Source organism: Daucus carota, chromosome 4, assembly GCF_001625215.2.
Source record: "Daucus carota subsp. sativus chromosome 4, DH1 v3.0, whole genome shotgun sequence".
Lineage (NCBI taxonomy): Eukaryota > Viridiplantae > Streptophyta > Magnoliopsida > Apiales > Apiaceae > Daucus > Daucus carota.
Window position 1 is genome coordinate 27,103,555 of NC_030384.2, and position 72,089 is coordinate 27,175,643.

At 33.6% G+C, this 72,089-nt stretch overlaps 6 protein-coding genes, 1 long non-coding RNA gene and 2 pseudogenes across 8 annotated transcripts; 6 read left to right on the forward strand and 3 right to left on the reverse strand.

The window, feature by feature from the left end:
• The first annotated feature begins 3,036 nt into the window (after positions 1 to 3,036).
• Positions 3,037 to 6,721, forward strand: LOC108216268 (protein SOSEKI 3). 2 transcript variants are annotated; one of them, XM_064092669.1, is made up of 7 exons: positions 3,037 to 3,574; positions 3,896 to 3,965; positions 4,073 to 4,188; positions 4,480 to 4,950; positions 5,149 to 5,347; positions 5,936 to 6,230; positions 6,328 to 6,721. In XM_064092669.1, exons 1-7 carry the CDS (start codon positions 3,376 to 3,378, stop codon positions 6,373 to 6,375), a joined length of 1,398 nt encoding a protein of 465 aa, XP_063948739.1. In that variant the 5' UTR covers positions 3,037 to 3,375; the 3' UTR covers positions 6,376 to 6,721. The 2 variants fall into 2 exon arrangements, with proteins under 2 accessions (XP_063948739.1, XP_063948738.1); XM_064092668.1 differs by having other exon boundaries at positions 3,040 to 3,574; positions 4,480 to 5,347; positions 5,936 to 6,231; positions 6,330 to 6,721.
• Positions 6,722 to 11,056: 4,335 nt separating this feature from the next.
• Positions 11,057 to 13,410, reverse strand: LOC108216269 (uncharacterized). Its single transcript, XR_001806061.2, has 3 exons — positions 13,291 to 13,410; positions 11,609 to 11,764; positions 11,057 to 11,383 (listed from the first exon to the last, which is right to left on the reverse strand). It is a non-coding gene; the product is annotated as an uncharacterized LOC108216269 (long non-coding RNA).
• Positions 13,411 to 16,281: 2,871 nt separating this feature from the next.
• On the forward strand, positions 16,282 to 21,655 carry LOC108219531 (superoxide dismutase [Cu-Zn], chloroplastic). Its single transcript, XM_017393024.2, has 8 exons — positions 16,282 to 16,601; positions 16,700 to 16,761; positions 16,887 to 16,926; positions 17,019 to 17,114; positions 17,491 to 17,522; positions 17,609 to 17,684; positions 17,834 to 17,887; positions 21,470 to 21,655. The coding sequence occupies exons 1-8, from the start codon at positions 16,349 to 16,351 to the stop codon at positions 21,493 to 21,495; spliced, it is 639 nt and encodes a 212-aa protein (XP_017248513.1). The 5' UTR covers positions 16,282 to 16,348; the 3' UTR covers positions 21,496 to 21,655.
• An 8,331-nt stretch (positions 21,656 to 29,986) lies between these two features.
• On the forward strand, positions 29,987 to 31,307 carry LOC108219491 (zinc finger protein ZAT5). The gene has a single exon (XM_017392967.2). The coding sequence runs from the start codon at positions 30,204 to 30,206 to the stop codon at positions 31,002 to 31,004; it is 801 nt and encodes a 266-aa protein (XP_017248456.1). The 5' UTR covers positions 29,987 to 30,203; the 3' UTR covers positions 31,005 to 31,307.
• A 2,195-nt stretch (positions 31,308 to 33,502) lies between these two features.
• Positions 33,503 to 37,950, reverse strand: LOC108219492 (large ribosomal subunit protein bL9c). The gene is made up of 7 exons (XM_064092390.1): positions 37,661 to 37,950; positions 37,421 to 37,548; positions 36,308 to 36,353; positions 35,578 to 35,675; positions 35,438 to 35,485; positions 34,468 to 34,652; positions 33,503 to 33,729 (listed from the first exon to the last, which is right to left on the reverse strand). Exons 1-6 carry the CDS (start codon positions 37,808 to 37,810, stop codon positions 34,532 to 34,534), a joined length of 591 nt encoding a protein of 196 aa, XP_063948460.1. The 5' UTR covers positions 37,811 to 37,950; the 3' UTR covers positions 33,503 to 33,729; positions 34,468 to 34,531.
• Positions 37,951 to 41,256: 3,306 nt separating this feature from the next.
• LOC108217688 (histone H2B.3) lies at positions 41,257 to 41,944 on the forward strand. Its single transcript, XM_017390568.2, has one exon. The coding sequence runs from the start codon at positions 41,335 to 41,337 to the stop codon at positions 41,773 to 41,775; it is 441 nt and encodes a 146-aa protein (XP_017246057.1). The 5' UTR covers positions 41,257 to 41,334; the 3' UTR covers positions 41,776 to 41,944.
• A 7,109-nt stretch (positions 41,945 to 49,053) lies between these two features.
• Positions 49,054 to 49,596, forward strand: LOC135152401 (probable histone H2B.1; annotated as a pseudogene).
• A 276-nt stretch (positions 49,597 to 49,872) lies between these two features.
• On the reverse strand, positions 49,873 to 53,403 carry LOC135151978 (large ribosomal subunit protein bL9c-like; annotated as a pseudogene).
• Positions 53,404 to 56,747: 3,344 nt separating this feature from the next.
• Positions 56,748 to 57,435, forward strand: LOC135152400 (histone H2B.3). Its single transcript, XM_064092623.1, has one exon. It carries the CDS (start codon positions 56,826 to 56,828, stop codon positions 57,264 to 57,266), a length of 441 nt encoding a protein of 146 aa, XP_063948693.1. The 5' UTR covers positions 56,748 to 56,825; the 3' UTR covers positions 57,267 to 57,435.
• Positions 57,436 to 72,089: the final 14,654 nt, after the last annotated feature.

Here is a 72,089-nt window from a genome sequence, read left to right on the forward strand (position 1 = left end):
AAATTTTTGTGGAATCATAAACACTATATATTTTAACGAAAATTAATTCTCACGAACGAATTTACAAAGTTTTGCAAAAAAGCGTCATATCACAAGGTCCCCGGCGTAATTTGACACATTTTTACAAACATCACTAAAGTCTACAAGAAATTTCAGCAAGTCCATCGCACTAAGGGCCTGACGAATTGAACTTAACATTACATCTTTTTATGTCAGCGTTAAAGGAAAAATTACTAATCATTTGGACCTATTGTTTTGGGCCTAGTCAGTGACTCAGTGGAGGCGAGGCTTGAATTTGAATGTTCTTTGTCGGCCTCGTGTTATTAGTAGACGTGGGTCATACATATATTAGTCCATTAGGAGGGGTGTATTGGATTGAGATTTTAAAGTATTTTTTTGCATTCATGAAATCCGAGAGTATTCGATTGGGATTGTTTGAAATTCATTAAAATCTTGAGGTATTCAATTGGGATTTTAAATTATGCTACAAAATCTGGTGGTATTCAATTGGGATTTTATGCTTTAAAATGCGATAGTATTCAATTGGGATTGTTTAAAATCCATTAAAATCTGATGGTATTCAAATGCTGATGGATTTTTTTGGATTTCATAAAATGATGGATTTTGTGGCATTCTTATGTGTATTTCAAGTTTTTTGAAATCCCATCAAAATCAATGGGATTTTGAAGCATTGTGCTTCCTATCGACTCTTCGACATTTGATCAAGAATCCGCACAAAATCAAAATCACATACAATCCATTAAAATCCATAGACTAAAAACAATCCATTAAAATCTCAATCGAATACACCGCGTAAGAATCCAAGATCATAATCAATTTTTATATTCTTTGTGGGCGACCCTATTTGCACAACCCAGCTAGATAATTGTGATAATAACTACGAGGAAATGTCATTTCCAGAGCTCATAATTTTTTATATCCAGAGCTGAAAAGACAGGAAAAGATGAAATTACCCTCACATTGTTTTTTATTTTGCTGTTATTGTATATGTATGTGGTCAATTTTGTTTTTTCATACTTTATCTGCTTTGAAAATTAAAAATGAGCTCTAGATATAATATTTCCCTAACTATGGGTTAAGTCTCGGCGGAGTTGAACCGAAATCTCCACCAGACTCTGTGATATGATATCATGATTAGTGATCAAATTTTCTAAAATCTCAAGATATTAGGAGGAGGTTTAAATCATATTATATTTTAACATCATGGAATTACATGAAATTTGTACACTTCTACAGTAATAAATATATTTCAACAAAGTTATATCAAACTCTATAGTTAGGTGCATCTAGATTAAAAATGAAAAAGAGGGCCTATGTTTATTAATTTTGTTAATATATTTTATTTATTAACCCTCTAAATCTCTCTCTTGTTTTTTTTTTTTTAGAAACAACCCTCTAAATCTCTCTTAATCATTCCTAAATGGTAGTATATTTTAGTATTTTACTGTAGATAGGTTTAGATATCAAATGTAACATTACATTTAAATGCTTACTTTATTAATTAACTTTTTCGATTATTCTATAATTTCTAACCAAGGTTGATTTATTAGTTCAAAAGATTTTCAATGATCATGTTTGTGAGATATATTAATATAATATAATTATATATTTTAATCATATTTCACGTTTCGTCCAATTATCCCCTTTAATTATCACTATTGTTACAATTTTATCAAACTGAAAAATAAACAATTTTCTGAATTTTAATTTCAAAACCTTTATGCATTCATTGATTGAACACAAGGTCTCGAGACAACCGCGAGGACAAGGGAATATGTTTGTGCTGGGTTGACAATGTGGTCCCATTCATCTGCATCTCTATTCAAAATAAAGTTCTTTTGTAACAAATCTGATGGATGGGGATTGTCTTGTTTCCGGCCTATAACCTAATATTGACCATCAACAAGTCTACAACTCCAGTTGTCTTGGGTCCCTTTAAGCATCTGTTTACTTTTTCTTAATCTTTTTTTTAATCACCAAATTCTAACCAGGCATCTAATAATCCAGTTACTGCACCCTTAAGCATTATAAAAAGGAATTTATTACCTAAATTTAAAGTTGGATTACATGTTCTAAATCTTGCTCCCACATGTTCCAGATTATACTTATATTCCTTCTGCTAGGAGATCATGCAAGAAACAAGAGACTAGAATGCTTAACACCACCTTTTGTGTGCATCATTGTATGCCCATGACACAACCTGTACATAATTAAATTTAAATAATCATTTGGAATCATATAAGAAGCACAAATAAATGATGTGAACCTAACAGAATTCAATTTTCGTTACGCATTGAATTCCAAGATTAAATTTATAGTCTGGTTTTGTGTAGAGGTACAAAACCGATTTCTGTTTAGAATGTACAAGCATGTGAATATCTAGAAATCTTTTTGTCAAGTTATGTATTTGATCTAATGAAATTATGAAACCGGATCCATATAAGTAAACAGCATGCACAAGACTATCATAATACTAATAATTTATTTAAATTAATTAATATTAAATGTTGGGAGAAAAGGAAAAAAGTACATTCACGGCATATAACGAGCAAGTCATAATTGAACAGTCAACCCTTTTAAAATAATTATTCTCTAAATTGATAATTATCGATTGGAATGATCAAGTCAATTAAAATCGAATGAACGGTTATTATAATGATCCTAATTTTGAAAAAAAAAACGAATTTATCCGTCCGGTGACCGAGTCTCACACACGTGACACTGACATGTTATTATGGATATGTACACGTGACGATCAAATGTCAATAACGTGAGACAAATCACATGAAGAGGGAATTCTGTCGGACAATATCAATAACACTCAATATAATTAACAATGATAAGATTTAATATGATTAATTAAAATTAATTGTTATAAAATAAAATAATTATGATCGACTAGGTCAATAACTACCGATATTTTCAGTCACAAAAAACCATATATTTTGCGGTGCGTAATTTATACATGGCATGTGAAGTTTATTGAGATGTCAGCAAAATGAAAGATCGAAAAGAAAATTAAACACACAAGAAATCAAAAAAAAGGAAAAAGAAGAATCAAACCCCAGCTAAATAAAGCAAAAAAGCCAAATATATACCTCATTCTGTATCTACATGTCTCTCCTTTCCCTCTTTATTGAGCCCTTTTTTTCACTTCAATGTCCAACCCCTTTTTTGCACGCATTTAAATAACACTCCAGTGTTACTTAACTCGGACTTTTTTGATCTGGGGACTCAGTTTTATTGATTTTGGGAAGTGGTTGAGATCAGAGTTGAAGATTAGTTCTCAATTTGTGTTGGGTTTCTTTTAAAATTTGTTGGGTTTCTTTTAAAATTTGTTGGGTTTCTTGAAAAATGGAGGAAAGAATGAAGAAGTATAGGCAAGTGAGCCCAGAAAGAGCAAAAGTTTGGACTGAGAAATCACCAAAGTATCATCAGCAACAGCCTCGTAGGAAAGTTTCTGTTGTTTACTATTTGTCAAGAAATAGGCAGCTTGAGCATCCTCATTTCATTGAGGTTTCTCTCTCTTCCCCTGATGGCCTTTATCTTAGAGGTAAAGATTTCATTGTGTGAGTGTGTGTGTGTGTGAGAGAGATAGAGGGAGGGAGGGAGGGGGAGAGAGAGGGGGTGAGAGAGAGGGAGGGAGGGAGGGAGGGGGAGAGAGAGGATGAGAGAGAGAGAGAGATGTAATGTTTATGTGATGAAGTACATAATTTTGTATCTTGTAAATTGTAATTATTGGTATTTTGTAGATGTGATTAATATGCTTAATTTTGCAATGGAGAGTAATTTTGTTCTTTTTTGTGTGTGATGTAGTGGCTATGTAAGTATCCAATGTTTATTATCTGACATTGTAATTCCTGGCATCGTGTAGATGTGATTGATAGGCTTAATGTACTGAGAGGAAGAGGGATGGCCTCAATGTACTCATGGTCTTGCAAGAGGTGAATTTTCCAATCTTGATTTTGCTACTTTGAAATTTGAATTGTGCAAGAAATGAGTTTGAAATTCTATTTCCGAGTACTGACTATGAGTTGGTTATGTATTGCAGAAGCTATAGGACTGGATTTGTGTGGCATGATCTTTGTGAAGATGACTTAATTCATCCTGCTCATGGAAATGAATATGTTCTCAAGGGTTCTGAACTCTTCGATGAACCTAATTCTGGTACGTAAGCTACTTTTTTGTCATTTGGTGTGGATTTACTTTTTCATATTCACAGCTAGCAAGTATGTTTTTGAAGTAGAAAATCTTTAAAATATTTATGATAGTATCTTCATAAATCTGTTTTCTTCAGGCTAAAATCTGAACTGTTGCCATATGGTTTATATCTAGTTTCAACAATGATTGTCAAGGCCTTCTGTTTTAGAACATGTATCCAATCGGTATTTCTCTTTTTAAGTTTCTTTGCAGTGTAGGAACATGTTTTACTAATTTTAGAAGTATCTTGTTTGGCAGTTCATTTCAGCCCTGCTGGAAATATAAGATCGCATAATTTGAAACAATTACCCGATCCTGCATTTTCCAGAAGCCAAGATGATTCTCCTTCATCTGAAACCTTGACTGAAAGAGATACTAAACAGTCTCTGGATGATGAGCTCTCTCCTCCAGTTCAGCGTTCGAGTTCATCCGTAGTGTCTCCAGATTCAAAAGTTGGGAAAGCTTCACCTTCTAGTGGTTCCTTAAGTTTGACAGAGTATAAGATATACAAAAGTGAGGGCTTAGCTAATGCATCAACTCAGACGGAGGATAATATGAGTAGACCTCGAGAAACTTGTACTAGGGGTGTTTCAACAGAGGATGTATCTGTAGGACATGAGCACAATGATGCTCATCAAATTCCGGCTCAATGTGTGAAAGAGACTTCTGAGATTTGCAGAGATCCTGTTTCTCCGCCGACATGCTCATCCAGTGCTTCATCATCTGGTGGTAAGACAGACACTTTGGAATCTTTAATTAGAGCTGATGCTAGTAAATTTAATAGCTTTAGGACACTAAGAGAAGATGAAATGGGGACGCCACCCCACATGAAGCTCAAGGCTTCCAATATGCTGTTGCAATTGATCTCTTGTGGATCGATCTCAGTTAAAGATCACAATTTTGGCCTCATTCCTAACTACCGTCCAGGGTTGTCAGCGACAAAATTTCCATCTCCCTTGTTCTCTACATCAGTAATGTTTGGAGATCTTGACTGCTTGTCAGAGAATCCAAGGCTTATGAGTCAGAGGATGGAGGATAAGGAATACTTTAGTGGAAGCTTGGTAGAGACAAGTATGCCAAAAGAAGGACTACCTTCTTTAAAACGATCCTCCTCCTACAACGACAGGTTGGTATACTGGTTATTATTTTCTCATTATTTTTGACTGTCAGTACTCAGTACACATTTTTCCTCGAAATTTAACACTTCACAGACGCTGATTGTTTTAAATGTTTAGGGTCTTCACATCAACCGCCTGTTCCAGGTTTTTAGTTATATATTATTACTGATATGTGGATAGATGCTGAGATTGGATGTATGCGCTAATTTCAAGTCATACATATAAAAAGCATAAACTGATCTTATATATTCACGCTATATCAACACCTTTTTTAAGTCATAAGATCAAAGGGCAAGTAATGACAATAATATTATTATAAGTTTCTAGGTTAGTACTAAAATGTAAAAGTTCATTTGGTGACCGTTAAACACTGGTTCAATCAATAAATACATCATACAGTTCATTTACCATATTTAGCGGCTTCGAAATTGAGCTTAATTAATTAATACGTAAGTACTTAGTAAAGTAGTATGAATTGTAGGTGGGGTTTGCATGGGTCTATACAGTTTTCTTTTCGTAGTGACTGTTATTACCTTGCAAACTCCTAGTACTCCTTATATTCCTTGGTAATTAAGTATGTTTATTTGGGCATTCAGGACTTGTGATCTCTCAAAAGATTCAGTTGAGGATAAAGAGAAGTCAACAAGCTCGAAGTGTATACCTCGAGCAATCAAAGTTTCACTTGGTAAACAACCAAAAAGTGAATCGATGAGGTCTCCTGTTTCAGAAGGACCAAGAGTATCATCATCTGATAGAGTCCACAGTGCAAGAATTACGTCACCTTGTGTATCCAATGCTGGAAGTGGAAGAATTACAGATCCTGGCATGAAGCAATCAAAAAAAGCCGACTCCTTTAGGAGTGAGAAAGACAGTGTGATCAAAATCGAAGAAAGTTGAGTGTTTGTTTCTTTCATTTTATTCTGCAAGGCATTCTGCTCTCTTTTGCCTGGTTCATAAACATTGATATTCTGTTTGATTTACTTTCAACAGGCTTGCTTCAGGAGCTCGGGTTATAATTCACTCACAAGCACCATAAGATTTTGAAGATCACCTTGTAGATGCTAATTTCGAAGGTCACGTATTCGTATGTGATACATCTTGCTGTCTCTTTAACACTAGATTCATTATACCATATACATGAGAAAGCTGTTAGCTGGTCTTGCTCAGGTGTTCATATCAGGAAAGTGAAAACTTGCCGGTTTGCAGAGAGAAGCTTGTAGTTGTTCAAATGTCGGGCTAGTGTATTTTTTCCCTAACCATTCTACAAAGTTCTTGGTCGGTTTTCTAATCTAATGTCTTTTACCTTTTCTAACAGTTAGATGTAGTAATTCAGATATGATCGGATCCCATTCCCAGGTGAATCATATGTTTTTCAGATATAACTTTCTTTTGCTCCCCCAAGTAGCTGTATATTTAATTGTTTTACTTCTCTTTTACACCATAAATCTACAATACTGATTATCATAATTATTATGACTTTTATTTCAGTTTTCCAATAAATTTTGTGAAAAGATGAGAAGTTGGTATAAGAATACTACTATCTATGATGATTTAGTTGTAATATTTTTTTAAATATTTTGCTAATTAGTGGAAGTAGGCACTTCGTGATTTATTACTCATATTATTTTTTATGTCATTTGACTTTTCTCTGATTTTTCATAAAAATCATAGAGCAGAAAGTAAATAACTCTTCATCGCGGGGTTGATCTGCACTACTTTATTCATTATGCATATATATTTATTATTTAGTTATTAATTTTTTTAGTCTCCATCTTGTTCAAATATTGATTCCACCGCACAACTGCATGCACAGCAAGGATGGTGTTTATTTAGAATTTGTTCAACTTATTGAGGTATAAGCATTGAGTGTTTACTCATTGTTATGTTTTTTCTTGTGACGCTCATAAATGTTAAATGTGTCCAACAACTCTAACTCTGCATATGTTATTCTAAAGTTTTTTATTGAGGTGCAATGAAATCCAGTTATTCTAAAGTTGCATAAAAGAATTTACCACTGTCTGGCAATACTGAGGGTCAAAAATCATAGGATTCTTAATATATTGTCCTTGGTCTGTGGACTATTATGAGTTTACCCAGAAGATAGGAGAAATTTAGTAGGGTCTGAATTTGATACAGTTAAAAGTAAGTCTATGGTAATAGTAGTACTCCTACTTTTCTGCATTGGATACGTAGCTTTTTGGGAGAGGTTGACTTGTGGTACTAAGGAAGATTTTTCTTTTCAGTTTTCACTGATCTTTTAACCTATTCGTTCAACCCTTTGGCTTGTCAAACTCTGACTAATTGGATGTGTAAAAAGTACTTTCCGTGCCCCATATTGATTTCAAGGCCCATGAACAATGGAGCTTTTACAGGAACCTTAAGGAGGAAGAGGGGAAAACTTGTTTGTGGAGATTTTTAGCGGTTTTTTAAATTATGAAGAGTATCTTCTTTCATTAAACTTTTCAAACAAAATAACATTCTTAATTTTAAATTCAGAAAATACAAAAAAGTTAGTATTTGAAATTGGGTTAATTGGCTCTTGGATATGCTCTTGGGTCTGAATTCAATCACCTCTTATCAGAGGTGGCAATTGTTTCGTTTCGTATATTCTCGTTTCGTGTATTTTCGTGTTTCGTATATTCGAAGGTGAAACCCGTATGCACCCGTTATTAATTTCGTGTACTTAATTTGAAATCCGTATTTGATCCAAAATATTTCGTGTACTTTTCATGTATATTATATATAAAAATATTAATATAATCTTAATCAAAAAATAGCTTTAATATAGATTTTCCTGTATAATTTACTAAATATGAATGACATATTTATACTTGCATATGATTCTCTATAAATTTGTTAATGTATCTATAATACACACACATACATAAAAATATATTTATTTTACACAATTATATATTTAATATAACATATATATAATAAATATTATGTAGAAATATTTCGTGTCCTTTCGTGTACCCAAAATGAAAATCATATCCGACACGAAATCTAAAGTGTAATTTCGTGTTCGTATAATTCCGTGTTTGTGTGTCAAAAATCAAAACTCATATCTATTTTTTTCGTGTCGTTTCGTTTCGTGTTAACGTGTTATGTGTAAAATTGTCAAGCATATCTATTCGGCAATTGCCAATCCTATATTATTGTTCTCCCTCGGTCTGTTCAAATTATTTATATCGTAGACGAAAAATTAGACACATATTTTAAAATTTTATATTGGAATGAATTCAAACTTATTTTAAAATTCCCATAATGTATAGGTCCCCTCCGATTGCTTAGATTGGGTTTGCATTTGGGCCAGGGTTTTGACACTTATCGGAAGATTTTAATAATGCATAGGTCACTTCAATTGTTCAGATCGAGAGGAAGAGTTTGACATGCATATTAAGCTCCACTAGAATCAAATATAGTTTCATAAATTAATTTTTACTAATCTTTAACCCGTGCGAAACATGAGCGGGTATATAGTTTGTAATTAATTATTTATAAATTTAAATTTTAACATTATTTTATTAGTATTTTAGTATTGATGAATTTATTTTTAATTAAATTATATTAACCAACTGATTATATTTTCTCATAAAAATTTAACTTTTACAATTTATTATCTATCTATGAATATTTTTCTGCTATTAATATGTGATAATATATTGTTGAATTAATTTCATATCAGATTTTTCATATTTCGTATATATCTTCGTATGTATTATTAACATATTTGTCGTCTAATAGGTTAGAATTAAAAAGAATTATATTAAGGATAATGTATAGTCATGAGTGTTTTTAGTATTTGAAACTGTTTAATAATGTAAGAGTAATAGACATTTGCAGACTTGTAGTTCTAGAGGGAGAGTACCAAACCAAAATTTTTGACGACTACAAATTATACCTATGTTGGCTTATTATAGTATAGTATAATATATATTCTAAATAAAAAATTAATATTTAGAATTTTATAAAAATAAGTAAGTTTAAAAAATAAGTTATGAAATTATATTTAATATATACTGTTATGACCAAATTTGGTCAATGATTATTTGACGACATAGGGCGCGTCCTGTACGAGTGCAGTCCAAGGGGCGTGGCCTTTCGTAATATTTGACGTGAATGGGTTGGCAAAACGCTCAGCAAGTTTGTATTGTGCTTAGGAAGGCGCGCCTGAATGGGCCTAATCCTGTAAAAGTATTATGTTTATTAGAGTACTGTCACAAAGACAACCTCTTCAGGGACACGAAGTTTACCCCTCCGGAGATATGAAAACCTAGGCTTCCTGGGGCCCGTCCGGCATGGTCTATAACCCTCAATCACGTATTCTGTCGAGTTGTCCTCGTGTGGGGACTTGAGGTGATCATGATTTTTATTGAAGGCCTTCCGGGGTGATATGAAGAACGGTCACATGTCTGAATCCTGTATTTTAGTGAGCTACCCTCATCGAGGGATCAGGTCGACCGTATGTCCAGATTGGTTAGAGGGAAAACTTACCATGTATTCTGGTGAATATCATCTAGGGGGTAAGGGCTCGTCCTTACACCTCAAGGATGGTCACGGCTCTTCCAGACGACCCCTTCCATAATACGGAAAGTAGAGGTTAGTGTCATCCCCGATAGTTAAGGATAATGTCGTATCCGTGATGTACTTGGATTAGGAATCAGGGTAATTGGCCTTAAAGCCGGTCCTTAGCGAAGAAGGACTTTCCTTCCAAGCATACTCACAAAACTAGTTTGGGAGACTCCTGAAGACCTTAGCAGACTAGTAGATAAGTCACGCCCTTGGCTGTGGACTTATATCTGGGAGGCCTCTTTCTAATCGAATTAGGTGTCTTGATCCCCTATTAATATAGGAGTGTGTAGACAAATTAAGGGAACACGAGTTTAGAGCTTAAGGAGGCAACTCAAAACCCAATCTCAGTCACCCTCAAACACACAACCACCACACTCCGGCAACAAAACCACCGTCACAGATTTTAATTTCGACCACGAACCTCATTTTTGTTGATTACCAAATTCCTCTATCGAACATATACCTTAAAACGTGTGTCTAAGTAATATTTTTTCTTATATCCTTATAATTTTACAATTTTGATTTTTATATAAAAATACAAATTATAATAAAAAAATTAATTGGATACAATTTATTTTTTTTTGATATTCAATAAAATGCAACTCAAGCAATTTTTTTTTTTTGCAAAAATTACTTTGCATGAATCTTCATGACATGGTGCAGGGGTAAGTTTGATATGTGGGTTTACTGTGAGTTGGAATATTTTTAAGTGTGTTTGAATATCACACGTGTTTTTAAAGTATAGGAACAAAATATCCTATGATGAAGATTATGAAAACTGAAACAAATTCGGAGAAATTGTTTTATATATGACAGCCCCATTGGTCAATGAATGTTTTGAAATTTATACTTTTTACAACAAACTAACTCAATAGATTGAAGATGCAGGTTGGTTGATGTATTAAAAGACTAACAAAAATATGAAACTAAGTTATAAGCAAAATGACCCCAATTCATTTGGATCATCACATCTTCATCCTCTAAATTGTAAAAGTCAAGATCTCAACGACATTAAGGCTTATTGTTTAAAACCCTACAATTGCATTCATTCTTTGTAATTACTATAGTAATTTTTATCAAAATTAATCTAAGGTTAAATTATAGTAAACCTTTCATTATTATAAAAGAATAATATTCCTGCAAATTATTGTGTTATTTCAATTTTCATACTCAAAAATTTAAACCAGACAAACGCAAATATATATGGTATTTCACCCTTAACGATATTTCGAGACAAAACAGAGTTTTTCCTATAGACATTAAAATCTATTCATTTTCAATACATAACATGCCCGCTCGTCCTCAAGTCCTTTAATCTACTACACCTCATGAAACTTTTCTTGAAAATATAATCATTCTCAATAAATATAATATATGTCAACTAATAATCCTTTTCCAGAATGACCTTCTCCAACTTCATTAAACTTCATACTCATCTCATGGATCTCCTCGTTCAAAGGTTGCAATATCTTGTGAAAATATAAAGAGATATGGATTATTTAAATTTATTAAAAACATCAATGTATTTGTTGTACCACAAATAATAAAAATATCATTTAGTAAAACAATGTGATTCAAGGGGCGAAAGTCACTTTTAACTCACTTAAATTTCAGTAAAATAATAGTAATCATATTTTTATTAAATATTTTGTGTTTCATTAATAATGACTAATGTAATTGAACGGGTAAATTACCTCTTGTTTTACTGCATTCACCTCCTCTATGCTACTTGCAATAGTCCTTTTTGTCTTGGCAAATATGGTCGTCATGTGAATCAGATTACCCTCATACGTGGCAAAGTGGATTCTGCCTTCTATACAAATTTTGTAATCCAGCCCCAAATTGACCAGCTACAATTTTTACCCCATAATATAAAATGAGTTTAAATTTTCATAAACATTCTATCAGTAAAACAGAAAATTGCATATCTTTATATATCAATAAATACCATAACAAAGATTAAGTTATTACCATATATGAGGTCACAGGATAGTCGTTGAAAGTCCTCACCATAAAATATCAATTTCTTGGAGCATCTTCTTCATTGTTTAATTTATTCTTTTTATAATGTTTCAGAACTTGAAATAAGAGACAGACAACATGATAAAATTATATATTGAGCCATTTTTATCAATCATTTTCGACAATCTTTGATACCGGAATCGAGAATATACAAATTAGGGGAAAACACCGAGAATAAAAAATTATCAAATTATGTGATGATGATTATTACTTAAAGAACGAAAAGACAATGAGGAAATTACTCTTGCATTATGTCAATTGCTTTATATAAAGTTTTTACAGCATTCACTCCATAAGGACAATACATACATACATACATACATACATACATATATATATATATAATGGGTTGCACTACCCACAGAACACTTTAAAAAAAGAACAACACAGAACACTATCATAACACTTTATTTTTCATAAAAAATAATTTGTCATGATTATAATTACATAATTAAACACTAACTATACTTAATATATGAAATCTAAGATCCAAATTCATCCAAATTATTAATATGAAATATTATAGAATCCTGAATAGAATCCAAAAAGGAATCCAGAATAGAATCATACATATATATTCTTTGTGTGATTAATATCACATAAAATCATGTTATTTTTAATCTATAATTGTTGTTAAACATGCTAGATGCTATTATTTTTCATAATAAAAGGTTAATTAGCCTAAAATTAGAATTTAATTCAAGTTTTAGATGAGATTCAATGTTCGATTCTAAAGTGTTCTTCTTTGAGCAATGCCATATATATATATATATATATATATATATATATGGTGAAGTCCTTAAGGTATGACGGAGATTTTTAGGCTTGTGTAGATGTCGGATTTTTCAAGGCTCGTATAGATGACGAAGTTTACGAGACTTATTAGTTAACATATATTTCTGATGCATCAGTAATGAATGCTTTAATTTTCTCATTTTTAGTAATTAAAAGTATATTTATAACTCGGCTTAGTTTTTGAGGCTTACTTAAATGACAGATATTTTGAGGCATTGATAATGAATGCTTTTATTTTCACTTTTTTGGAAATCAAAAATATATTTATAGCTCGATTTTCTTCTTGTGCAACAAAGGAAAAGGAACGACATAATTTGTGCGAAGCTGATTTGTGAAGTCATTTTCAATTTTTAATATTAAAATAGTCTATCTCATAGTTACCAGGAAACGGGTACGCCCCGGCGTTTCGCGAATCAGTTCGTCGACCTAGAACACGGGTCGTTTCCGACCCAGGTCGTCGGAATTCGCGCCCCGTTCATTACTTCCGGCGACTCACTAAAACTCCGGCGACATGGTCTTTTAACAAGAAAAACGAACAAGGAATAAAAGGAAGGCTTACCATTTACGGAGAGAAGGAACGCCACAAGAAAGAAGATGCAGATCGTTGGGAACGCAGAAACAACGAGCAAGATGATGAACAGTTGTGTAGTTGTGTGTATCTCGTGTGTATCTATTTATATGCCCAGCACGTTTTTTAACAAGATATGTACAAATGACAGTACTTATTTTGATTAAATTTTTTATAGATATTGGTTTTAATTCATATATTGTGAGTGGAAGGAATTTAAGAGGACCTCCACGATTGCTGTACATATATTTAAATCTCTCTCGTCTTTTGTTCCATGTTTATACCTAGTTTAATTTAAGTTTAATTTATATTTATACATTTCGTAAAATCTTAATAAATTAATAATATTGAAAAATGAAATCATATAAATTTATTAATTCATAGATTAATTAATCTTTTTATTAATTTTTAGATAATTTTGATACTTAGAAACTTTGAAATTTTAGTTTTTTATTTCAAGTATTAATATATTATAATGAAATGAAAGTATTTTTTTATTGATAATCCCTGAGAAAATTGTTATAGAAATATTTATCGACAATTGATGATATTACAAAAATTAAAAAGATTATAAAGCAGAATATTGCGTAGAGATCTCTTTCAACATAAAATATGGGACCTATATTTTTTAATTAAAATGAGCATATTGTTTGAAAATAAGTATCTCCTACCAATATATCGAATTTGAAAAACGCATGAGAAAAAAAGAATTTACACATAGAAGCAATATATCGATTCAAGGTGATTGAGTATTTTATATAACACATATGACCTATGTACAGATTATAATTAGTTAAATTGTAAGTTGATTATGTCTTTTTTATTTATTATAATTTATTAATTCATCAAAGTTTTAGGTTGAATATAAGTAATTTTTTATAAGTATATAATTATGAATTCAGGTTGAATTATTAACTTATATATCATAAGGAACCTATATATTTCTTTATCAAAATAGATTTATGTTATTGAGGAGGCTATCAAAATGCAGGGAAGCATTAGCTAGTACTATAGTTGTGAGGGCTTGGAAAGAATGGATAAAATCCAGAGATGAACGTGCAAGAGAGGTCAGAATGGAAGTGGCTGCTACAATAGCAAATGAGGAATTTTAGGATGAAGTTGATAATATAATATTTTGGCTATTACCAAGCCATTCTATTATATGATAAAATTTTCTGATGGTGAAGGACAAAAGATGGGAGAAATTTATGAAAAAATAGATTGTATGATTGGTGAGATTGGTGATGTTATGAATCACAACAAGCATCAGGATGATTATGAAAAAAATAAGGAGATTATGATTAAAAGATGGGAGAAGATGAACTTACAAATGCATTGCTTAGGATTTGCCCTGAATCCTTTTTATTACGACGTTAATTACTTGAAGTCTCCTGCTCCAGGTGGGGAATCTAGGCGAGCACCAAACTGCGACAGAGAAGTTGTTCAGGGAGTTCTTGATGCATTTGATAGAGCGGGAGAAGATCAAGAGGAAAAAAGGGTTTTTAGTCGACAATTATCCAAATTTCAGGGTAAGGAAGGGATGTTTGGTACTCTAGCTGCTAGGATTGATGCACAGTCCATGAATCCAATATCTTGGTGGTCTACATATGGGGCTGAAACTCCTGAATTGTCTAATATTGCTCTCAAAGTACTCTCACAGCCTATAAGCAGCTCATCAGCCGAAAGAGTATGAAGTACATACTCTTATATTCACAATATAAAGAGGAACATGCTTAATTTAATGAGAGCTGATAAGTTAGTCCATGTTCATTGTAACATAAGACTCCTATCTCGCTTTACAAAAAGTTACAAAGACGGACCATATCGGAAGTGGGATGTTGATCCGGAGACATCTTATCTGGATGACTATGCGGTGAGACTAGAAGAACTAGAGGGGAATGAAGGACAGGAAGAAGAAAACTCAGCACAAGCATCTAAAAGGCAAAGATATCCAGAGTACTTCTGATCAAGTTCAACTAGAAATCTGAGATAGTCAAAAAAAGAGAGATATGTCTTCATTAATTATCTTGTTCTTAAGTATGTTTAATTTATCTATTTGAAATTTTGAACTGTGAAGGTTTAACATTTTAAATATGTATGTGTGATTCTGACTTTTGAGTTTGAATTCCCAATTATCTTTTTTACTAGTTGTTAATGTCATATTATATCCAAAATTTATAATTGTATCCCAGAGAGTTCACTAGATGATAAATAATATGATGGTGCAGAGGAAGTTGATTCAAGTGTTAACTCTTGCACGGTCACTGGTACACCAAGTTTCAGTTATCGCCAATTTATCAACACTAGTAAATATATGAAATCTGGTACCCATACGTTCCGGCATACCCATACGTTTCCTTGTACCCATACGTTCCATCGTACCCACCCGTTCCCTCGTATCGAAAACAATCAAAGTAATGTACCCCGTATCTGAATTCATACCGCGTTTCGTATCGAACCGTGTCCTATGTAACTATGCTCTATCTGAGTAGTGAATAATAAAAACGAGTTTAAGATTGGTACCTGAGTTTGAAGCTTGTAGAATCTATTTTTTTTAATTATTTATTTATGATCTTTATTAAGAATTAGTTTTATCACTCAATAAAATTACTTACCGATTTTGTTTTTATTATTATTTACAATAATTTAAAATTCACTTATACTATAAAACTATTCAAACAGAATTTTTAATTATGTATTTATCATATTAAGTCAATATAATATAGAATTCATTATTTTAAATTTATGAATAGGTTCATAGTCATGTAGATAATGACTATATTTACCTCATCTTATTACGCAAAATAACATTATTTTGAATAAATTTTATAACTTTTACAATTAAGTATTTAGAAATGAATTAACACTTTTTATATCACATAATATTATTTATTTCAAAAACATTTTTTCGATTATTTGAAAAAGAAGAAAGGACCAGAAACAACAAGAAGCAAGTATCAAGCACACCATATAATTGACATATAACATTATCATTTTATCAACAAACACATCCTAGTACTCACCAGTCTGCAGCAACTCAACTTGGACAATGGCAACAAACACTCTTCTCTCTTTGACCACCCCATCTCAATCTCTTCTATTCCCTCTCTCAAACCCTAATCCTAAATTTCTGTCCACTTCATTTCATGGCCCATCTCTCAAAATCACCCCTCTGTCACTCTCTCTTTCTGCTGGCCCATATAAGCCACTCACTGTAGTTGCTGCCACCAAGAAAGCTGTTGCAGTTCTCAAGGGCACTTCTACTGTTGAAGGGGTTGTTACTCTCACTCAAGATGATGATGGTATCTCAGTTTTATGTGTGTTTTTTATGTGTGTATGTATTGTTTGAGTGTGTGTATAGATAGAGATGATGATTGTGTTGGGGGGTTTTGCTTTTTAGGTCCAACTACAGTGAATGTGAAGATTACTGGACTTACTCCAGGGCCTCATGGGTTTCATTTAGTAAGTAAAGTTTGGATTTTTATTGGTTTGGTATTTAAAGATTTGGGCTTTTTGTAATTGTTTTAAAGATATTGAATAAAGTTTGGATTTTTAATGTATTTGTATTTGTTTTGGTTATTGTGTAGCATGAATTTGGGGATACTACAAATGGGTGTATGTCAACAGGTTTGACTTTGTTATGCTTTTATGGATTTGATTTGTCAAATTTTGTGTTTTTTGTGGATGTAATTTTGATTGAATGTGATTTGGTACTGCAGGACCACATTTCAATCCTAAAGGATTGACACATGGTGCTCCTGAAGATGAAGTCCGTCATGCGGGTGACCTGGGAAACATTATTGCTAATGCCGATGGTAATGGACTACTTCGTTTCTTCTTTGCTCAGACTGGTTATTAAGGACTCGGATTTTGTAAAATTAGATTCAATAGATGGCTTCCTATACCTCTGGCATTGTAATTTATTTGAATCTGAAACAGCACGATAAAGTTAATTACTTAGAGACCCTGTACTTAATTAATATGCTAACTGTGATATTCTGATTTATTTGAAGTAATTTTGATGATCAAAGTGATTATTGCCGGTGCTCTTTAAACGTTGAAACTAATATCATAAATTATGCTCATAATCAAATTTGAGCATTCATTCGGGTCCAATTCTGTGTGCCAGTCACAACATTGTTTAAAGAAGTTATTCGTTACTGATAAATTGCCTTTATCTAAACAATGCAGGTGTGGCAGAGGCAACAATTGTGGATACACAGGTATTGCTTAAGACCTTAGTATATATATATACTTTGATATGCACTGTTAATTCTTCTGCTTAGTTATATTAAAATGTGATATGTAGATACCACTTAGTGGGCCAAATGCAGTGATTGGAAGAGCATTGGTAGTTCATGAACTTGAGGATGATCTTGGAAAGGGTAATAGTGTCTTTTCTCATGTTGAATTTCTTCTGTACTGGTCTTATATATTGGTTTGAGGATGTTATGTATGGGACTAGATTCATTTTATTTTCAGTGGGCAATTATTTCTTGTTCCACGTTCTCACATGCATTTGGTATTTATATAGGTGGTCATGAGCTTAGCCTTTCCACCGGCAATGCAGGAGGTAGACTGGCATGCGGTATGAAATATGCACCCCGTTATTGCTAATTTCCAATTTACTACTTTTTTTTCCCTTGCATTCTTATTGTGTGTATAATACCTGGTAATTTTGCTGTGTTATTAATGATATAATAGATAATGATATACTTATATGACAGAATTCGACTCAACTACTTTACATGTCTTATCCGTTTTGCTATATGTTGGTGCTATAATGTATACATTGTGGCTAAATAGAAATGAGGGCGGTTTATGATATATTTATGTAACATGCATATCTATTAAGAGATTGGCTTTCTTCTCCAGAATATGTAACTCTGTTAATATATAGTTTGTTTCTCCAACAAATGTACATGATTTTTATCTACTTTCTTTGAGCAAGCAATTGCATTGTGAAGAATGCCATTTTATATCGGTATGTGGCCATGTGGGTGTGACCAAGTGACCATACGCGCGTCAAATGATTTGACATTGCTTGTATCTAAGATTTTTTTTTGCTAAATTGTATTTAAGATTTTAATTGTCCCTGATTAGTTAATGTATATACATATACTAGAGCTGGAGAACATCCAGTCACAAGTTTTGGCATAGAATGTTTATACATATTGAAGCCAGAGTTTTTTGTTCTTTCTTTTTTGCTTCTGCCAAACATTGCAGGGTTGTGGAATTAGCAAAGGCTTTAATCATCATAGTTGTTATATATACTGAAAATAAAATATCTTTATATTAGTTCAGGGGGAACATTATTAGTAGATAACACACAACTCTTGTCCAGTAGTGTCATAAGCTTACTCTTTTTAGTTGAAATGTAGCATTGATTCCTTCATCAAGCCCGGGCTTAAATATTGTTATTATCTGTAAATGGCAAGAGTTTAGTGTGATGTTTCTAGAGGTTAATGATTGATTAACATGAATTTTGCTTAAGTTCTTCTACGTACTGTACCCTCATCTCGTTGGTGGGCCTGCTGGATGGGATATCTTTTAAAATCAGTCGTAAAGTAGCAAAGTAGGCCACTTATTGTGGAAGAGGATTTACCATCTTCTCAGTTGATTTGAGACATTTTAGCACAGTTATAGATCTTTTGACCCTCCATATCATCGGACTTCATCATTCTTGATACTTCTGCAACCATTGCGAAGGATGACTTTAAATTCTGTTCTACTTCTTGGTTTGGTGACTCACTAGATTTTTGTTGATACTGAGATGATTTGTAGACATTAGTCATGGCTAAATCAAGTCCCTCAACTGACAACTCTTGTGCCTTTATATCAGTGACTTGTTGGCCAGAGCTCCCTATGAAATAAAATGGTATGCAACAAAAAGTTTATATATTCTAAGTTGCCAATATGTTAAGAAAATGATTTGTCAGCTTTTCGGTTCTTTGAAAAATTGAAACACAAAATTAGAACTTTGGATCCTCCATAAGCCATGCAGAGGCATAATTAAAATATAGGGGTTGCCAAAATTATGTACTCTGTAGAAAAATTGAAGTACCAGAAATCTATTACATTATGATATTGTTCAACTATTAATGATTCATTTATGTGTATAGAGTTTAGGTTGGCAGAATAACTAGTCTCCTGTGGTTAAGTGGGTTTTAAAGTTTAAATTTGTTTCATCAGACTTATTGTGTCTACTTTGCTGGTCTTGGATTATAGAATTGCAAAATGTCATTATTGAAGCTATGGCAAGTTCTCGCCATCATATCATCTGTCCATGTCCATATCATCCATCTTCAGTCGTCATTTCGATTCCTCTGAGTTGTTGTGAAGTCGAATTCCAATTTCTATTCTAAATTTGAATCTTGAATCAAGCAAGATTTATAGGTACTTATTTGTATACTAAATTTGAATGCCAGGACAAGATATGCATTAATACATCCGTAGTTTACTTGATTATACGAAGAACAATTGCATTTGATGAACAACCCATTTCACAGTTAAGCTGTTTGTAATCAAGTCAATTTCCAGCATTTATATTAAGGACCTCTAAGTTTATGCTTTGATCTATGTGTCATCAGCATCCAAGCCCACACCACATCTGAGAAGTAGCAGGCTAGCAGCACACTTGTTTAGCACATTAGAAAGGACTTGCACTATGCCAAGCTGCTAGCCAGTTTAATTTTTTTAGTTCCCACGTCCTTATCAGTTCCGTAACTTCCTTTGATATTCATATTCTATTACCTTTTTGAAGATCAATCTTTTCTCTTACCTTAGAGGAATTGTATATAATTCTTGGTGTGAAAGTAAAACTATTATGCATCTAATTCTTTTCTGTATACTGCATGACATAAAAATAATGTCTTCTTGCTTATGGAGGAATAAACTTAGACCACTAACTGCATCAATTTTACATTTTATGGTCTTAGGATTTCATCAGTTCTCCATCATTCAAAACATGTGACCTTGATCACACATTCTTAAGGAATAATGAATCCCTATTCACTACCACTATTTTATAAGTAATAGAATAATATTGTGGTTTTTTAAATATGCCCCTAGTAAAACGGACGCATTATCAGCATGGGAAGGTAAAATCCTTTGCGAAATTCAAATCCTTAAAACCTATAAAAAAACAAAAATCTATAAATTTTCTTTCCTCTTACTGCTGTTCTCCACTCTGCAGCATGGAGGTTTAGAATTCTGAAAGAATCAGAGGGCTTGTATTTAATATGACTTGTGGCTAGCAGCAATTGTTCTTGGCTAATCATTTGTACACAGTGCTGTAATTTTTGAAGCCTATATATCTAGTATTCATCATGAACAAACTAAATATAGGTATGATCATGTATGTGGTTACAGATAGGCTGACAGTGGCCATTGCCTGCACTAGTATTAATACATATAATCAAATTTTATTTAAATATTTATAGTAAGTTTTATATTCATATAGTGCTCGTATATTCATATAGTGCTCGTAGCAAGTCCAATTAATAATTAAGAGTTGTAAACAGGATACTTCTTTCTAGGTCCTACGACTTTTTGACATGTTTGTTGTGGGCTTTTCCTTGATTCAATTCCTTATCCTTGAAATATAGTGTTACTTGCAATCAGTTGAAACGGGAAAGTCTTCGATACAAGTCTTTTAAGTATGGTATGGTATTCTCTTAAATTTCAAGTTGCAACAAACTAGAAGTCAGGGAATATTAACCATACACGTTATATTTTGTCATGAGCTGGTAACCAAAGAAAGCAAAATGATGGTGGCAGCAGCAGGTCCTTTACTCCTTTTATCTGGCCCATGATGTCGAGTTCGGGTGTTTAGATGGATTTGATGTGGAATCAGTAACTAGATTATCTATTTGTGGCGCTAAATACCCCCCAACCCCTCTGCCGACTTTAAGTTTGGTATAATAAGCAGTGATCATCATACGGATTTCTTTAGGAGGCCTTGCTTTGTTATTTGATATTTGCTGCAAATCCTAGATCATATTTGGAGACGGTCAAACTAGGGCAACATGATATGGATTTGGTTTTTCTCACACTTTCCTGCCATCGTTGTCTTGTTGCAACACCATGCTTAGTATAGCATTTTTTCTGTCTTTTGTAACATTGCCAACACATATGTTCTCTAAATTTGTCTTCACCCTTTTGAATGCAGGTGTGTTAGGTCTCACTCCTGTATGATGATGATACCAGGTTTTACTGGAACAAATGATTCTGCGAGAAGCTAATATTAGGTTTAATATTAGTAATACTGAATTTATTTTACATCTTGTTGAGCAAACATGTATTTGGCATGTACTTTTGTGAAACTTTCTTAAGTAATAAATATTTCGGTGCTTCATGGAGTTGGCCTATCAATTCTTTACGAACAGTCCAAAAAGTAAAGACTTTTAAGTTTTAAGTTGTGCTTGAGACCCATATTTTTTTTAATAATATAAAATTTGACTGCTCAATAAAATTCATGACTTGAGGATCATCTGTTAATTCTTACCAAACTTTGATGTACATATATTTAAAGAAAAAACAGGGACTATTATGCTTTTTATAATTTTGTACTATACTCAGAAAATGTTTATTTCTGTTTTGTCCCTCATCGTGTCTAATACTTATTATTTTGTTTTTTGTGTTTATGATGATTTTAGCAAGTGGGAGTACTCTTAAGTCTTTAACTCTTAGCTTAGCATTGCTAATTTTCTTCTAATGTGATCATGCTTTAGGTAGAATTTGGTAGTGACATTTATTGTACCCACTTAATCAACTGACTAACCTTAGCACTAACAGTAAGTCAGGAACTTAGCTTGCTTATTTTGTAATACATTGTTCTTATTTCCTGCTTTAGTTTTCTTCTAACCAAAAGATATATACATCTGTTTAAGTAATAATAAAATGTCACTTTTATCAATTTAATTGTATCTAATATCTGCATATTACTAAAGTACTTGCAATAATGTGATTGGAATTGTTAGATTATTATGGTCGATTATATCAACATTAGATTGGAATTATGTAAATAAATTTGCCTAAGCTTCCACGAAGTTAGACCCAGTGCGTTCTTTGAAGGCTTTTATACTTCTCTTTTTTATTTTATTTTTTTTGCCATAAATTATACTTCTCTTAATGCTATTGTACTAAATTTATAATCTAATAACAAGATTGAAGCGAGATTTTTTTTTTTTTTTTATAAGAATGGCATAAGAGATTAAGAGTAGGGGTGGCAATTTCGGGTAACGGGTCGTGTTCGTGTCAGCAATCGGGTAGATTTCGGGTCAACCTAAAATCACTTAAAATTGAATAAAACTGAAAATTGAAATTATTAGAAATGAAATTTTAATTTCGGGTCCATTTCGGGTCAATCGGGTGATTTTCGGATCACTCTCGGGTTTCTGGCTCAATGAATCGAGCTTCGGATTGGGTCCGGTTCGTGTCGGGTTTCGGGTCGTGTCTGAGATTGCGACTCTGAATTAAGAGTATGGAGAAGAAACAAAGATTCTCAAATTTACAAACCAAAAGGAGACGAAAATCAATTATCATCCATTGGAACTTGGTCCCTCAAAACAACTGCTGAAATGTGGATTTCAATGGTCTGAGAATTGGATTGGAGGATATCATGAATATCTGGTACTTTAAAAGCCAATGAGATTGCAGATAAATTTGCCAAACATGGTGTGTTGTAAAGAAGAGAAATGACTTTGTAGGAACAAAAGTATTGGAGAATCTTAGATCACCGCTTGTAATCAATTTTGTGGTTGCTTTTGGCGCTTGGTGGTGCCTGTTGCTGTCTTGGATCTTTACTTTTCTTTTAGTTCTTTCTGGATTTCGTTTGCTTCTAGGTGTTTTGTGTAGTAATCCTGTTTACTTCTATTGTTTAGGATTTTTTTTGCCTTTCCGGATATTTGTTCTTGTCTATCTGGATTGCTATGTATTTCTTCTTTATTTAAAAAAGTGCAAGTACTGCAAGTGGAAACTAGTGGCCAAGCCCTCATGATTGTGAAGGGGCAAATTGTACCTATAACTGTAAATTTGAAGAGGTTCAAATTGCATTTATGGGTGAAATCTGCGTATACTGGTCTCTTTTATCTTGTTAATAAGATGTTAAGAATGAACGAAACTTGTGTATGTACATGAGTCCGTTATTTATACTCGTTATCAATGGATTCTTGAGAAAAATATAGCGAGAGCACGTATGTCATGCCGTCACGGCATAGCAAACTTAGCTAGCTATTTCCTCATGTAATCTGGCAGATAAGGGTGATGAGTTAGGTTAAGCTTTTTCCTAACTTTCATTCACGAGCCAACTGTGTGAGTGCTTACTAGTGGTTGTATTCTAATCTAATGCAGCCACTGCTGGCTCATAGGTGTTTATTAGGTAATGGAGTTGGCATAAAGTTGGTTTACAATGCAGGCATGAAGTTATTTAATTAGTAAGCAAGCAAGCTAACTACTTTCTATTAAGTGATTTGCTGAAATTAATATAAACATCTGGTATTTTTCTGGTGAGAAATTTCTCAGTAAAAATGGTGGCTTGCACTTCACAAGTTCATCTCTTTTCATGAATCTAAAGAGACTTTTTTACATTCTTGTTGAGTAGAGTGTAGATTGAGTAAACCTAAGGGGTAGTGAATCAAGTTCACATATTTTCTTCCTTAAAATTTGCCAAAAACATGTATTTGTGGTTCTTTACGTTTAGAAGTTATGATAACGTGAAGAACGTAAAATGTACGCAGATCTTACTTACCGTTAATTTCATATGTTAACTTTTTTTGTGTTAAAAGATGGAGTCAATTATTAACCAATCAACCAAGTGTTATGTGTATTTTCATTTTGATATTTAGACTTAATAAAGAAATGAAGGAAAAGTACCAAAAGGTTTTGAGTATTATAGTAGAGATGCAAATCTGTGGAAAATAGGGTGAAAAAGCAAAAAGATTGTTTGGATTGCCTTTTGGCTTGAATCCCTTAATACATGCACTAGTCTAAACTTGTGGTTGCAGCAGTAATGACTAGTAAGTGATCCACCACTTAATAGTTGGTATAACTGAGAATAATGTATAGTTGACCAATTTATAATTAAGTTTGTGCTTCCATTATCAGATCTTAGTTATCTGTTTTCAATAATAGTTCTCTACTCTCTAAATAAACCGTATCTGTGTGAAATCTACACACATGTCATGTATTTGATTTTGCTTTAATAACGTAAATGAACCGAATCAAGTCGAGTCTATCGAAATCAGAAAGGAGTCATGAATCCTCTGGCATACTGTACTACTATTTCTAAAGTATTTTAGAGCAGAAAACAAAGAAATAAATGAATGAATAATTTGCAGAGTTTGATACGGCTGGTTCGGGTAGATCTAATGCACAAAGTGGAGTCATTAATGAGCTAACAAACAATTAGTTAGCAAGTGATAATAATGATCTGTGTACAAGAGCAACATTAACACTTTACGTGCCACCAGCACCACCAATTTATCAGCAAACAGACAGAGGCTATAGTTGGTGGTGGCCATGCATTATTCCCACCTTACTTCTTACTTCACTCACACTGTCACATACCCAACTATACCAACTTGTTACTCATCACTTTTGTTCAACTTCAAATTTACCAACAAATTTTGTCCAACTAGAAACTCCTCAACATTTTTGTTAAGTATATCATTCACGAGTGTGAGAGTTGTCCAGTGAAAACACAGTCTTCTGCAATTTTTTTGATCTAAAGGGTCACTGATTCCGACCTCAACCGTTTCCCCATCCCCACTCGAAGGAAAATTTCCACCGAGAGGACCACTGACCTAGTAGATCTTTGAAAAATTTAAAAGTGTTAAAAAAATAATTTATGAATATCTTATGTTACACTTTCATATTGAATCGTGTTTTAAAATTTGAAAATGTCAAAACAGTAATTTATTTATCAATATCTTATATTATACTTTAACATCAAACCGTCCATTTTAACATTTATATTATATGTTGACATCGAACCGTACCGTTCAGTTTTATATCAATTTTATCTCGACGGAGTTAACACACAAATTTGATCATGACTCATGACTCATGAGGCTGTTCCTGCGTCATCCTTTCTGTTCTAACAAACTTCAGCTTTGCCAGGTGACCTGAAGAGAAGTCGATGCTAAATTGCTAATACAGGGTATGGTTGGTTTATCTGTTTTATGAAAATAAATAACTTATTTCTGGGGCAAAATGGATAAATGTTCTAAAAATCGGTGATTAATCACAATTAATCATCGACTAATCCATATTCCGTAACTCGTTGAACTGACTAAATCTTTGATTAATCTCCGATCAATCTGATTAATCTTCGATTAATTCTTGTTTCATGACTTCATTGATTAAATCCGATTTCCGCTTTTTATAAAACTAGCGACAAATTATAAATGAAATTTTATTGTGAAAGGCAAACGTGTTTCTGTTTTAAACTTCACGATTATAAGAAAATACAGATTATTTGCTGTAATAATCACTTATCAGAAAATCGGATCCGATATTAATAACCTAACTGCATCATCTGCAATCATTGATATTATCTGGTAATGTCTACTATCTGCACCAGTCCAGACTTGCAGTTGCCCCGGTTCGAATTGTATATAAGTTGAATCTATACAATAATCCAAATTGATTATAAGCAATGCATTATAATATACTACCACATACTACTGCGTAGCTAGTGTGCTTACAAGTAATAGTACATCACCTTTATCCCTTTTTTTTATATACGTAGGTCAACTGTTCACCACTTTCTACTCATATACGATTATTATGTTGTTACTACAACAAACCAGTACATTGACATTATTACATATGGATGAAATGATTAATAGCTCTATCATCTTATTAATTCTTCAAGGAAATGATTGATATTTACAATAAATTATTCGGAAAGGAAAAATTAGTATCCAAAAGAACATGCAGTTCATCTAATGAACAGAGCATTGATTCAATAAATTTGTTTCAATTGACCACTACATATTATTCTATAAATATCTAAAATATATCCACTTATACTAAATACTCCTTTCAATTTATTATTAACCGTACCTAATCTAGTACTCCCTCCGTCCCAGCCATTTGTATACAAATGGTTGAGACACGGAGACCAAGAAATTGGATAAGAAATGAGTAAAGTTAGATAAAAAGTAGATACAGTGATGGGATTCATTTATATTCAATAATAGATTTGAGATAAAGTAGTGGGCGTAATAGTGTTTATATTATTATAAAATGGAGATAGCGAAAGAAATTAGTTGGTGCAATGATGTTTTATATTATAAAAGTTTACTACTTTTGAAATGTATACGATTGGTGGGACATCCCAAAAAGAAAACGGTATATAATTCACTGGGATGGAGGGAGTAAATCGTTTCGAGGATGTCGCTAACACCCACTGACATGGCAGGGTTCGAAGATAATGATTTCATGTTTTCTGCTAATTAATATAATCCATTTATAATCACTAAACTTGTTAAAAAGAAATACTAATAATTCACTAGACATATAATCTATGACTGATTCCCCCAAAATCCGTTTCCAATTTTTTTTCCCCAAATGACGTGACGGACATATGACATTTTTTAATTAGTTGATTGGTATGCAACTATGCATACAGGAGTCCTATTATTATTAGTGCGAAAGGAAGTCAACCATATACTGTCAATTGGATTGGGGAAAAAATTAGATTTTTTTTTTTGAGATACCCAGCATTTTCGTCTGTAATAGTTTATTTTCATCTCTTGTAGTAAAAAGTAAAAATTTCTAATATACATGACTATCCAAATAAGGCAAATTACAACAGTAAAAATAATCATAATTTTATTATTTGTCAGAGAACCAAATCCTTTTCGGGAATTATGTGTTTCAGCTAAAAATAATCATAAATTTATCATTTATCATCGTTCATATCATTCATATAATATGAACAAGAATGTTATTGAGCATGTTTTAGCAGCCTGTTTCTGTCCTTCCGAAGCTCAGAACTGGTATCTGCATGAATATGAAGCAGCCCCTCATTTTCCCATACAAAACTGCCCTTGATGACTTTATAATTTCTTTTTAATTAATAATGCAACATACAAGAATAATGAGCATCACCTACCACCATGTCGAGGAATATGAGTGTGTATTTGCGCTGGAGTGTAATTATAATAGTATTGCTTAGTGAATAAGATGTATTTTAAGTTGTTCATTTGGCAGGGGTTAGTATTTGGAGTTTCATAAAGGTATAATTACTCTTGGCAAACAAAAGTTGGTGGAACAGCCTATGGCAATCACAAATTTCTGTTTTTTCTTTGCGGTATCAGTTAAAATCAGTGCAATTTGTGTCACAGAATCTGCATAGTTAAGTTAAAAGAAAACAATTTTAATAGAATAGGATGCAAATTGGTGGCCCATTCTATATATCTTTATATTATAATGGTCGTAATTTCAAATTTACAGCAAGATGGTTTAAAATTATTTTATGGTTAAAAATTGGTTTCCAAGGGAAAAAATAATAATTTTTTCTACAAAAATGGCCTTTGGACGCCTCAAAACAATACATAATCATTATATTATAAATTTGAATTTCAACCACTAAAATATAAAAACAATTAAAATTCGATCTCCAATTTATACTCTACTCTCATACGAGAGGAATTAAGTCATATGTCATAAGTATATATCAGGGGGTGTTTGGTTCATGGTTAATGAGTTCAATTAACAAGAATCGGAACCTAAATCTCATACATTAGTGTTTAGATTAGTTATTTGATGGTATGGAATACAAAATTTAATTCTTTTAGGTGGTTAAATCAAACATTAACCCAAACGCGCCCGGGAAATGGAGAAGTAGAAAATACAACAGTACAGAGCTAATAAACTAATCAGTTAAGGTACTGTTTGGGGTTGGGTTGCTGTTGCAGACAGCAACAGCAGCTTTTTGCTGAAAAGCAGGTGAAAAACTGTTTGGTAAATCGAAAAGCAGCTTTTCCGAACAGCAGCTGTTTGAAAAAGCAGGTCCTCCCATGCTTTTGGAAAAAACCTGCTTTTCAGCTTTTGCAGAATGCTGTTATAGATTTCATTATAAAACCTCACCAAAAACATTATTTTTTTTAATATTATAACTCAAAATAGGTAAATATCAAAAAATTACCAAACAGTTATCTGATTTCTACAACAGCACTTATTTTACCAGCATTTTTTCTGACAGCACAACAATTTTTAACCGCACTTCCAAACAGAGCCTAAGCTGGTACTCAGAACGTAACTGGTACTCAAAACGTTGCCTAACAGTTGGGCGGTGGCATGAATGGTCACAATTGCAGATATATGCAGCTGAGAGAGGGGTGGAAATACTTGGGTTTATTCCCAACTTTTCCACAGATGCATATTCGATAGCCGAATCACGTCATATCCTCCATTCCCACTTAATTTTTTTTCTAAATTAGTATATTCTTTTGTTTTAAATTCTACAGATTTTTATAACTGTATTGCATCTTTTCCGACTCTTAAATAAAAATTTAAAGAATTCATTTGAAATTCTGATTCCGTTTCAATAACAAGGACATAACGTATGACATCTGCGAATAAAAGTTATTGGCATTGCTCAAAAGCCATCTCGACCTCTCGTCCTCTCCTCTTAGCTTATTTTTTTATTAACATCTTTCCGTTGAAAAGGATCATTAATTGACACTTAAACACAACTCACCTCAGCTTGACTTCTGAAAACCCATATTAAAATCGATATTTTCCAACAATCGGATATACTTGTAATATGAATATAATTCTTGGACTATAATAAATTAATCAGTTTCAGAACCGGAATTCTAAAAATAACAAAAACGAGAAAAATAATTGTCCATTAATATCTAACTGAAACCAAGATTTTAAAAAATATATAACAAATTTTGAAATTTAGTCGGTACTATGGTATAAATTAAGGTTCTTATTCCCCCACCAAAATTAACATGACTACTTTTAAACTGAAGATCAAGACAAATAATTCGTCAAAGTTGAAAACTAGAAAGATAGTAAGAATTTAAGAACTGAAGTTGATAATATTTTACTTTAAGGTGCGGAAGGAAGGGAATGAAAGAGTGAGGGCATACAATTAACGTGCCGTCGATAGCTTTACTGGTTGAGCTTATGGGTCGACTTGCAATTTCATTCACTAATTAAAGGACAACTATATGAAACCTACTTAAAACGTTACCACCAAACTTCTCTTTCCAACGCCCCCCTTATCATTTATTTTCACCATTCCTATTACTCTACCATCAATTATATCCCAATTTCTTCTTCTTTGTACTACAAAATTAGACCATATATATATGGATTATATTCCACACAAATCCTAAAAATTGTAAAAATACAATATTTTTGTTATACTTTACGGGTAATTCTTCATGATAGAAGGAGACGCAACAATCCAGATCACAGTTGACAAATTCGAATATCGAATCAAGTTGATATACTCGAGTCAAAAATTTAACCCAACACGAATTCATATTTTACGGATCGAATTCGTGTCAAGCTGTTAGGTTGGGTGGTCTAATTTGGTCATTTCTAACTATATACTTAATAGCATATCACTTTATAATATTTATTTTCGGATATTATGTATTTAAGTGAATGATAATAGGAAAGGCAAGTAAACTGGTGCACAATCAGAAGCCACATCCACAACAAGTGTTGAACAAGGAAAGGCTCTAAATTTGACTCCAAACAAAGCTTCATCACTCACTATATATATAAAGCAAAGCCCACAGTCACATACTCACATATCACCTTCTCATTTTCCTCATCTATTACCTCCCTTTCTTAGTCACTTTCCACACACTTCACTTCTACTACTTGCAAACATTAGCACACACTCTACTCTACACATTTTAACTAGTACTATGAGTAGTGTTCTTGCCTTTGACATGGAAACCTCATCACAAGACTTCATCATGGAGGAGGCGCAGAGGCAGATCATCCGCGGAAAACGTACCAAACGTCCAAGGCCTTGCACCACCACCTCTACCTCCTCAAGCGGTGGAGACAGATATCAGGAAAATGATGGTTATTCTTCTGTGCTCACCCCTCAGAGCTGCGAAAACTCTGCCTCCACGGAAGAAGATGAAGATATGGCGAATTGTTTGATTCTCTTGGCACAGAGCGGCAGTAGCTTCAACCTGAAACAAGATCATAACGATGAGAATTATACTAAAAAGTTCCATAGTCAGAAATTCAGCGAGAATTCAAGAAAAACAGAGTCTGAGGCCTACGAATGCAAGACTTGTAACCGAAGCTTCCCTTCGTTTCAAGCTCTTGGGGGTCACCGCGCAAGCCACAAGAAGCCTAAAAACAATCTCGACGAAAAGAAAGCCCTCATCACAACAATATTGCACGATAAAGAAGATCAAGAACTCAATTTCAAGAAGATGAGTCCATCAAACTCACCACAAAAGGCTAAAGTTCACGAGTGTTCTATCTGTGGCTCCGAATTCTCGTCAGGCCAAGCTTTGGGAGGTCACATGAGAAGACACAGAATTCCAACAACAAATCCTAACAGTACTATGATGAATCATGAAGATCAAAAACCAAGAAACCATCTTCTGCAACTGGATCTCAATCTGCCAGCACCTGAGGATGATCATTTCGATTCGAAATTTCAATTTGTATTCACAGCACCTGCCTTAGTAGATTGTCATTACTAAGAACAAGCAACAGAGTTGTATAGTATATTATGATTTATACAAGTGAAATTGATTGATGTAAATTCTTATTGTATTAATACTCAGACGATCCTAATAAGTCCTGCTCCTAACACGGCGTCTAAAGATGGGCGGAACTGATACACTCGTCGATATTTTAACGACACGGGTAATCTAACACAACCGTACAAATATTCAAATGTCATAAAATAAAAATATTCGGTTGGGGAAGTTTTCAAAAGGGTGTTCCCATGTTGATGAGCTACTTGTTGAAGTTCTTTGAGTAAGTAAGTGGCTAGTGTTCATGGTTGCCTTGCATTCACGAAAAGTGAGTTACAACATGGGGTATCTTCTTTTTCTTGTATTTTCTAATTATTTTTGTAAAAGATTTTATGGGTTCCTTAGTTAGTGGGAGAAGGATGTGTATAGTGGCATGGGTAAGGGTTTGTTTGGCATGAGTAGCACCACAACCAAAAGTCGTGGATTAGGTTCCTCTTCTTGTTTCTTGCATTTATAATTATAATAGGGGTAAAAAGAACAACCCCCACTCTTTCTTTATACTAAATTTATATTTGTACGTATACATGCACGTCTGTTTCGTTATTTGCCAAGAACAATTGGATAGGAAGGATCTCTCTCTCTCTCTCTCTCTCAGTCTCTCTGTAGCCACTGGCCAGTCCACTACTAAGTGTTTGTTATGTGTACACAGAGATATGTATCAGATTCTTCATGTAAAAGGCCTAATATTTGGTGTTATTCTAATATGAAAGCTAGTGTTTTGTTGATGGTTCACCACACCTGAGCCTTGTAGTCCACTCAATTCCTAATACAACACCTAATCAGCCCAGCCTTTGCCTCTAAAGAATGTAACTAACTCTAAAAATGACATACAAACAGATGGGAATGGCCTGGCTAGATCTAACACTTAAGTGTCATTTAGAATTAGACCCACATATCATACTGTTTGTTTAGCAAATTTGTGCTAATCTAACTTTAATTAGTTTCTCATACATGTTGCGTGCAAGTTAATTAGCAGAGTGTTTGTTAGTTCAAGTCCATTAATCAAGTGGATTAAGACTTGTTTAGGAGTGTGTGAAAGCACTATGTAGTAGAGAATACAGTGGATTGTCCATGGTGTGTGTGCATAATACAGTGTTTAAAGACCATAAATTGCAAGAGCAAGACCACGATTCATCTCAGTAAAGTATGACTCAGTTAACTCAAAAGATTATTAGAAGCTTTCTGCGAATGAGCTCGTCTTGCGATTGCAAGACGAGCTCAGTCCACTCTCTGAGAGTACAAACTTCTATCAAAAATGTCAACATGATTGCCTCAGGTTGATAATATCTTAGGCATAAGCAGTTGTCAACGATATAATAACTGGGCAACTTGACAAGCGGTGAGCAACAAAATTGATAGCCAAGGAAATAAAATACCACAAAGAGTATACTTGGGAATATATAAGTCTTAAGTCATCTTCACAGATAGTTGGCTACAGTACTAACTTTTAATATCAGAGTTTACTAGTTTAGACTAAAATATGAAGGCACATATAAAATGCCCTCAGATTCTGCAATATAATAAATTTGCAGCCCTCATGATGCATGAAATGCACCATGTTGAATAATTTGCTTCATGAAGACAATAATCATAACAATATATCACAGTATCATGCAAGATGTGCACATAATCTCACTTAAGTGGGATGCCCTGCTCAACATACAATAGATGATTTGAGGGATGTGTTTATAGAGTGGCACAATAAACTCACTTTACAGTTTTGAAAGTGGCTTTCTATCAGAGAAACTACTATTGTAGTCATGAAACATGTGAATCATGTCCCAGTTCTAGTGTATCAACTAGCAATGCAAGCCATCGGTGACCAGTCAAAGCAATGTTTCTTACACAACCATCATGCTAATACTGTGAAAATCAGCATTCCTGAAGTCAATTCTAAATGTCCACTAATTAATTAGCCAGGGTAAAAAGTTTACCAACACAATATTTCAGAATCTCAATTATACAGGGTTAAATTTTCCATATAGTTTCAATAATTTAAGTAAACTCAATATAACAACTATGTCCATAAGCACATGTTCGGTGTGGTTGATATAATGGTTGCCGTTGCCTACTCACACACACCAAAAAATAATAATAATAAATTAAATACATAAAAACGAACCACCTAGGTAGAACCTAGTAACAAAAGTTTTATGGCTGAAGCAAAGAACTGACTATTAATAAATAAAAAAAAAAGTCAACTTTAAGCTCCAATCTGTATGAGTAAAAGGAATGTCAACTTCCAGCTCCAAAATGCATGAGTAAAAGGAATGTCAACTTTCATAATGTACAGTATTCCAAATGTACATCTGTGCCCCTGTTTTTCATCCTTAGAAAGTGTCTTGAGTGAGCAACAAACAAATAGAAACTTGGCTGCTGTTGCCAATATAGCAAAAACAAATGTGCATGCCAATAATTATTTTGTAGTAATCAACTAATCATTGTCGAAAACTAAGCATTTACTTTCAATAAATTATCGAACACAAGATATAGTAGTATTACAATTGCAACTGGTTAATGCGATAATGTACCAGCAAAAACAAAAAGGTGCTGAAAGTGGGCAGATCTCAAATTAGCATCTCTCTCTGGATACAAAACATGACTTACATATATGTCCATATTCAGAAAGTTCTTTGTCAATCAAAATGTGTTTGGAAGTGTTCCTCTCCTGCATAAAATCAGGAAATAAATGAATAAATAGTATTGAGAGGGAAAGTGTGTTGTTGTTTTGGGGTGGGGTTGGGGGGGGGGGGGGGGGGGGGGGGGTCACAATACCCACCAGAAAATGAAACTGATTATAGTTGACCAAAAAGGATCAAATGGCAAATTTCTAGAAACCAATCATATTGTAGAAAATGCCATGTAATATAAAAAATTCAAAATGGATGTGTTAGTTGGAATGATATTATGGTATGTAGCCTAATACATGCATAGTTAGTGTCTTCGTATTCTATATATTACATTATTAATTGCATTTACAATGCATAATTGTAGAAAGTGCAAAAGAAGGTGACTGCCGTCAATGTTAACTTCTAAAGTTTAGACATATTTATACAACATTCATACTAAGATCCTAGAAGGCTAGAGCACCAGCATAGAAATATAATAAAAGCCAAGAATACGATACATAAGTATTAAGAGATGAATAGAACTTTGACGAAAATTTGTTCTATGTTGCATGCTTGAAGGATACACATGGATGTGGTGGTCCAAATATTGAATGTAGTGATCCTTTTTCCCATTTGAATCAATTTCATGCAACAGAACAAATATCAATCTATAATAAAATAAAAAGTTAGGCTCCCTCAGAACAACCTTCTTAGACCATAAGGTGGACACCTCAGTATTGAGATTCTCGTGTCAAAAAACCTCTTACAAAAATATAGCAACTAAATTCAGGGCGTACCTTGTAACCACTGAGCACACTGTAACCTTTTATCCAGCAAGTGGACTCCAGAAGATGCATGTTCTTAGTTTCCAAACACAGTCAATCTCACTCGAGCAGAGACATCAGGGTGAAGCTTTAACTCTGCCACATACTCTCCTGTTTCTCTAATGTCCGGAATAGTAACAATTCTTTTATCGATGTCTCTATTTAGGAAGGAAAAAGATTCAATGAGTATCCTCAATCTCAAAGTGGTGCACGTAATACATGTGTGGCTCCAATTATTACTATTATTACTTCAATGAAGACGAGTTATATCTTACCTATAAGGTTGAATAAGATCGGAGTTGAGCTTTTTTTTCATTTAAAAAATACAGTTGAGAAGGACAAGAGTATTGAAAGGTTTATAATTCAACACATTAGGTGCACGGGAATCTAAGACAGCATAAGAATAACCTTTATATACCTTTCTGTTACAGAAGAGACCATACTTTCAATCTCAAATTACATAATTTAATCTATGCTGATCAAAAGGTTCCATGTTCTTGAAGACTTGAACTAAATTGTCCATGTTTATTTGTACAATTATCCTGACAGCTCACAAGTCACAACAAAAATACTACAAGAGGAGGTGTTTAAAACTGCAGGTCAGTTGTTGTTATTTTTCTTCAATAGGTTCCACGTATTTAAAATAAAATCGCTAGTAAAGTAAAGTTACCATATCAAGAAAAGTATTAAATCTAATTATGTATATTCTTATGTACTTCTAATAATTCTACAGATATTCCAAGCAGTGGGGGCAAATGCATACCCCTCCTCTCTTGGGAACAAGTGTGTGTATGTGTGTCGGTATTAAATCTCTCTAATTGACCACCACAACCAAAACGATGTATAGATAAAAAGTTTGTGCAGAGTGAATAAGGTGCATAGAGAGTAAAAAGGCTTTACAGTTGTGCAGGTATAGACAGGAAATGTTAAGAAAAAATGATACCTTTGAAGCTGTGCCTTGATTATATCAACCAGATCTTGAGCTGTGACACTGTAAAAAGATGATTATATTATACACCATATGCAGATATGCTTCATAATAGGTGAAAAAAAATAAATTAAACTCTGTTAGATTTAACTCACGTTCCAAATATTTGTTTCCCTTTCCCAATCTTTCGCTTCACCTTAAAAGCTCCAACGGTTTCAAAAATTAGAGCTAGTTGTTGCGCCTCTTCTTTTACCTGCCGACGAAATTGAAATTATCCCAACCTTTTTGGCCCAGTCTCTAAGATTCTGTAATACTATGTAGCTTTGCGCCGACAGGAAAAGCTACAGGGACATATGAAGGACCAACACAAGAAAGAAACTAAGCTGCTCACTTTGATGTTAAAATTCATCGGTCCTATACAATGTTAGTAACTACTGTCTTCACAAAATAATATAATCATTGATATAACTTAAACTTGGGGGAGGGGGGGGGGGGGGGGGTGTCTAATTTGCGCTTATTGTAATAAAGTTTAGTATTCAGAGATTAATTGTTAGTTTCTGAAAATGCCAGTGGTTTGATCAAAGATGATCAAGTGTCACCTTTTATGTGTAATTGAACGTGCAAATGAAGTTTCGAGGTAATATAAAGTCAAGCTTTTTGGACTTCTGAGGCCATCTTCTTTAGTACATAAACAAATTAGCTAAGCTTTTGGAATACCTAACCCAATGCCTGCTACTGACACACATGACACAACTACACAAGATGAATAAGATGTATATACCATGAATGTGACTATTGAAACTATCAACTACTAAGGCTCTGTATATCAGATATGAGGATGACAAATGAAGATACAAAGTCATGCAATATCTGGTTAGTGGTTACCCTTTTCTTTTCAGCCTCAATTCTTTCGTCTTCCATCTTCATTTCTCTGATAAAAAATAATATAAAGCAAGAATCAAGAAATTTGAAACAACCTGATTTCTGAAATTGCTTCAGATATATGTCACACGAAATAATTGCATCTGAAACTAATATGTTCAATAACAAATATTATATTCACATAATAGATAAGATAATGCTGCCTGATTTTGAGACTAGTGGTACACTGACATGTTACACCTTTAAGTAAGAAGTTATAAACTTCCCCAATACTACGGTACGAAGATCAAAAGGTGGTAGACACGACTAAATTCAAGCAAGTAAAAAATATGTATGACTAAAGCCAAGCTCTAGTTAATATGTATGATTAAAATGAAGCTGGAATGAGGAATCTATTAATGTAAAAATAAAACTTGCAATTTATTTCTGTCACAATCTGTAATCGCAAGGTTTACATGGAAAACTAGGGTGTTTAGCTACACTGAACAAAGCCTACCCAAACTTAAACCATCCTTCAATCAGAAAATATCTTGTATCAATATAAATGATGTATATTTTGCACTCTGGCATCAAAGTCATAGTACAGTAACATAAACATATCCCTTTGCACCGAAAACAGTCTTCTGCTTGTCTGATTTCTCACATCTATACTGGCAGTCTCTCAAAGATATTAATGGTTATATAAACATATTTAGCCAGGATATAAATGTAAGATAAACAAAATAACTAGGTTTGTTACGGTTTATAATAGTTCTTATTATAAAATAGTTACAACAGTTGTAGCTAAAGAGGTCAATACTAGTTTCGGGCTCCATTCATGCTGCAGCAATTCACATTGAAGCTAAACACACAGTTAACTACTGAAGACAAAAAAAGTCGAGATTGACTAATACTGACTAAATGGACTAAGATTCCGAGTAATAATAATAAATACCATATCAATACATCTAAAATACCAGTCCAACAATAAGAAGATACAAGTACAAATAATCGACACAATCATTCATAATTTTGCTAAATGTAGCACTATTTAACCAAACCGCAACAATGTTGATATATCAATGGCACAAAAACTAAAAACACAAAGAATAGGGGGTATCGAAAAAAGAGCATTACTTGATAAGTGAAGTAGTAACAATTTGAGCCTTTCCAGAAGGGAGAAGAAAATTCCTGTAATATCCAGCTTTAACATCCAAGAGCTGCCCTTTCTTTCCCACATCCACAACATCTTCCTTCAATATAATCTGACCCACAAAACCAACACACACACATCAAGAAAACCCATAAAACTCAGTTAAATCAGATAAAATTAGAATGGGGCCTAATTAAATTTAATGGGGTGGCAAAAGATCATACCTTTCGTGTCTTCTTTGCTTTCTTTTGAGCTACAATGACAAAGACTGGGCTGACAATGGGGGTTTGAGTGAGCTTTTTGTTAGTAAAGTTGTGATTTTGAAGGCAAGATGATGAAGCCCACGAGAGAGTTGAAGCAGTTGTGGTCGCCATTTCTGTATGTTTGTTTTAATCTTTTTGAGATGCTCTTGACACTCAATTGTGAGCTTGGCTATCTTATCTACACAAAACTGTGAAACAGAATTATGCTTGGGTTTTTTAACCAAACGACCAGTTTCACACAAACCCAGAATGGAATATTGATTCAAGATTCAATTGGGAGAATTAATCGTAATTAAAATCGGTTGTATTTTAATATTATTTTTCTAATATTAAGTTATTATTATATTAGTTACTTAATAACAAATACATCTAATATATCATAAATTCTATAATTGGTCATATTTAAAGTAATATAATATTTAATTTTGATAATTTATTATATATACTTCAATTGAAAAAAAATTATAAGTATTAATCATATTTCAAAAATCAAATCGGTCAGCCACCTTATAATGAATTAATCAGTTAAATCGGGGATTTTTAGAACACTGCAAATGATTAGTTTTCATTTATTTTTTATTTAGCCGGCCGGTAGATTTTGATTGTGTAGATCATGACGCGTATATATAGGGTGCTACTCCACTGCAAACCCTTCTTAAATTAAAATTACAAACTGAATATAAATTTTATAAATTATATTGAAATATAGCACATATGGTATGAAAATCGATCGTTGGGAGATGAAGGAAAACATTGTGAAGTCAGATTTCAAAAAAAAAAGTCCACCGATTAACGGGAACATTCAAATTAAAAGCGGGGATTTTTAGGAATCTTGTGCGGGGTGCGGGTTTATTGTGTTTGGTGATTCTAGGGGACATATATTAACCTGATGGTTGAGATTAGTTAGTAATTTGTAGTTTAATTTTTGTTTGTATTTGAACACTTGTCTATATATATTATATAAGCTAATAATCAAATACAAATCACTAAATACGAATTTTAAATACAAACTAAGAGCAATTAAGACTATATGACATCACCTACCCCTAGATGTCGTTTACCCTCCTAGATGTTATCACTCACCCCGAGATCCACTCCTGACCCTATTAATCCACATAGGGCCTACTAAAGCCTAACTAAGGCTCCAGACATGCTAGAAGGGCTCTGTACAGGCTGAAGAGCCAATACTTTTACCCCACTCTCTTTCTACTAGAATCCACCCCCATCCACCAGGCCCATCTAAGCCTTGGTAAGGCCCACCTGATCCATTCTCGGGGCCCACAACCCTTCCCACTATATATTTTTATATAATAAGCGTAAATGAGATAATTTAGTTGCATGGTTGCATGGTCTTTCTTACTATCAAAAGTTTATCATCTTTCCGATCGTATACAAAACAAATAAGCACCGTTAGGTTATACCAAAATTATGTTTAATTCTATAAGCCAATTGATATTTTTTGCATAATCATGATTCCTTTTTTTAATCCAAAACAAATTCTATCTTTCATGTGTGTGTGATTTTTTTAATCCAAAATAAATATTTTCTACCATTTTTAATTGTAGAAGCATATAAATCGCACCGTCATAAAATTATTTTTCTCTAATATATTTTCTTAGACAACATATTAAACAAAAAAAATATTATGCACAATATTAAAATTAATAAGCCGAATATAAGTGATGAACGAACACAAAAACTTTTTCTTGATCCAAAACAAATATACATTCTTCATGCATGTTTATGATTTTTTTCTTAATTCAAGACAAATTATGTTTACCGGTTCTAATTCCAGAACCATATAAATTTTTATAAAAATAAATAAATCAAACTAGGTATCATAATTCTAATATAAAATACGTAGATAAATACAATCTAATAGAAGTTGGCGTTACATGTATAGAACTCTGACACAAATACATATCAATAAAAGAAAAAGAGAAAGACATTTAATTATCATAATTGAAGTTGATGTTACATAAAAAGTTCTCGCATATAAATATAAATTAACAAAAAAAAAATCTGCTACCCAAATACATATCAACAAAAAAATAAAAAGAAAGACATGAAATTATCGTAATTGAAGTTGACATTACATACAAAATTCTCTCGTGCAAATACAAATTAACCAAAAAAACATAACAGAATTTTCAACATATGGGACAACACCAAAATCTTTCAAATTTAAAACTGACCAAAATCTTGAACATAAATCACTCAACATAAGACTCACTAATTTCTCCTCTCATCTTTGTAAAAATCATTTTGTAAAATTTTATTAATATCAAAATATGAATATATCAGCGGGATAAAAAAACGAGCAAACGATTTCATGAAATATATTTCAAGAATACATAAAAGATTAACAAAGAGTTGATCATAATAAGCGATATTGCGAACAATATAACAATGCTATTAAACAAGCACGATGACAAAGATCAAAATTAAGACATGACCAAAAGGACGAGACAAGAGGTTAATACTGCACAAATAGTCTGCCTTAAAAAATAATATAACTTTCTATTTTATTTCTATTTAATTTAGAATTATGAATTATTATTGATAATTTTTTTTTTCATTTTACATATATTACTAATAAAATTTTATAAAATAATTAAAAAGGTCACGTGCAGAGCACAATTGGATAACCCAAGTGATTAAGGCTTATTCTTTGCTGGCCCAGATTCCGAGTTCGACTCCGGCTCACTCGAGCTCTTGTCTAAAAACATCTAGCCGGCACTCAATATTGCTAACCTTGTTTCAAATTAGGTTTATTATTGTGATTAGTGTATAATCATGAGATTTTGATACGTGAGAAACTTGAAAATTTAAAATATAACGACGTGTTTTTGTTTGTATAGAGGCAGCACACTTGTTTGATTAATTATTTTAATGAGATTTTTAAATAATTTGTAAGTTAGTACAGTATATTACAAATATCTAAAATACGTGCTTTGAAAACATCGTTAAGTGTACGCAAAACCGAAGGTCTACAAATCAACCGCGAAACTCGAAAATTTGACAATGAACACAAAAAATATACTCCCTCCGTCCCATTTTATGTGACCTCATTTCCTTTTTGGAACGTCCCAAAAAGAATGAACCTACAATACTTACTATTTTTGAACACTACTTTTCACTATTACACCCACTACCTCTATATTTTATACTCTCTTTTTATTAAATAAACATTATTACACCCACTACTTTCCTTCACTATCTCAAATCTATTACTCCCACCACTTTACCCACTTTTCAACTACAAAGTCAAACCCGTTCACATAAATTGGGACGGAGGGAGTATCAATCTCGCTCGCAAAGTCGGAGCCTCTCGAGTCAGCAACTCCAAACGCATTCTCAGCCATCGATTAAATACTCATCAACGGCCCCAGCATCCAATCCGCACCCTCTCACACCAACCAATCATATCACCCCATTTCAAACCTCATCTTAACCTTCCATTATCAAAACCCAATCCAACAGCCCATACTCACGATCCTCACCACACCAAACCCGCCAATCAAATCACACCCCCTAAAACATATATAACCCCGCCCACCCCTAATTCAAAGTCACAAACACAAAAACACTCACACACACCCCAAAACACACTCAATTTTCACACAGTAAGAAAAATGGCACCCAAGGGAGAGAAAAAGCCAGCAGAGAAGAAGCCAGCGGAGAAGGCTCCAGTAGCTGAAAAGGCCCCGGCAGAGAAGAAGCCGAAAGCCGGGAAGAAGCTCCCGAAAGACGCCTCTGCAAGCGGAGCAGACAAGAAGAAGAAGAGAAACAAGAAGAGTGTTGAGACCTACAAGATTTACATCTTCAAGGTGTTGAAGCAAGTCCACCCTGATATTGGGATCTCGAGCAAGGCAATGGGGATCATGAACAGTTTCATTAATGATATTTTTGAGAAATTGGCTGCTGAGTCTTCTAAATTGGCCAGGTATAACAAGAAGCCTACGATTACATCGAGGGAAATTCAGACTGCTGTGAGGTTGGTGTTGCCCGGGGAGTTGGCTAAGCATGCTGTTTCGGAGGGGACTAAGGCGGTGACAAAGTTCACTAGTACTTGATTGAATTAGGGCTTTGTAATTTGGTGGTTTTCGGATGGTGGGTAGGTTTTGGTTTAGGTTGATGTAGAGGGGAATTTTACTTTTGGTTATTAGTTATCTGATGGCTATTGGAGTATGGTTTATTATATATGGTAATTGGTAATGAATGAAATTGATTACATTTTGTTAATTTTGAATGTGTTTTGAATTAGTATACTCGGTGAAATAAATCCATTCAATCAATTATCACGTTCCTCATGTGCTAGTTTTGTGATATCACAATCTGCACAATTTTTAATCAAAGAATTCTCTCAATTTCACATTCCCATTTTTCAGAAAGTAGCAAGTTTTGCGAATAAGAGAGCAAGAGGATTGATGCTGCAGCTGGTTTTTTTTTTGTCAGGACTACGTACTCGTAGATGAGTTAGTAGAGTAATGTGATGACATTAATTTGTTAATCTTTATTCAGCAGAGGAGCACAAAATGGTTACTATTATTTGGTTCAGAAAACCAGAGAACAGGATGGACGTCTTGGTCTGTGTTAGCAGTCCCCGTCCCGATCAAATAGAGCAGATATTATAAAATCTTTGTGGTTCATTCGATGTGCAACTGAGCTGCTAGAGTTCAAGTTCATGATCTATGAACCAGCACAAGCCCTCTGTTCGCAGTCCAAACATAAAAGGAATTCAGAATCCATGGTATATTTCATTTTTGTCCAGTACAGAATAACAATTTTTTTTTTTTTCCTTTTAAATCCTTATATTCAACTCACTCTGTTTTATCCATATTTCTTTGTCTTCAAGCTAATTTGTTGACACTTGACATTACATTTTTGTTGTAATTATTATATCTTCACTTTACCTGTACTGCCTTAACTTGATATTTCTGAGGCTTAAATACCTTCACGCGGTTGAAGTTTGCCTCGTTTTACATATTAACCATGCTTGTTTGAAAAGTCCGGTTGGATCACGTATTTTTATTTTTTCGTATATCCTCACCACAATCGAGCAAAATCTAGGAAAACGGTTAAAGGCTGTTTGAGTGAAGTTAAAATAAATATTTTTTACTTAAAGTAAAAAATTGAATTAGAAGTCAGAAGTAAATTAAAACTTACATATGATTAAAGTGTTTAAAAAAAACAGAAGTCATAGTACTTTTTAACTTTTTACAAGTATTTTTTGATTTTTTACACAAACAGTATGAATAAATGTTTTCAACTTATAAATCTAGAAGTCGGACATAAAATCTCAGGCCAAACCCGCTCTATATGCGACTCTTAGGTGTTAACTGTACAAGCGTTCACTTTTCTCCTTCTTTCCGGTTGAAGATGTCACTAACTGTACAAGCGTTCACTTTTCTCCTTCTTTCCGGTTGAAGATGTCACTAAGTACTCCCTCCGTCCCTTTTGAGTTGTGATATTTTTATTTTTATTGATTAAATTGACTAATTTTTGATAAAAGATTATAAATCATTCTTTCATTATTTTAGAAAATTGAAAATTATATTTTAAAGTTGACTAAAAATTATTTCCGATGACATGTTTTTTATTTATTTATCAATTGATAGAATATTAATAAATTTCACTCAAATTTTGGCTAATTTGACCTGCACAAATCAGATGTGACAACTAAAAAAGGACGAAAGAAGTATATTATTATCCAAGAGTATTAATTTCGATTAATATCATGATTAATCATTCTGACATTTCTGAATATTTTTATAATATCTATTTATTTCAATTAATCACAACACATTTTTAAAACTTATTTTTAATAAATTAAATATAATTGTATTATTTCAATATATTTTGATTGCGGCCTCGATTAATAATTTTTGAATATACTTCATATTATTTATATATTTTGATTAATTACGACATATTTTTTTTCAAGATTAGTGTAATAAATTAAATATTATTATACTCCCTCCGTCCCTCTCGATTCTTTACACCGGGGAATGGTGTTCGACACAGATTGTAATGCTCTCGTAAAAAATGGGTTGATAATGTTTTTTGATTTTTTTTCTAAGGAAAAATATAATACTCCCTCTGTCCCGGTCAATTGTATACGTTTCTTTTTCACTGCTCGACACGCTTTTTAAGGCACTTATAAAACATAGTTCTACAACTTATTTTAAGATTTTCTTTTTTTGTATAAAAGTATAAATGTTATACTTTTATACAGAAAAAGAAAATTTTAAAAATAATTTACAGAACTATACTATATTGAAGCATTAAAGTCCGTGCCGCGCCCCCGTCCCCCAATGTATACTATTGACTGGGACGGAGGGAGTATCTAAATTTTTATTAAAAAAAAAATTTATTTAAAAAAAGAGTTCTGAAACTATGTTTATATGCGCCTTAAAATGTGCGTCGAACAATGTAAAAAAAGTGTAAAGAAACGAGAGGGATAGAGAAAGTATTATTTTAATATTCCGATTAGTAATCTGATTAACATTGTCGCTTAATACGCGAACATATTTGTATCATTTATTTGTTGCAACTAATCAAAAATATTTTTTAAAAATTATTATAATGAATTTAATATTATTATATTATTTTAATATATTTGAAATGGTACCCGATTAATCATTTTGAAGAATCCCTTCATTTCACAACATATTTCCTAAAGGCTAGTATAATAAATTGAATATTATTGTATTATCTTAATATATTCCGGTTAGTAACTTGATTAAACGCTTTCGCCTAATTCCCGAATTTATTTTGTATCATCTATTTATTTCGATTAATCATAAAATACTTTTTTAAAAAAACTAGTATAATAATATAATCTGTAATCGCAAGGTTTACATGGAAAACTAGGGTGTTTAGCTACACTGAACAAAGCCTACCCAAACTTAAACCATCCTTCATCAGAAAAATCTTGTATCACATATAAATGATGTATATTTTGCACTCTGGCATCAAAGTCATAGTACAGTAACATAAACATATCCCTTTGCACCAAACAGTCTTCTGCTTGTCTGATTTCTCACATCTATACTGGCAGTCTCTCAAAGATATTAATGGTTATATAAACATATTTAGCCAGGATATAATGTAGATAAAACAAAATAACTAGTTTGTTACGGTTTATAATGTTCTTATTATAAAATAGTTACAACAGTTGTAGCTAAAGAGGTCAATACTAGTTTCGGGCTCCATTCATGCTGCAGCATTCACATTGAAGCTACACACAGTTAACTACTGAAGACAAAAAAAGTCGAGATTGACTAATACGACTAAATGGACTAAGATTCCGAGTAATAATATAAATACCATATCAATACATCTAAAATACCAGTCCAACAATAAGAAGAAACGAAAGTACAAATAATCGACACAATCATTCATAATTTTGCTAAATGTGCACTATTTAACCAAACCGCAACAATGTTGATTATCAATGGCACAAAAACTAAAAACACAAAGAATAGGGGGTATCGAAAAAAGAGCATTACTTGATAAGTGAAGTAGTAACATTTGAGCCTTTCCAGAAGGAGAAGAAAATTCCTGTAATATCCAGCTTTAACATCCAAGACTGCCCTTTCTTTCCCACATCCACCAACATCTTCCTTCAATATATCTGACCCACAAAACCAACACACACACATCAAGAAAACCCATAAAACTCAGTTAAATCAGATAAATTAGAATGGGGCCTAATTAAATTTAATGGGGTGGCAAAAGATCATCATACCTTTCGTGTCTTCTTTGCTTTCTTTTGAGCTACAATGACAAAGACTGGGCTGACAATGGGGGTTTGAGTGAGCTTTTTGTTTGTTAAGTGTGATTTTGAAGGCAAGATGATGAAGCCCACGAGAGAGTTGAAGCAGTTGTGGTCGCCATTTCTGTATGTTTGTTTTTAATCTTTTTGAGATGCTCTTGACACTCAATTGTGAGCTTGGCTATCTTATCTACACAAAACTGTGAAACAGAATTTGCTTGGGTTTTTTAACCAAACGACCAGTTTCACACAAACCCAGAATGGAATATGATTCAAGATTCAATGGGAGAATTAATCGTAATTAAAATCGGTTGTATTTTAATATTATTTTCTAATATTAAGTTTTATATATTAGTACTTATAACAAATACATCTATATATCATAATTCTATATTGGTCATATTTAAAGTAATATAATATTTAATTTTGATAATTTTTATATATACTTCAATTGAAAAAAAAATTATAAGTATTAATCATATTTCAAAAATCAAATCGGTCAGCCACCTTATAATGAATTAATCAGTTAAATCGGGGATTTTTAGAACACTGCAAATTATTAGTTTCATTTATTTTTTATTTAGCCGGCCGGTAGATTTTGATTGTGTAGTCATGACGCGTATATATGGGTGCTACTCCACTGCAAACCCTTCTTAAATTAAAATTACAAACTGAATATAATTTTATAAATTATATTGAAATATAGCACATATGGTATGAAAATCGATCGTTGGGAGATGAAGGAAAACATTGTGAAGTCAGATTTCAAAAAAAAAAGTCCACCGATTAACGGGAACATTCAAATTAAAAGCGGGGATTTTTGGAATCTTGTGCGGGGTGCGGGTTTTTGTGTTTGTTATTCTAGGGGACATTATTAACCTGATGGTTGAGATTAGTTAGTATTTGTAGTTTAATTTTTGTTTGTATTTGAACACTTGTCTATATATATTATATAAGCTAATAATCAAATACAAATCACTAAATACGAATTTTAAATACAAACTAAGAGCAATTAAGACTATATTGACCTCACCTACCCCTAGATGTCGTTTACCCTCCTAGTGTTATCACTCACCCGATCCACTCCTGACCCTATTAATCCACATAGGGCCTACTAAAGCCTAACTAAGGCTCCAGACATGCTAGAAGGGCTCTGTACAGGCTGAAGAGCCAATACTTTTACCCCACTCTCTTTCTACTAGAATCCACCCCCATCCACCAGGCCCATCTAAGCCTTGGTAAGGCCCACCTGATCCATTCTCGGGGCCCACAACCCTTCCCACTATATATTTTATATAATAAGCGTAAATGAGATAATTTAGTTGCATGGTTGCTGGTCTTTCTTACTATCAAAGTTTATCATCTTTCCGATCGTATACAAAAACAAAAGCACCGTTAGGTTATACCAAAATTATGTTTAATTCTATAAGCCAATTGATATTTTTGCATAATCATGATTCCTTTTTTTAATCCAAAACAAATTCTATCTTTCATGTGTGTGTGATTTTTTTAATCCAAAATAAATATTTTCTACCATTTTTAATGTGAAGCATATAAATCGCACCGTCATAAAATTATTTTTCTCTAATATATTTTCTTAGACAACATATTAAACAAAAAAATATTATGCACAATATTAAAATTATAAGCATATAAGTGTGAACGAACACAAAAACTTTTTCTTGATCCAAACAAATATACATTCTTCATGCATGTTTATGATTTTTTCTTAATTCAAGACAAATTATGTTTACCGGTTCTAATTCCAGAACCATATAAATTTTTATAAAAATAAATAAATCAAACTAGGTATCATAATTCTAATATAAATACGTAGATAAATACAATCTAATAGAAGTTGGCGTTACATGTATGAACTCTGACACAAATACATATCAATAAAAGAAAAAGAGAAGACATTTAATTATCATAATTGAAGTTGATGTTACATAAAAAGTTCTCGCATTATATATAAATTAACAAAAAAAAATCTGCTACCCAAATACATTCAACAAAAAAAATAAAAGAAAGCATGAAATTATCGTAATTGAAGTTGACATTACATACAAAATTCTCTCGTGCAAATACAAATTAACCAAAAAAACATAACAGAATTTTCAACATATGGGACAACACCAAAATCTTTCAAATTTTAAACTGACCAAAATCTTGAACATAAACACTCAACATAAGACTCACTAATTTCTCCTCTCATCTTTGTAAAAATCATTTTGTAAAATTTTATTAATATCAAAATATGAATATATCAGCGGGATAAAAAAACGAGCAAACGATTTCATGAAATATATTTCAAGAATACATAAAAGATTAACAAAGAGTTGATCATAATAAGCGATATTGCGAACAATATAACAATGCTATTAAACAAGCACGATGACAAAGATCAAAATTAAGACATGACCAAAAGGACGGACAAGAGGTTAATACTGCACAAATAGTCTGCCTTAAAAAATAATATAACTTTCTATTTTTCTATTTAATTTAGATTTGAATTATTATTGATAATTTTTTTTTCTTTTACATATATTACTATAAAAAATTTTATAAAATAATTAAAAAGGTCACGTGCAGAGCACAATTGGATAACCCAAGTGATTAAGGCTTATTCTTTGCTGGCCCAGATTCCGAGTTCGACTCCGGCTCACTCGAGCTCTTGTTAAAAAACATCTAGCCGGCACTCAATATTGCTAACCTTGTTTCAAATTAGGTTTATTATGTGATTAGTGTTATCATGAGATTTTGATACGTGAGAAACTTGAAAATTTAAAATATACGACGTGTTTTTGTTTGTATAGAGGCAGCACACTTGTTTGATTAATTATTTTATGAGATTTTTAATAATTTGTAAGTTAGTACAGTATATTACAAATATCTAAAATACGTGCTTTAAAACATCGTTAAGTGTACGCAAAACCGAAGGTCTACAAATCAACCGCGAAACTCGAAAATTTGACAATGACAAAAAATAACTCCCTCGTCCCATTTTATGTGACCTCATTTCCTTTTTGGAACGTCCCAAAAAGAATGAACCTACAATACTTACTATTTTTGAACACTACTTTTCACTATTACACCCACTACCTCTATATTTATCTCTCTTTTTATTAATAAACATTATTACACCCACTACTTCCTTCACTATCTCAAATCTATTACTCCCACCACTTTACCCACTTTTAACTACAAAGTCAAACCCGTTCACATAAATTGGGAGCGGGGAGTATCAATCTCGCTCGCAAAGTCGGAGCCTCTCGAGTCAGCAACTCCAAACGCATTCTCAGCCATCGATTAAATACTCCTCAACGGCCCCAGCATCCAATCCGCACCCTCTCACACCAACCAATCATATCACCCCATTTCAAACCTCATCTTAACCTTCCATTATCAAAACCCAATCCAACAGCCCTACTCACGATCCTCACCACACCAAACCCGCAATCAAATCACACCCCCTAAAACATATATAACCCCGCCCACCCCTAATTCAAAGTCACAACACAAAAAAAAACTCACACACACCCCAAAACACACTCAATTTTCACACAGTAGAAAAATGGCACCCAAGGGAGAGAAAAAGCCAGCAGAGAAGAAGCCAGCGGAGAAGGCTCCAGTAGCTGAAAAGGCCCGGCAGAGAAGAGCCGAAAGCCGGGAAGAAGCTCCCGAAAGACGCCTCTGCAAGCGGAGCAGACAAGAAGAAGAAGAGAAACAAGAAGATGTTGGACCTACAAGATTTACATCTTCAAGGTGTTGAAGCAAGTCCACCCTGATATTGGATCTCGAGCAAGGCAATGGGGATCATGAACGTTTCTTTGAATTTTTGAGAAATTGGCTGCTGAGTCTTCTAAATTGGCCAGGTATAACAAGAGCCTCGATTACATCGAGGGAATTCAGACTGCTGTGAGGTTGGTGTTGCCCGGGGAGTTGGCTAAGCATGCTGTTTCGGAGGGGACTAAGGCGGTGACAAGTTCACTAGTACTTGATTGATTAGGGTTTGTAATTTGGTGGTTTTCGGATGGTGGGTAGGTTTTGGTTTAGGTTGATGTAGAGGGAATTTTACTTTTGGTTATTAGTTATCTGATGGCTATTGGAGTATGGTTTATTATATATGGTAATTGGTATGAATGAAATTGATTACATTTTGTTAATTTTGAATGTGTTTTGATTAGTATACTCGGTGAAATAAATCCATTCAATCAATTATCACGTTCCTCTCTGCTAGTTTTGTGATATAACAATTGCATGCTTGAAGGATACACATGGATGTGGTGGTCCAAATATTGAATGTAGTGATCCTTTTTCCCATTTGAATCAATTTCATGCAACAGAACAAATATCAATCTATAATAAAATAAAAAGTTAGGCTCCTCAGAACAACCTTCTTAGACCATAAGGTGGACACCTCAGTATTGAGATTCTCGTGTCAAAAAACCTCTTACAAAAATATAGCAACTAAATTCAGGGCGTACCTTGTAACCACTGAGCACACTGTAACCTTTTATCCAGCAAGTGGACTCCAGAAGATGCATGTTCTTAGTTCCAAACACAGTCAATCTCACTCGAGCAGAGACATCAGGGTGAAGCTTTAACTCTGCCACATACTCTCCTGTTTCTCTAATGTCCGGAATAGTAACAATTCTTTTATCGATGTCTCTATTTAGGAAGGAAAAAGATTCAATGAGTATCCTCAATCTCAAAGTGGTGCACGTAATACATGTGTGGCTCCAATTATTACTATTATTACTTCAATGAAGACGAGTTATATCTTACCTATAAGGTTGAATAAGATCGGAGTTGAGCTTTTTTTCATTTAAAAAATACAGTTGAGAAGGACAAGAGTATGTGAAGGTTTATAATTCAACACATTAGGTGCACGGGAATCTAAGACAGCATAAGAATAACCTTTATATACCTTTCTGTTACAGAAGAGACCATACTTTCAATCTCAAATTACATAATTTAATCTATGCTGATCAAAAGGTTCCATGTTCTTGAAGACTTGAACTAAATTGTCCATGTTTATTTGTACAATTATCCTGACAGCTCACAAGTCACAACAAAAATACTACAAGAGGAGGTGTTTAAAACTGCAGGTCAGTTGTTGTTATTTTTCTTCAATAGGTTCCACGTATTTAAAATAAAATCGCTAGTAAAGTAAAGTTACCATATCAAGAAAAGTATTAAATCTAATTATGTATATTCTTATGTACTTCTAATAATTCTACAGATATTCCAAGCAGTGGGGGCAATGCATACCCCTCCTCTCTTGGGAACAAGTGTGTGTATGTGTGTCGGTATTAAATCTCTCTAATTGACCACCACAAACCAAAACGATGTATAGATAAAAGTTTGTGCAGAGTGAATAAGGTGCATAGAGAGTAAAAAGGCTTTACAGTTGTGCAGGTATAGACAGGAAATGTTAAGAAAAAATGATACCTTTGAAGCTGTGCCTTGATTATATCAACCAGATCTTGAGCTGTGACACTGTAAAAAGATGATTATATTATACACCATATGCAGATATGCTTCATAATAGGTGAAAAAAATAAATAAACTCTGTTAGATTAACTCACGTTCCAAATATTTGTTTCCCTTTCCCAATCTTTCGCTTCACCTTAAAAGCTCCAACGGTTTCAAAAATTAGAGCTAGTTGTTGCGCCTCTTCTTTTACCTGCCGACGAAATTGAAATTATCCCAACCTTTTTGGCCCAGTCTCTAAGATTCTGTAATACTATGTAGCTTTGCGCCGACAGGAAAAGCTACAGGGACATATGAAGGACCAACACAAGAAAGAAACTAAGCTGCTCACTTTGATGTTAAAATTCATCGGTCCTATACAATGTTAGTAACTACTGTCTTCACAAAATAATATAATCATTGATATAACTTAAACTTGGGGGAGGGGGGGGGGGGGGGGGGGGGTGTCTAATTTGCGCTTATTGTAATAAAGTTTAGTATTCAGAGATTAATTGTTAGTTTCTGAAAATGCCAGTGGTTTGATCAAAGATGATCAAGTGTCACCTTTTATGTGTAATTGAACGTGCAAATGAAGTTTCGAGGTAATATAAAGTCAAGCTTTTTGGACTTCTGAGGCCATCTTCTTTAGTACATAAACAAATTAGCTAAGCTTTTGGAATACCTAACCCAATGCCTGCTACTGACACACATGACACAACTACACAAGATGAATAAGATGTATATACCATGAATGTGACTATTGAAACTATCAACTACTAAGGCTCTGTATATCAGATATGAGGATGACAAATGAAGATACAAAGTCATGCAATATCTGGTTAGTGGTTACCCTTTTCTTTTCAGCCTCAATTCTTTCGTCTTCCATCTTCATTTCTCTGATAAAAAATAATATAAAGCAAGAATCAAGAATTTGAAACAACCTGATTTCTGAAATTGCTTCAGATATATGTCACACGAAATAATTGCATCTGAAACTAATATGTTCAATAACAAATATTATATTCACATAATAGATAAGATAATGCTGCCTGATTTTGAGACTAGTGGTACACTGACATGTTACACCTTTAAGTAAGAAGTTATAAACTTCCCCAATACTACGGTACGAAGATCAAAAGGTGGTAGACACGACTAAATTCAAGCAAGTAAAAAATATGTATGACTAAAGCCAAGCTCTAGTTAATATGTATGATTAAAATGAAGCTGGAATGAGGAATCTATTAATGTAAAAATAAAACTTGCAATTTATTTCTGTCACAATCTGTAATCGCAAGGTTTACATGGAAAACTAGGGTGTTTAGCTACACTGAACAAAGCCTACCCAAACTTAAACCATCCTTCAATCAGAAAATATCTTGTATCAATATAAATGATGTATATTTTGCACTCTGGCATCAAAGTCATAGTACAGTAACATAAACATATCCCTTTGCACCGAAAACAGTCTTCTGCTTGTCTGATTTCTCACATCTATACTGGCAGTCTCTCAAAGATATTAATGGTTATATAAACATATTTAGCCAGGATATAAATGTAAGATAAACAAAATAACTAGGTTTGTTACGGTTTATAATAGTTCTTATTATAAAATAGTTACAACAGTTGTAGCTAAAGAGGTCAATACTAGTTTCGGGCTCCATTCATGCTGCAGCAATTCACATTGAAGCTAAACACACAGTTAACTACTGAAGACAAAAAAAGTCGAGATTGACTAATACTGACTAAATGGACTAAGATTCCGAGTAATAATAATAAATACCATATCAATACATCTAAAATACCAGTCCAACAATAAGAAGATACAAGTACAAATAATCGACACAATCATTCATAATTTTGCTAAATGTAGCACTATTTAACCAAACCGCAACAATGTTGATATATCAATGGCACAAAAACTAAAAACACAAAGAATAGGGGGTATCGAAAAAAGAGCATTACTTGATAAGTGAAGTAGTAACATTTGAGCCTTTCCAGAAGGGAGAAGAAAATTCCTGTAATATCCAGCTTTAACATCCAAGAGCTGCCCTTTCTTTCCCACATCCACAACATCTTCCTTCAATATAATCTGACCCACAAAACCAACACACACACATCAAGAAAACCCATAAAACTCAGTTAAATCAGATAAAATTAGAATGGGGCCTAATTAAATTTAATGGGGTGGCAAAAGATCATACCTTTCGTGTCTTCTTTGCTTTCTTTGAGCTACAATGACAAAGACTGGGCTGACAATGGGGGTTTGAGTGAGCTTTTTGTTAGTAAAGTTGTGATTTTGAAGGCAAGATGATGAAGCCCACGAGAGAGTTGAAGCAGTTGTGGTCGCCATTTCTGTATGTTTGTTTTAATCTTTTTGAGATGCTCTTGACACTCAATTGTGAGCTTGGCTATCTTATCTACACAAAACTGTGAAACAGAATTATGCTTGGGTTTTTTAACCAAACGACCAGTTTCACACAAACCCAGAATGGAATATTGATTCAAGATTCAATTGGGAGAATTAATCGTAATTAAAATCGGTTGTATTTTAATATTATTTTTCTAATATTAAGTTATTATTATATTAGTTACTTAATAACAAATACATCTAATATATCATAAATTCTATAATTGGTCATATTTAAAGTAATATAATATTTAATTTTGATAATTTATTATATATACTTCAATTGAAAAAAAATTATAAGTATTAATCATATTTCAAAATCAAATCGGTCAGCCACCTTATAATGAATTAATCAGTTAAATCGGGGATTTTTAGAACACTGCAAATGATTAGTTTTCATTTATTTTTATTTAGCCGGCCGGTAGATTTTGATTGTGTAGATCATGACGCGTATATATAGGGTGCTACTCCACTGCAAACCCTTCTTAAATTAAAATTACAAACTGAATATAAATTTTATAAATTATATTGAAATATAGCACATATGGTATGAAAATCGATCGTTGGGAGATGAAGGAAAACATTGTGAAGTCAGATTTCAAAAAAAAAGTCCACCGATTAACGGGAACATTCAAATTAAAAGCGGGGATTTTTAGGAATCTTGTGCGGGGTGCGGGTTTATTGTGTTTGGTGATTCTAGGGACATATATTAACCTGATGGTTGAGATTAGTTAGTAATTTGTAGTTTAATTTTTGTTTGTATTTGAACACTTGTCTATATATATTATATAAGCTAATAATCAAATACAAATCACTAAATACGAATTTTAAATACAAACTAAGAGCAATTAAGACTATATGACATCACCTACCCCTAGATGTCGTTTACCCTCCTAGATGTTATCACTCACCCCGAGATCCACTCCTGACCCTATTAATCCACATAGGGCCTACTAAAGCCTAACTAAGGCTCCAGACATGCTAGAAGGGCTCTGTACAGGCTGAAGAGCCAATACTTTTACCCCACTCTCTTTCTACTAGAATCCACCCCCATCCACCAGGCCCATCTAAGCCTTGGTAAGGCCCACCTGATCCATTCTCGGGGCCCACAACCCTTCCCACTATATATTTTTATATAATAAGCGTAAATGAGATAATTTAGTTGCATGGTTGCATGGTCTTTCTTACTATCAAAAGTTTATCATCTTTCCGATCGTATACAAAACAAATAAGCACCGTTAGGTTATACCAAAATTATGTTTAATTCTATAAGCCAATTGATATTTTTTGCATAATCATGATTCCTTTTTTTAATCCAAAACAAATTCTATCTTTCATGTGTGTGTGATTTTTTTAATCCAAAATAAATATTTTCTACCATTTTTAATTGTAGAAGCATATAAATCGCACCGTCATAAAATTATTTTTCTCTAATATATTTTCTTAGACAACATATTAAACAAAAAAAATATTATGCACAATATTAAAATTAATAAGCCGAATATAAGTGATGAACGAACACAAAAACTTTTTCTTGATCCAAAACAAATATACATTCTTCATGCATGTTTATGATTTTTTTCTTAATTCAAGACAAATTATGTTTACCGGTTCTAATTCCAGAACCATATAAATTTTTATAAAAATAAATAAATCAAACTAGGTATCATAATTCTAATATAAAATACGTAGATAAATACAATCTAATAGAAGTTGGCGTTACATGTATAGAACTCTGACACAAATACATATCAATAAAAGAAAAAGAGAAAGACATTTAATTATCATAATTGAAGTTGATGTTACATAAAAAGTTCTCGCATATAAATATAAATTAACAAAAAAAAAATCTGCTACCCAAATACATATCAACAAAAAAAATAAAAAGAAAGACATGAAATTATCGTAATTGAAGTTGACATTACATACAAAATTCTCTCGTGCAAATACAAATTAACCAAAAAAACATAACAGAATTTTCAACATATGGGACAACACCAAAATCTTTCAAATTTAAAACTGACCAAAATCTTGAACATAAATCACTCAACATAAGACTCACTAATTTCTCCTCTCATCTTTGTAAAAATCATTTTGTAAAATTTTATTAATATCAAAATATGAATATATCAGCGGGATAAAAAAACGAGCAAACGATTTCATGAAATATATTTCAAGAATACATAAAAGATTAACAAAGAGTTGATCATAATAAGCGATATTGCGAACAATATAACAATGCTATTAAACAAGCACGATGACAAAGATCAAAATTAAGACATGACCAAAAGGACGAGACAAGAGGTTAATACTGCACAAATAGTCTGCCTTAAAAAATAATATAACTTTCTATTTTATTTCTATTTAATTTAGAATTATGAATTATTATTGATAATTTTTTTTTTCATTTTACATATATTACTAATAAAATTTTATAAAATAATTAAAAAGGTCACGTGCAGAGCACAATTGGATAACCCAAGTGATTAAGGCTTATTCTTTGCTGGCCCAGATTCCGAGTTCGACTCCGGCTCACTCGAGCTCTTGTCTAAAAACATCTAGCCGGCACTCAATATTGCTAACCTTGTTTCAAATTAGGTTTATTATTGTGATTAGTGTATAATCATGAGATTTTGATACGTGAGAAACTTGAAAATTTAAAATATAACGACGTGTTTTTGTTTGTATAGAGGCAGCACACTTGTTTGATTAATTATTTTAATGAGATTTTTAAATAATTTGTAAGTTAGTACAGTATATTACAAATATCTAAAATACGTGCTTTGAAAACATCGTTAAGTGTACGCAAAACCGAAGGTCTACAAATCAACCGCGAAACTCGAAAATTTGACAATGAACACAAAAAATATACTCCCTCCGTCCCATTTTATGTGACCTCATTTCCTTTTTGGAACGTCCCAAAAAGAATGAACCTACAATACTTACTATTTTTGAACACTACTTTTCACTATTACACCCACTACCTCTATATTTTATACTCTCTTTTTATTAAATAAACATTATTACACCCACTACTTTCCTTCACTATCTCAAATCTATTACTCCCACCACTTTACCCACTTTTCAACTACAAAGTCAAACCCGTTCACATAAATTGGGACGGAGGGAGTATCAATCTCGCTCGCAAAGTCGGAGCCTCTCGAGTCAGCAACTCCAAACGCATTCTCAGCCATCGATTAAATACTCATCAACGGCCCCAGCATCCAATCCGCACCCTCTCACACCAACCAATCATATCACCCCATTTCAAACCTCATCTTAACCTTCCATTATCAAAACCCAATCCAACAGCCCATACTCACGATCCTCACCACACCAAACCCGCCAATCAAATCACACCCCCTAAAACATATATAACCCCGCCCACCCCTAATTCAAAGTCACAAACACAAAAACACTCACACACACCCCAAAACACACTCAATTTTCACACAGTAAGAAAAATGGCACCCAAGGGAGAGAAAAAGCCAGCAGAGAAGAAGCCAGCGGAGAAGGCTCCAGTAGCTGAAAAGGCCCCGGCAGAGAAGAAGCCGAAAGCCGGGAAGAAGCTCCCGAAAGACGCCTCTGCAAGCGGAGCAGACAAGAAGAAGAAGAGAAACAAGAAGAGTGTTGAGACCTACAAGATTTACATCTTCAAGGTGTTGAAGCAAGTCCACCCTGATATTGGGATCTCGAGCAAGGCAATGGGGATCATGAACAGTTTCATTAATGATATTTTTGAGAAATTGGCTGCTGAGTCTTCTAAATTGGCCAGGTATAACAAGAAGCCTACGATTACATCGAGGGAAATTCAGACTGCTGTGAGGTTGGTGTTGCCCGGGGAGTTGGCTAAGCATGCTGTTTCGGAGGGGACTAAGGCGGTGACAAAGTTCACTAGTACTTGATTGAATTAGGGCTTTGTAATTTGGTGGTTTTCGGATGGTGGGTAGGTTTTGGTTTAGGTTGATGTAGAGGGGAATTTTACTTTTGGTTATTAGTTATCTGATGGCTATTGGAGTATGGTTTATTATATATGGTAATTGGTAATGAATGAAATTGATTACATTTTGTTAATTTTGAATGTGTTTTGAATTAGTATACTCGGTGAAATAAATCCATTCAATCAATTATCACGTTCCTCATGTGCTAGTTTTGTGATATCACAATCTGCACAATTTTTAATCAAAGAATTCTCTCAATTTCACATTCCCATTTTTCAGAAAGTAGCAAGTTTTGCGAATAAGAGAGCAAGAGGATTGATGCTGCAGCTGGTTTTTTTTTTGTCAGGACTACGTACTCGTAGATGAGTTAGTAGAGTAATGTGATGACATTAATTTGTTAATCTTTATTCAGCAGAGGAGCACAAAATGGTTACTATTATTTGGTTCAGAAAACCAGAGAACAGGATGGACGTCTTGGTCTGTGTTAGCAGTCCCCGTCCCGATCAAATAGAGCAGATATTATAAAATCTTTGTGGTTCATTCGATGTGCAACTGAGCTGCTAGAGTTCAAGTTCATGATCTATGAACCAGCACAAGCCCTCTGTTCGCAGTCCAAACATAAAAGGAATTCAGAATCCATGGTATATTTCATTTTTGTCCAGTACAGAATAACAATTTTTTTTTTTTTCCTTTTAAATCCTTATATTCAACTCACTCTGTTTTATCCATATTTCTTTGTCTTCAAGCTAATTTGTTGACACTTGACATTACATTTTTGTTGTAATTATTATATCTTCACTTTACCTGTACTGCCTTAACTTGATATTTCTGAGGCTTAAATACCTTCACGCGGTTGAAGTTTGCCTCGTTTTACATATTAACCATGCTTGTTTGAAAAGTCCGGTTGGATCACGTATTTTTATTTTTTCGTATATCCTCACCACAATCGAGCAAAATCTAGGAAAACGGTTAAAGGCTGTTTGAGTGAAGTTAAAATAAATATTTTTTACTTAAAGTAAAAAATTGAATTAGAAGTCAGAAGTAAATTAAAACTTACATATGATTAAAGTGTTTAAAAAAAACAGAAGTCATAGTACTTTTTAACTTTTTACAAGTATTTTTTGATTTTTTACACAAACAGTATGAATAAATGTTTTCAACTTATAAATCTAGAAGTCGGACATAAAATCTCAGGCCAAACCCGCTCTATATGCGACTCTTAGGTGTTAACTGTACAAGCGTTCACTTTTCTCCTTCTTTCCGGTTGAAGATGTCACTAACTGTACAAGCGTTCACTTTTCTCCTTCTTTCCGGTTGAAGATGTCACTAAGTACTCCCTCCGTCCCTTTTGAGTTGTGATATTTTTATTTTTATTGATTAAATTGACTAATTTTTGATAAAAGATTATAAATCATTCTTTCATTATTTTAGAAAATTGAAAATTATATTTTAAAGTTGACTAAAAATTATTTCCGATGACATGTTTTTTATTTATTTATCAATTGATAGAATATTAATAAATTTCACTCAAATTTTGGCTAATTTGACCTGCACAAATCAGATGTGACAACTAAAAAAGGACGAAAGAAGTATATTATTATCCAAGAGTATTAATTTCGATTAATATCATGATTAATCATTCTGACATTTCTGAATATTTTTATAATATCTATTTATTTCAATTAATCACAACACATTTTTAAAACTTATTTTTAATAAATTAAATATAATTGTATTATTTCAATATATTTTGATTGCGGCCTCGATTAATAATTTTTGAATATACTTCATATTATTTATATATTTTGATTAATTACGACATATTTTTTTTCAAGATTAGTGTAATAAATTAAATATTATTATACTCCCTCCGTCCCTCTCGATTCTTTACACCGGGGAATGGTGTTCGACACAGATTGTAATGCTCTCGTAAAAAATGGGTTGATAATGTTTTTTGATTTTTTTTCTAAGGAAAAATATAATACTCCCTCTGTCCCGGTCAATTGTATACGTTTCTTTTTCACTGCTCGACACGCTTTTTAAGGCACTTATAAAACATAGTTCTACAACTTATTTTTAAGATTTTCTTTTTTTGTATAAAAGTATAAATGTTATACTTTTATACAGAAAAAGAAAATTTTAAAAATAATTTACAGAACTATACTATATTGAAGCATTAAAGTCCGTGCCGCGCCCCCGTCCCCCAATGTATACTATTGACTGGGACGGAGGGAGTATCTAAATTTTTATTAAAAAAAAAATTTATTTAAAAAAAGAGTTCTGAAACTATGTTTATATGCGCCTTAAAATGTGCGTCGAACAATGTAAAAAAAGTGTAAAGAAACGAGAGGGATAGAGAAAGTATTATTTTAATATTCCGATTAGTAATCTGATTAACATTGTCGCTTAATACGCGAACATATTTGTATCATTTATTTGTTGCAACTAATCAAAAATATTTTTTAAAAATTATTATAATGAATTTAATATTATTATATTATTTTAATATATTTGAAATGGTACCCGATTAATCATTTTGAAGAATCCCTTCATTTCACAACATATTTTCCTAAAGGCTAGTATAATAAATTGAATATTATTGTATTATCTTAATATATTCCGGTTAGTAACTTGATTAAACGCTTTCGCCTAATTCCCGAATTTATTTTGTATCATCTATTTATTTCGATTAATCATAAAATACTTTTTTAAAAAAACTAGTATAATAATATATTATTATTATATTATTTTAATATATTCTGATTAATATCCTGATTAATCATTCAGTCTAATTTCCAAACATATTTTACATTGGCCTTTTGTTTTGATGGTTATTATATATAATATATTTAATTGTAATTTAAACTCTATTTTATTTTTTTATTAAATTATTAAAATTTTATGTGTCTGATCAAAAGATTTTTCTTTGGTTAGAGTTGAATTAATATTTCTACTTTATTTTATTTTCTCTTTTTCTTGGATATATATACACATATATATAATATAGTCTTTTTTTTGGTTTTTTATTAGATTTACTATCTTTTATATTTTGGAAGTGAGGTTTACGGGATTTTTTTAATGGGTATTCTTTTCTCATTTATTTAAGTTTTATTATCTAAACGTTTAGGGTTGTGCTTGCATGACTTTTAGATGATAAACTTTCTTGAAAGAAAGATAGGAAGATATGCCAGATGCAGTTTATTGTATTTCGATACAATTAATATACGTGTATGCAGACTTTAAAAAAAATAATAATTAAAAAAAACTACAACAATTTTTTATAAAGTATAAAGATTACATTTCTTATAAAAAAAAATAGATTTTTTTTGATGGAAAATAAATAGAAATTTATTTTTACATTTTGTGAAACAAAAAGATTACATTTCGTTAAAGTCTACCAAATCTTTCCAGAAAATGCCCCATTCTTTCATCTCATGAATACCCGGGGGCGGAAACAAACTTCACCAAACCCAATCGTCGAAAAAGAAAAGAGATGACATTTTTAGCAAACCAATCAGCTCTAGGTGATACTCTCAAGGTTTTGATGATGACACTAACAGCAAGCTAATAACATGAAACTGATATGTGTAAGCATGCTATCAAAGGTTGTTTATGCGGACTAACAGTATTTCAGGATGTTAGCATGATTATAGCTGTCAGCAAGCTTACAGGGATATTTACAAGCTATCAGCAGGCTTACAGCGTGAACAGAGAAACAATCGGATAAAGATCAAAGTCTATTTTCATGGAGATTCAATAGGAAACGACTTTGTAAGGATTCTAATATTTGTATATATCTTATATAAATATTAGAGCTCAGTTTTATAAAGAGTTTTGTTCAAAAACGTTTTCCTAACTAATAGGAGATTTTATCTCAAAGAAATCTTATCTTTTAACAAACTTCTATTTAGTTTCAAACTGATTGTATTTAAATGTTTTACTGAGATGATTTCAAACGTATTCTATCTTTTACTCAGTATTATGTCATCCAAACGTTCATCATTCAATTCAAATTTAAACGTGAGGTTGTTACCAAGATCGTTGGGAAGTTTGTTGGATTATGACCGTTGGTATGATGTATATAAATTTGTGTGTGCTTTCATTTTCGGTAGAGAACAAGGAGAACACACCAAGCTTTCTGAAATACAACTCTTTACATTGCTAAATCTTTTATTGAGCTCTAGTACTTATATTCGATTATATATCTATATTGAGAGTTCATAGTTTCGGTTGTATTACACTTATTCATTGTATTGTTCAAGGTGTAATGTTTTGTTGCTGTGTATCGAGCTTGTGAAACAAGGGAACAAGGGGACTAGTTAGCTTGGAGAATATACTTGGGAAGTATAGGTCTTGGTAGGCTTTTGGTTCGTGGTTCAGGGGTTTCAGCAGGCTGATAACAGGAACAAGGGAGAAAGGGAGTTATATTATTGAATCTTGTAATCGTTGATATTATTGATTAATAATATAATCTCTTACCAGTTGGTAGGGGACCAGGACGTAGACCATTAGGGTTAGGGGTCGAACCTGGCTAAAATTCTTGGTGTTGCTAGCATACTGCTTTACATTATCTGCATTGCATTTATCTTATTAGCAGGCTAACAGTTTACTCTGAAAATTAACAGCAGGCTGTCGTTGACAGATTAATTATTCGGTAATTTATAAAAATCGGGTATATTAGCCATAACACCTATTCACCCCCCCTCTAGGTGTGTAATTTCAATTGGTATCAGAGCCAGGTTTGTACTAATACTTCTGTAACAGGAATAGTATCGATCGATATGGCTGATAACTTTCAGGGAAAGTCCGATTTTAGAGCTCCTCTCCTCACGGGTTCTGACAACTACAATTGGTGGAAAGGCCAAATGGAGGCTCATCTGTCCAGAGATCCCCTAATGCAAAGAGTTGTGCAAAGAGGTCCTTATGAATATCGTGATAGCGATGGCAAAGTCAAGGACGTTGATGTTCTCACAGCGGACGAGCTATCAAAGGTTGCTGCCAATGGAAAAGCAAGGAGTACATTAATCAATGGGCTGAATCAAGCTGAATATGACAAGGTCTCTTCTCTCAAATCTGCAAAAGAAATTTGGGATGCATTGGAGACATATCACGAAGGCTCAAAGGCATTAAAGAAAGTCAAGCTCGGAAAGCTTATGAAAGAATTTGGAAGCTTTGCTATCAAGAAGGGAGAATCCATTCGAGAAAGCCAAGCTAGATTCCAAGTCACTCTCAACAGTCTTGAAAGACTTGGCAAAAAGATTCCTCAATCGGAAATCAACATGAATATTCTTAATGCAGCTCCGTTCGAATATGGTGCCAAGGTCACAGCATTAGAATCAGCTCTCAACATTGATACTATGGATCACCTGGCCATATTTGCTGAGTTGGAACAATTTGAAGCTAAGATTGAAGCTAACAGCTCAGAAAGCAGCAAGCTGCCAACAGAGAAAATGAAGAATCTTGCACTCCACTCTACTGCCAGCAGGCTGGAATCAGATGAGGAAACAGAATCAGATGAGGATCTAGCTCTTATGTCCAGAAAAATCAAGAGAATGATCGAAAAGAAGAATAAGATGAAAAGAGAAAAGGGCAAAGCTTTTGGTGCAAAGAAAGATCCAAAAGATGATGCATGTTTCGAATGTGGCAAGAAAGGACATTTCAAAAGGGATTGCTACAAGCTGAAAAACAAGTCTAAGCCGTCTAAACAGCAAGCTGATTACAAGAACAAAAAGAAATCAAAGGCACTTCTCACATGGAGTGATGATGAAGATGAATCAGCTTCTGATGTTTCAAGTGATGAGATGGTTAACTTGGCTCTTGTTGGTCTCGATGGCTCAATAGAGACAACTGATTCAGATTCAGAGACTAATAGTGAGGTACATTCTATTAATTCTGAATTACATTCTATTGATACAACATCTTGTGAACTAACCATGCAGGATAAGAGTTGCCTATCAATTATGGAACTCATTGATCTAAAGAATGAGAACTATGAGCTCGAGAAAGAAAATGTACATTTGAAGAAAGTCATAGGTGATTTCTTGAATGAAAAGAGTGCCAAGGCAAGCAGTGGAATCATTGCTACCCTCAAGGAACAAATCTCACAACTTGAAGGGAACAACATGCAAATCCAAAGAAGGAATGATACACTCATGAAGGAACTCAGCTCGCTGAGAGCAGATCTTAAATCTAAGGATGCTAGCTTGGAGGCATTCGAGTTAAGCAAAACCCAAAGCTTAGCCGAAATTTCTATTCAAGCTGAAAAGATCAAATCATTGGAGCAAGAAGTCAAAGATCTTCAGAAAGCCATGGGAAAGTTTGTTCAAGGAGAAGAAAGTCTCAAATCTATAATGAAACAAGCTAAAGGTTCTCATGACAAAGGAGGCATTGGTGCAGCTTCTACATCCACATCATCAATGAGATATGAAGGGAAAAATGGCATTCCATACAATTATGCCATGCCTTGGGTGACTTGTCACAAGTGTGGAAAGAAGGGCCATCTTGCTAATAATTGTCCAATGAAGAATTCTCAATCAGCAAGCTGGGGAAGGAAGTCAGCTCACAGGCAGTATGCTGACAACAGAAACAGACAGAAGACAGCTCCGGGACAGTATGCTGATAAGACCAGCAGAACATGGAAGAAGAGTTCTAAAGTGGTCCAAATGTGGATCAAGAAATCTGATCTTAATGTTCTATATGTTTTATCAACTAACACTGCTGGACCCAACAAAATTTGGGTACCAAAACGTTGAGTTGTTTGTGTTTGTTTTGTAGGTTTGTCTCGTGTCTAAAGTAAAGCCAAATCAATGGATATTGGATAGTGGATGCACTAGGCACATGAGTGGAGACAAATCACAGTTTCTAAGCTTGAAGATGAAGAAGGGTGGACGTGTCACAATTGGTGATAGCAAAACTCTTCCTATTCTTGGCAAAGGAACTATAGGTAATAGTATCATTTCTATTAACAAGGTACAATATGTTAAAGGTCTTACTTATAACTTGCTTAGTATAAGTCAGTTATTTGATGATGGTCATATTGTTAACTTTGGTAAGGATGAATGTACTATACTTGTTGGTGCTAACAAAACTCCTCTAGTTGCAAAACGAGAAGGAAATATATATGTTTTGAACTTTGAAGAACAGGAGGCAGGTGTTTGTTTAGCAGCTGTGGATAATAATCCAGAAATTTGGCATAGAAGGCTTGGACATGCTCATATGGATCATCTCAGCAAGCTGTCAGCAAGGAAGCTTGTTCGAGGATTACCAAAGCTTAAATATGTCAAGATGGAGACGTGTTCTGCTTGTCAATTGGGAAAGCAAACAAGGACTCCACATAAGGCAAAGAAAATGGTATCTACTTCTAAACCTTTAGAGCTTCTTCATTTGGATCTTTTTGGTCCCGAAGCTTATAAGAGTATTGGAGGTAAACAATATGCCTTTGTTATTGTTGATGATTATTCGAGATTCACTTGGGTATTATTCTTGCGTACTAAAGATTGTGCTTTTAGTGAATTTGAGAAACTAATCAAGTTGCTTGAGAACAAACTAGATACAAGACTTGTAGGTATTCGAAGTGATCATGGTGGGGAATTCCAAAAAGACTTCATTACTTATTGTGAAGAAAGAGGAATCTCACATGAGTTCTCAGCACCTCGTACACCTCAGCAAAATGGAGTTGTAGAGCGTAAGAACAGGTCCTTACAAGAAACAGCTAGGACATTGCTGCAGGAGAGCAAGCTGCCAAGAAGCTTTTGGGCAGAAGCTGTCAACACAGCAAGCTATGTTCTTAACAGAGTGCTTATCAGGCCAATTCTCAACAAGACTCCTTATGAATTGCTAAGGAAAAAGAAGCCTAACATCAGCTATTTCAAGGTTTTTGGATCTAGGTGCTTCGTACTCAAAACCATTGATAGGGATGGTAAATTCGACTCTAAATCTTATGAAGCTATATTTTTGGGTTATTCTTTAACAAGTCGCGCTTATAGAGTGTATAATCTTGCTAAACATACTGTTGAAGAGTCTATTGATGTTTCATTTCAAGAGTCTACTGATGATCTTGTAAGGGATGAGGAAGAATGTGCAGGTACAGGTACTAGCAGCAAGCTGACAGTGAAGGAAACTGGAAATCAGCAAGCTGACAAGTCAACTGCCACAACTTCAAAAGGCAATAAAGCTACTGAAACCACTCCATCTCTTGAAGAAACTTTGGATAAGATGTCTAAGCTCACATTGGATGAATCCAGAGGTCAAACTTCATCAGCAAGCCAAAATGTTGTTGATCAGACTCCTCCTAGACAGACTACAAGGAATGAAGAGGTCATAGCTCAACATAATCTACCAAAATCAACTAGAACAGTGAAGAATCATCCTCCTCAGTTGATCATTGGAGATAAATCAGCTGGAATCAAGACAAGGAAAGCTCAAGCCAACATTTGTGCTTATGCTGCCTTCATAGCTCAAGAGGAACCAAAGAATGTTCAAGAAGCTTTACAAGATGAAAATTGGATCATGGCAATGCAAGAAGAACTCAACCAATTTGAAAGATGTGATGTTTGGGAACTTGTAGATCCACCAGAGGATGCTTCAATTGTTGGAACCAAATGGGTATTCAAGAATAAAGTTGATGAATTTGGTACTATCACTCGGAATAAAGCTAGACTTGTTGCACAAGGATACAATCAGCAAGAAGGGATTGATTTTGATCAAACATATGCTCCGGTTGCAAGATTGGAATCTATTAGGATGCTGTTATCATTTGCATGCTACAAGAAGTTCAAGCTACATCAAATGGATGTCAAAAGTGCATTCTTAAATGGATATCTCAAGGAAGAAGTCTATGTCAAGCAACCACCAGGATTCGAGGATGAAAAATATCCCAACCGTGTCTACAAGCTCAAGAAGGCACTATATGGATTAAGGCAAGCACCTCGATCATGGTATGAAAGGTTAAGTGAATTTTTGATCAAAAATGGTTTCATTAGGGGTAAAATTGATCCTACTTTGTTTACCATTATTAAAGGTCAAGATATATTAGTTGTTCAAATATATGTGGATGATATTATATTTGGATCTACTAATGATTCCTTGTGTAAGTGGTTTTCAAAGTGCATGCATAGTGAGTTTGACATGAGCATGATGGGAGAGCTCAATTATTTCTTGGGGCTCCAAATTAAGCAAACTCCAGAAGGAATTTATGTGCATCAATCCAAGTATATCAAGAATCTACTCAAAAGATTTGGATATGAGAATATCAAGGCGAAATCAACACCGATGAGCGTTGTCAGCAAGCTGACAGCAGATGAAAATGGTAAAGATGTTGATATTCGAATGTATAGAGGTATGATTGGTAGTTTACTTTATCTTACAGCCTCTAGACCTGATATTATGTATAGTGTTTGTGTTTGTGCTAGATTTCAAGCAAAACCAAAGGATTCTCACTTACAAGCTGTTAAAAGAATATTTAAATATTTAAGTGGAACTATTACTTTGGGTTTATTCTATCCTATCACAAATGCTTTTGATCTTGTTGGGTATAGTGATGCAGATTATGCAGGTAGTCAAACTGATAGAAAAAGTACAAGTGGTGTTTGTGCATTTCTGGGTCAAAGCTTAGTTTCTTGGTTAAGCAAGAAGCAAACTTCAGTTGCTCTATCTACAGCTGAGGGGGAGTATTTAGCAGCTGGTAGCTGTTGCTCTCAAATGCTATGGATGAGACAACAATTGAAGGACTTTGGAATCAAATGCAAGCAAACTCCTATCTTTTGTGACAACACAAGTACAATCAACATTTCAGAAAATCCAGTCAATCATTCAAGGACAAAGCACATTGATGTTAGACATCATTTTCTGAGAGACAATGTTGCAAAGGGTGCTGTCAAGCTTATTTTTGTGGCTACAGCAGATCAGCTAGCTGACATCTTCACAAAGCCTCTTCCTGAAGAACGTTATGTCGTGCTGAGAAGGGAATTGGGTATGTGTGATGTGCAGTCAGCAGGCTCTTAAGCATGGTCCGGGTACTATCAGCTTACTCCTAGCATTTTATATAATTTTTATTTATTTTGCATGCCGGTCAGTTTAAGTGTTAATTTGAAATCTGTGCTCTTAAATGATATTGCCGTTGTGTGTTTAGAAAGTTGAAATTTTCTGTTGAATTTTGATACGTGATTATGTGCTTATCTGTGTAATTTATGATAAGGTTTCAAATTCAAATTAGTTCAAATGGATATATATATGTGATAAGAGATAAGTAGTGTTAACATCTTTTAACTCATTCGGTTTATAATAGATTAACATGAATTATTTTAGGAATATCACTTTGTTTAATTTTATTCCTAAAACTACTCCCCTGATAATTATTAAAAGGATTTTGAAACAAATCCTATCACCACGACTCTTCGGCTACATATACACTCCATCTCAAGACAGTAGGGTTTTATCTCACTTACTCCGAAAGCTCTTTGTATTCACAATAGCATCTATCGGCTTACGGCTCGCGATGAGGAAGAAGACAAGGGCGAACGTGAAGGCTCACACTCCTCAGCCATCTTCTATTTCTCAGAAGCGCAAGTTAATCGATGAGGACGATGAAGAGTTTGTGACAGTTGAAAGCGGCGATGAGATTTCTGGGGTTAATCGAGATGAGGTTGGGACTGAATCTACTCAGAAGAAGCCCAAATCGGAGATGTTGGCTGTTCGAGGTCTTGCCGGCCGCAAGGTCATCTTGGGTAAGCCTCTTTCTGGAAAAGCTTTGTACTCTTGTGGTATAGTTAAGCTTTTTGAGGATTTAGGGTTTCAGTCCTTTATGGTTGATTTGCCTAAAACTTGCTATCCTGCGTTAGTTAGAGAATTTTATGCGAATCTACAGTTGGTTGGATCTGATCAGTATGTCTCGTTTGTTTCTGATGTTAAGATCTGTTTGTCCTCCATGTTTTTGGGTGCGATTTTAAAGATCCCCCCATCCACTCTGTCTATCCACACTAAGAGAGGTCCAAAAAGTGTTGAGGGGTTCTCTCATCAAGATCAATTAAAATTGATAACTGGGTCTGATAATGTGTCTGAGAATATGTTTCCTTCCACTACTCAGTTGCTTCCTCTTGTTCAAGCACTTTTTAAGCTGTCAATTGATAATGTTAGTCCTAGGCTTGGTACTAGGTCTAATCTGTCTTCACAAGATATAGTGGTTGTTGCTATGATCATGGCGGGTCGAAAGTTTGATTTGCCAGATTTGATTCTTAAAAACATGTTGGATGCAGTTGAGGGTAAATCATCTGGGGGTTTACCATATGGGTTACTTTTAACCAGGGTTTTTGAATGGTTTGGAGTGTCATTTGTTGATGAGGACACTATTACTGCTAAAGAATTTTTGGATGTTAAGTTTCTATCTCAGTCAAATTTGAAGTTGGATAAGGATGGGAATCTGATTGTGGTTGAAATTCCTCCACCTCCACCTCCTACACATTCTGTGAACGTTGTTGATTTGGGAATCTCTGCACAAGAGATTCAGGAATATATGGAAGAGCTTCGTACTAATCATCAGCAGCTGGTGGACGGGCAGAAGCAGTTGTCTGAGAAGATGATTGAGTTGAACTCTCAGTTTGCTTTCTGGAAGGATATGATGTTTGGGGCTAGGACTTCCACTGCTTCTGAAAAATGCAGTTCTGGGAGTTTTGCCTATGAACTTTGCAAGCGTATGTATGGCTCTGGCGGTTCATCTGATGTGAAGGCAACTTTCACTTCAGAAGATGATGCTACAGACAGTCCAAGGCCTAGAACAGCTATGGATGCGCTGAAGGAGGCTGCTGGAACTGACTCGAAGTATGCTGAAGCTGGGAATGCAGTGCTGGCTGGGAATATTATTGCTGCAGAGCTTGCCAAGAAGTATGGACTGGAGAAGGATGAACAGGACAAGGCTGGAACTTGATTTTCTCACCTTTTTAATGATTAAGGGGGAGGAAATTAGGAAATTAATAATACTTTGCTTAAGTTTGTGTTATCTGCTTAAGTACATTTTTGGCCCTAAGTTTAATTTGCTTTAAAGACTAAGTTGTTTTGTGCTGGTTGGATTTGAATTTGCTGGTCTCGGGTGGTTTATCCTGAGTTAACTTGGTTTTGTTTGGATAATTTTGTTGGATACCAGGTGGTTTATCCTGGTTAGGAATATTTGAATTATCTATGCATATTTGCTTTGATTAATTGTTTCTGTGTTAGTTTAATATCTGTAATATTGCATGCATATCTGTGAATTAGATATTTGATTAGATTATATTCTCTGTGATAATTGTGAAAGTTTAGTGATATTACATTGCTATATTTAGGGGGAGTTTATTACTTTTCCTAATATAGTGTAATCATCAAAAAGGGGGAGATTGATACTCTCAAGGTTTTGATGATGACACTAACAGCAAGCTAATAACATGAAACTGATATGTGTAAGCATGCTATCAAAGGTTGTTTATGCGGACTAACAGTATTTCAGGATGTTAGCATGATTATAGCTGTCAGCAAGCTTACAGGGATATTTACAAGCTATCAGCAGGCTTACAGCGTGAACAGAGAAACAATCGGATAAAGATCAAAGTCTATTTTCATGGAGATTCAATAGGAAACGACTTTGTAAGGATTCTAATATTTGTATATATCTTATATAAATATTAGAGCTCAGTTTTATAAAGAGTTTTGTTCAAAAACGTTTTCCTAACTAATAGGAGATTTTATCTCAAAGAAATCTTATCTTTTAACAAACTTCTATTTAGTTTCAAACTGATTGTATTTAAATGTTTTACTGAGATGATTTCAAACGTATTCTATCTTTTACTCAGTATTATGTCATCCAAACGTTCATCATTCAATTCAAATTTAAACGTGAGGTTGTTACCAAGATCGTTGGGAAGTTTGTTGGATTATGACCGTTGGTATGATGTATATAAATTTGTGTGTGCTTTCATTTTCGGTAGAGAACAAGGAGAACACACCAAGCTTTCTGAAATACAACTCTTTACATTGCTAAATCTTTTATTGAGCTCTAGTACTTATATTCGATTATATATCTATATTGAGAGTTCATAGTTTCGGTTGTATTACACTTATTCATTGTATTGTTCAAGGTGTAATGTTTTGTTGCTGTGTATCGAGCTTGTGAAACAAGGGAACAAGGGGACTAGTTAGCTTGGAGAATATACTTGGGAAGTATAGGTCTTGGTAGGCTTTTGGTTCGTGGTTCAGGGGTTTCAGCAGGCTGATAACAGGAACAAGGGAGAAAGGGAGTTATATTATTGAATCTTGTAATCGTTGATATTATTGATTAATAATATAATCTCTTACCAGTTGGTAGGGGACCAGGACGTAGACCATTAGGGTTAGGGGTCGAACCTGGCTAAAATTCTTGGTGTTGCTAGCATACTGCTTTACATTATCTGCATTGCATTTATCTTATTAGCAGGCTAACAGTTTACTCTGAAAATTAACAGCAGGCTGTCGTTGACAGATTAATTATTCGGTAATTTATAAAAATCGGGTATATTAGCCATAACACCTATTCACCCCCCCTCTAGGTGTGTAATTTCAATTGGTATCAGAGCCAGGTTTGTACTAATACTTCTGTAACAGGAATAGTATCGATCGATATGGCTGATAACTTTCAGGGAAAGTCCGATTTTAGAGCTCCTCTCCTCACGGGTTCTGACAACTACAATTGGTGGAAAGGCCAAATGGAGGCTCATCTGTCCAGAGATCCCCTAATGCAAAGAGTTGTGCAAAGAGGTCCTTATGAATATCGTGATAGCGATGGCAAAGTCAAGGACGTTGATGTTCTCACAGCGGACGAGCTATCAAAGGTTGCTGCCAATGGAAAAGCAAGGAGTACATTAATCAATGGGCTGAATCAAGCTGAATATGACAAGGTCTCTTCTCTCAAATCTGCAAAAGAAATTTGGGATGCATTGGAGACATATCACGAAGGCTCAAAGGCATTAAAGAAAGTCAAGCTCGGAAAGCTTATGAAAGAATTTGGAAGCTTTGCTATCAAGAAGGGAGAATCCATTCGAGAAAGCCAAGCTAGATTCCAAGTCACTCTCAACAGTCTTGAAAGACTTGGCAAAAAGATTCCTCAATCGGAAATCAACATGAATATTCTTAATGCAGCTCCGTTCGAATATGGTGCCAAGGTCACAGCATTAGAATCAGCTCTCAACATTGATACTATGGATCACCTGGCCATATTTGCTGAGTTGGAACAATTTGAAGCTAAGATTGAAGCTAACAGCTCAGAAAGCAGCAAGCTGCCAACAGAGAAAATGAAGAATCTTGCACTCCACTCTACTGCCAGCAGGCTGGAATCAGATGAGGAAACAGAATCAGATGAGGATCTAGCTCTTATGTCCAGAAAAATCAAGAGAATGATCGAAAAGAAGAATAAGATGAAAAGAGAAAAGGGCAAAGCTTTTGGTGCAAAGAAAGATCCAAAAGATGATGCATGTTTCGAATGTGGCAAGAAAGGACATTTCAAAAGGGATTGCTACAAGCTGAAAAACAAGTCTAAGCCGTCTAAACAGCAAGCTGATTACAAGAACAAAAAGAAATCAAAGGCACTTCTCACATGGAGTGATGATGAAGATGAATCAGCTTCTGATGTTTCAAGTGATGAGATGGTTAACTTGGCTCTTGTTGGTCTCGATGGCTCAATAGAGACAACTGATTCAGATTCAGAGACTAATAGTGAGGTACATTCTATTAATTCTGAATTACATTCTATTGATACAACATCTTGTGAACTAACCATGCAGGATAAGA

Bases quoted from the DNA above. Each gene is read 5' to 3' on its own strand.
- LOC108216268 (XM_064092668.1), top strand. From the start codon at position 3,376: ATGGAGGAAAGAATGAAGAAGTATAGGCAAGTGAGCCCAGAAAGAGCA. The intron at 4,189-4,479 runs GTACGTAAGCTA...CTTGTTTGGCAG, and splicing joins CTTCGATGAACCTAATTCTG to TTCATTTCAGCCCTGCTGGA. The intron at 5,348-5,935 runs GTTGGTATACTG...TTGGGCATTCAG, and splicing joins TCCTCCTCCTACAACGACAG to GACTTGTGATCTCTCAAAAG.
- LOC108219531 (XM_017393024.2), top strand. From the start codon at position 16,349: ATGGCAACAAACACTCTTCTCTCTTTGACCACCCCATCTCAATCTCTT. The intron at 16,602-16,699 runs GTATCTCAGTTT...TTTGCTTTTTAG, and splicing joins TCTCACTCAAGATGATGATG to GTCCAACTACAGTGAATGTG. The intron at 17,888-21,469 runs GTATGAAATATG...TTTTGAATGCAG, and splicing joins AGGAGGTAGACTGGCATGCG to GTGTGTTAGGTCTCACTCCT.
- LOC108219491 (XM_017392967.2), top strand. From the start codon at position 30,204: ATGAGTAGTGTTCTTGCCTTTGACATGGAAACCTCATCACAAGACTTC.
- LOC108219492 (XM_064092390.1), bottom strand. From the start codon at position 37,810: ATGGCGACCACAACTGCTTCAACTCTCTCGTGGGCTTCATCATCTTGC. The intron at 37,549-37,660 runs GTATGATCTTTT...TTTGTGGGTCAG, and splicing joins AAGCAAAGAAGACACGAAAG to ATTATATTGAAGGAAGATGT. The intron at 35,676-36,307 runs GTAACCACTAAC...TTTCGTCGGCAG, and splicing joins TTGAGGCTGAAAAGAAAAGG to GTAAAAGAAGAGGCGCAACA.
- LOC108217688 (XM_017390568.2), top strand. From the start codon at position 41,335: ATGGCACCCAAGGGAGAGAAAAAGCCAGCAGAGAAGAAGCCAGCGGAG.
- LOC135152400 (XM_064092623.1), top strand. From the start codon at position 56,826: ATGGCACCCAAGGGAGAGAAAAAGCCAGCAGAGAAGAAGCCAGCGGAG.